Below are 70,778 nucleotides of genomic sequence, written 5' to 3' on the forward strand. Positions count from 1 at the left end.
ATCAAACAAGGACTCTGATACCACTACTGGGATTTGACCTCATTCTCAAACATAAAAACAATCAAGAAATTAAAAAATAATGCGACAAGAAAATAAAATAACATTTAATCAGAGAAACTGTCAAATCCTATAGAATCTAAAAACGCTTGTGATGAAGCAATAAACTTGAAAAGAGAATAAGACAGTCTAAAATTCTACAGTTAAAATTTTTGCTTTTTCACCTTTATGATTTGTTAAATCTTCAACCACTCAAGTGTTTAGCCTCTAACAGTAATCCACACAGTGATCGAATAAAACCTTCTCAAATGTAAGATTTTTATTTGTGCTAGCAGGTTTTATTTATAAAACAAAAAGACCAAAAGTTCTTGTTGAAACTTATTTCTGTAAGACAAAGAAAACTATTTTTCTTTTCTTATTTTTACGAAATGGCTAAGAAGTGGCTAAAGGCTTAGAGTTTTAGTTGGCTAACATGACATATTTATATAACTAAACTAAATTGTAACCCTAGATACAACATTTGTATTTTTATTCAATTGAGTCTTTGTAAACTTAATTAATTTTTCCACTTTATTTTGGTTTGTTTGAATTAAGTCCAACTTAATTAATTGTCCTTATTTAATCCCAACCATGTCATTTAATGTGTGTGACCTATTATACTTCTAATATATTGGCAATAAATATAAATCCTAATCAAATATCAATTTGATAATTGATTTATATTTATAGATCATGAGCGACATCTAATAATACATCATGACCACCCAAATGTTAAAGAGTCAAGTAAAGAATTTGACAAAACCCTTCAGTGATAAGCTTCTTAGTGTAATATGATAATTTCATCAAATATCTCGAATATGTTATAAAGCATGGCTCAGTATCTACTTATGACATTCCATATTAGTTCTCATAATTCATGACTAATTTTATGAATTTAAGAAATTAACTTTTCTCAAATTCATTATGCTTTGGCCAAACACTTTATACGGGTTAATCAAAAATTGAGAACAAGTGAGATACATCCATTTATATCATTTGGGGTGATGAATCCTCCTTTGACCACTCAATCATCTTCGAATGCTTTATGACATACCTAAAAACACCCTATTTAGGTATCTAGTCACCTTTAGACCCGTAGAGGTGAAATCAAAATATGTCATTCTCCATAAAAGATGACTTGGTGTCTCAAGTCCAAGGACTAGTTGCACGGCTATCACATGAGAACATATTCCATAGACACTTTAGTGAACTACCAAATGGATTTCTCATAGTAAGTCATGTTCAATGAACTTGTTCTTTAACAGGCACCCACATGTTATCATCAAATATCCCATATACTTCAATTTATGTGATCAATTGCTTACTTTCCAAATAAAGAGACTTAATGTGTATTAATCTTTTAGCATTGTGAATACCCTGTCTTGACAATACAATGTCCAGGAACGATTTTAGGAACATGACTTTGATGCATAGTAATCTCATAATTGTAACAATTTTACAATTCTCTTACAAGATCTTTATGTTCCATGAGCTTCATCCAATTAGTACTTAATAACTCCTTAGTATTGCACTAACATGAAAGAAAACCTCTATCTCATATAGTTATGTGATTAAGTATGTGTTTAGTGACAATATATATTCATTGACCAATCCATTTGGCTCGAAGGCATAGACCAATAAAATAGAAGGTTGGGTGAAGGCGAGTCCGCACATGTTTATAAAGGAACCTTGGGTAGAAAATTAGTCGTTATAAAAAAAATATCTGTTGAGTCCTAGTGTGAGTTCAACTATGAATCGAGGGTTATAAAGCGTTTAATGCGTAGAAACGTGGGGAAGTTCATTGGTTGGTGTCTTAGGGAAAATGAATTCTTTCTTGTTTATGAATACATTCCTAACAATAACCTTGAAAGTCATCTCCATGGAAATGAAACCTCACTTCCTTGGTATATTTGGTATAAGGTAGCTAAGAACTTGGTCTCGGCCATTCAGTATCTTCATGAAGGTGCAGAGAAGTGTGCCATCCATAGAGATATCAAGTCGGAAAACATATTGCTGGACAAATATTTCATTGCCAAGCTTGGTGATTTTGGAATTGCAAAGCTCAAGGGCTTAAGGACGAGTCAGACATCTGTAGGGCCATGAACTTTTGGCTACCAACCATCGGCATATTTGGAGCAACCCAGGGCTAGCAAAAAAGGAGACATGTATAGCTTTGGAATCATTACCTTAGAAATTGCATTTGGGAGAAAAACCGATCCTAATGAACTTAGTACAATTTATAATTGGATCTGGCAACTTCACCTTGCTAGCAATATAACTAACGTAGCCTATGGCAAATTGCAAGGAAATTTTGATAAAGATAAAATGAAGTAGTTGTTGATTGTGGGATTATGGTGTACTTGTCTTTCCAACAGGGAAAGGCCAAATGTAGGTGAAGTAATCAAACTTCTTCAACCTGAAGCACCATTATCAAAGCATATATGCATGATCATCCAGCCCCCTTATCCTCATCACAAAGCGACCCTTCGGATTATTTCTCACTACAAATTGACACATCAGACAACGGAGATCATCTCCCGTTACAAGTTGAAGCCTCAAGACTTTATGTTGACCCTCCCTTAATAACGTCATGAAATCAAATCATAACATAATACACTAGTTTTTTGCTTGTATTATTTTGTTACTGACCTTTTTGTTCATATATATTGTCTTTTTTTAAAAAAAAATTTTCTTATTAAGCCAAATATTGTTCTACTGCTTGATACTGTGGAAATGGAACACCATTTCAAACGAGGATGTCAATTTTAATTACTGAATATGTGTAGGGTACAATTTATAAAATTGAAGTGGCAATGATACATCAGTATGGTTAAGGGAGTTGCTTTGATAATGTAGAGGATTGTTCTAAGAAGTAGTGTTACAACAAATAGAGAGAGGTATGTTAAAGACAACAGAAATTAAAATTGAAATAGTTCTTGAAGTGTTACTTTTAAATTACTTTTAAATTAAAAAATCAAATCAAATTAAACAAATGACATTTACCTATCCTATTTACATAAGATAATCACCTCTTATCGGCCAAAGATTTGATCTTTCATGTATTTATATTAGATTGTCTTTCGATTATAATTTTTTTTATTTATAAACAATTTATTTACATTTTAAAAATATTTATATTTTATAAGTTAATTATTATTAAAAAATAAATATGCGAATGTATCACACTTACAATAAATATTATTTTAGGTAAAAGTAGTTAAGCGATGAAAACATAATACTACCAATTAATTTAGATATAACACAATTTTATATAAAATTAAAAATGTGATATATATATTTACTTGGAACAAATAAAAACTTTTCTATTCATTATTCATGGATTTTTTACTTGAACAAATTCTTCCTTTTTGAAAGATAAAAAAGCAAATTAGAAGTAGCAAAGAAGTAGTTGCTTAGTGATTCAAACCATGAGTCTACTAGTTTGGTTGAACTTGGTATTCAAATATGGATTATTAGTGTATTTACTACTATATAGAAGCTCTTTATCTCTTTGTTTTCTCTTAATTTTTAGGTAATATCATTCAAACTTTGGAAGTAATTAATAAGATTTGGATTTTTGGATGCATATATATACATATCATTTATCATTAAGGACAAATATTCTAATTGCTAACGTGGAATTTGTTTCTCCTCGATTCCAAGATGAAATTGGCTCTTAGTACTTTGTTATTTGTTTTCAATAGTATTCATCTGAGAAAGGTTAACCAGGAATTTTTTTTTTATTTTTTACATTGCAGCTTCTTATGATTAATTGTATTACCCATAATTCAAAAAATAATGAAAATAGAAAACAAGATTCCAGTCTATATAAGAGCGACGAGGAAAAATGTATATATGAACCAACACTCCTAGTCTCAACAACACTCAAAGCAAAACCATGTGATGTCATGTTAATGCCTCTTGCCAAACCTTCAGTTGGAGCGATTGAATTCAATACCGTAGATTATCAGTAGCCTGTTGGTTGGGCTGTGTTTTCAGAGCCTATTTGCCAATGGGACTCCTTGACCAAGATACATGCAGACTTAACGATCCATTTCCCATTCATCATCAACACTAGAAATGCCACTACCTATGGTCATGGCCTTGCTTTTTTTCTTGCTCTTGTTGGCCATCCAATACCACCCAACTCAACCGGAGGATTTCTGGTATTATTGAATAGCCCTACCACTGCTACCAAGTCTTAAAATTAAATCTTTATGGTGGAGTTTAATAGCTATGTTAATGAGGATTGGGATCCACCAATACAACATGTTAGGATCAATAAGAACTCAACATTGTCAACTGTTTGTCTCATAGGACACGTAACGGAGAACTAGCTCATATTTGGATTACTTATGATGTCACTACCAGAAACCTGAGTGTGTTCGAGACATACGATGAAAACCTTGTTTTCATAGGTAACAATGGATCCGATGAAAAGTCTCCCATGGAGGGTTACAATGGGGTTTTCAGCAAGTAGAGGCCAGTACACGGAGTATAACGCCATCAAATCATGAGAACTCACTTCAAATATGGATAATGAGGTAAGCCATGGTAAAAGGTTGAAGACATGATTGTTATTGTTACAATTGTTTGGTCTTTTTAGTGGCTGGCCAAATTAGAGCCCAATCACTGCTGGAAAGGAAAGCCAAGAATGCACCAGGAAATAATCATGCAAATAAAGAACATGGTGGCGCTTCCACAGTTAGAGATCTTCAAGAAGAAAAATTACCTAAAACGGTTTTCAATCAAAGAACTAAAGACTGCTACCAACTACTTCGCAATTGAAGGAAGATTGGTTTAAAGTCGGTATACATATGTTTACAAAGGAATCATGGATGGAGAATTAGTTGCTGTAAAGAAAATATTTGCCAAGTTTATGAACTCCTTCAACAATGAACAGAGGATTTTAAAACGTTTGAGAACATTGCAACCTTGTGAATATTATTAGATGGTGTCACAAGCAAACGTCTTAACAACACATCAATCGTGGAGCTTCCAACTCATGTGCATTCTCATCCAACCCCCCTGTTCACCACCACAAAGCAACCCTTTAGAGGTCACGACTCACAAGTTCAATCTGCACCAAGTGGCTATCGGGTGAGCACAAGCCTTGGGGCTTAAGTAAACCACCTTTAGGAGGTTTGGTTCAAATGGAAACCCCCAATGGTGTTGAAGGGGCCAACAACAACATTACACTTGCACAACTTGCACCTAAAGAACCAGCCAGCCGCACCAGCAGGCAAGCAACCCACCCTACATCGCTCCGATAGACTAATCACTATTTTAATGGATGGGAAAAATGTTCCAACAAGTTGGAGGTTTGAAATCATGGCAGAGGCTCCTACAAAGCTGTTAGAGAGAAAGGGGCTTTGTAAGAGGGTTCCTAAACCTATAAAAGGCACCCTTAACCAAAAAAAAAAAAAAAAAGCTGAATAGTGTGAGTGTGAGGGGTGCATGGGCTCACTTCCCCAAACCATAGGCAAGTTGTATGAGGGTCTCTCTTGTGTAAATGTTTTACATATTTGTGAATATAATACTTTTTTCCTCACTCCCCTTTCTTACTTTGCTTTTGATGCATATTTCTTGGTTCATTCTTGCTTAGAAGGGAATGAAAGTTTCTAGATTAACTTAGGTGTTCCGGTGACATGTAAGGAGTGCCTAAAAAGCATGGAGGCCTAGTTAAACTCTTTGACACATGTCAACTGGTATCAAAACCAAGAACAAGGAGAGTGGTGGCCATGTGGTGTTCGTAGTGGAGCCATGAGGCAAAAGATGCAAAAGAGTTACAACCATAACCAAAGGTGTAGGGAATTGAGCCTAAGAGGGGCGGACTAATAGCAAAGTGTGCCATAACTAGAGCTAGAGGTCTGGGAAGACGCCTTGACAAGCCAAAAAGGGCAAAAGGACCGAGGCCAATAGTGATAAGATTGCTACAATGTTATGAGCCAACTTTGTATAGGATCGTGATTAGGTAGATGTGTCTAAGAGTGTAGTCATTTTGTGTCTTGCGAAAAAAGTGTTCCATTTCAAACAATGTAATAATCCTTGATAGTATACTTGTAAAAATTTATTAGCTCTTTTAAGGAGTGTCCTTTAAGGGAAATAGCATCTCCATCTCAAATAATGTAATAGTTCTTAATAGTACACTTATAAAAGTTCATTAAATCTTTAGAGGGAGTGAGCAATTAACGAAATGTTAGTTTACTTTACTGGTTAAGATATGTGTTAAGCTAGCCATCTAGGGTCAACCCTATAGCTTAATGATGGCATGGTGGTATCTTTAATCCAAATCATTCTACTTTTAACGAAACATTTTTCTTTTTTTGTGGAAATAGTGGTTGTGTATATAATGTTCGCTATGCTTTGTAATTTTGTTATTTTCCTGAACTAAGTTGTGACTATATTATCTGCTTGCTCAGATAGAGTGGAACTCTAGCTTGCGTAGAAGCATCGTCCCAGTGTCACGTGAGCTATAACGAACTTGAAAAAAAAGGCTTACTTCATGACACGTGGTACCAAAGCTGACTTTGAGAATACTAGTTATGTGTCACTGAAGACAATAATCTCTTATTGAAGTGGAGGAAGATGTCACAGTCCTAACGAGAAACCATTATTCCCATATCACAAAAGATGTCTTAGTCCTAATGGGAAGCCATGAATCCCGCATCAAGAAAAGATGTCATGGTTTTAAAGAGAGTCTTGAATCTTACATCGATTTTATACTAAAGTGAAATTGAGTTTTTACGAGTTGACACTATCTTCAACATGTGAGGCACCTTTTGTTGGACAAAATCGACCAATGAGTCAAAACAGCCAATATCTTGTAAGTTGGTATAAATCGTAACACATGATAGTGGAGCACAAAATCAAACACACGACCACCAACACACACCACCACAAAATCAAACACACAACCCCCAACACACACCACCACAAAATCAAACACACAAAGGGGGAAGGGGGAATGAAATAAAGCCATAGTGCAGAAAAGAAAGTACCACACCTGCCAAAACCGCACAAGAGAAAGCAAGAGAGAAACTTAACATGCTGATTGCTATTAAATAATCTTTCAACTTTGTGTACAAGAATATAAAATGCATTAGATTACCGCACCAGCCCTAAAAAATTACAGGTTGCTATATCATGGTGTAAAAAAAATGGCAGAAGTCCTACTATGAAGAATGTTAGAGCCAGCGAAAAAGTAAGATTTCAGTACCATACATTTTAGTACCGTACATTTTGACTGTGCAATAACTCAACCACAGCAGACACCACTCCTTTTCCTTCCACAGAAATATCAAATCCTGGTTCTTCAACCTTTCTATTCAAAAGCTTGCCAAGTTCCCCACGCAGTTTCTGGAAATGATAATAAAAAGTAAATAAATAAACACACGTAAATATATTAGAAAAATCTTTTATAATCTTCATCCATTGCTTAGACTGGACCTGGAGGATAGTAACCTTTTTCTTTTTCTTTTTTTTTTCCCAAAGAAAGGCGTAAGAGGCATTACCTGTATCAAGTCTAATACACTCTTTGATGCAGAAAAATGAAGGTACCCTCCGAGCATCTCAATACCCTCTCCAGTTTTGCTAGGAATAAGATTACCACCAAACAGAAGCAAAGCATAATCTGATATGTTTGTTGAGTCACGGATAAAAATGCTGGTTGTTTTGACCTTTTCACTGTAAACCATGTAAGGCAGAGGGAAGTGATGAACGCCTGCATTAACAGATGCAGGATGGATATCAACTTTCCCAACTTCTTTAGTGTAGAATGCTGTACGCTTTCCCCTTCTTTTGCATTGAACAACATTTGGGTAAAGCCCAGCACAAAGGATTGCGCATACCATCTCCGAATCATGGCTGTATTTGTTGTAAGCCTGTATAAAAGTAGACATGGACTTTTAGCTATAAGTACAACCACACAGCTACCATTTTGAAGATAAAAACTAACAACCAAAGATCATGATGAAGACTGCCGGCATATGTACAATGTGGAAATGAAAACCTAATAAATCAAACATGGCCAGGGATGCTTGAAAAGGGATACAAAGGCATATCTTTAGAAAAGAAAGGAAAGGAAAGGGGGACACAGAAAAGGTTTCAGTAAGGCAAGAAAATTAGATAAGACAAAGAGCTTACACTAGCACCCCGTGATTTGTCCACAAAGCCTATGTCTGATAACAGATCAATAAACTGATTTCTCATATCCTCCATCATCTGCAAGGTCACCGGGGATAAATAATATTCCCAACAAAATGCTCTTTCTCTTCCATTACTTTTTGCATCTTTATATCCCCCAAAAGCTTTAAGAAGTGCTATGTGGTCACTACATTTAAAAGAGTGTATACTTTTCAGTTAGTAACAGGATCAAAATTAATTTTAATTTGCAATTCAAAAGGGAAAGGATGACTTAGCATAGGGGCCTAACCTGCAAGAATCACCAGCAAAGGATCTTTTTGCATCATCAGCTTCCTCTTTCCTATGTATTGGAAGGACAAACGGGTCACGATGTGCAAGAGCAGATGCAATTGTCAAAGCTGGATTCAGGCATTGAAAAATAGCCCCCATTAGAAGCATCTTTCCTATGTTTGGGTCCAAAGGTAGAGTGCAAAGATGGCGACCTGCAAAAAAACCAGTTCAGGAAGCAGTTAGCATCGTAGGGCTGACATATGTTAGAGACTTGGAGAAATTTAAAAAAAAAAAAAATAGATACCCAGAGGAGTAAGCTCCTCTGCATCATCCAAAGCTCCAATTGTTTTAAGAAGCTCAATTGCATTCTGAACAGAAAGAGGATCTGGTGGCTGAAGTGCCTTTGCCAAAAATGATCCCACAGTTCCAAGCTGCAAGCTTTTGATATGAAGGCATAGCTCTTGCAATGGTGTTCGGAGAATTTCAGGTAATTGATAGTCAAGCATTGCATCATGGATTAATTTTGGGTACAGTCTATAGCAAACTCCAGGTTGCACACGGCCAGCACGGCCCCGTCTCTGGTATGGTCCCACCATGTCAGAAAGAGAATCTTTGTAATGAGTTAAACTACCCAAAACATCGAATAAATACAGAGAGTTACCCATTAAATCTAGACTTTCTTGAAACTAAATGAATACCTGATGTGCTGAAGCCTTTGAAATCCACGATGGTAACAGACATGCCAGCTTGTTAAGAGCATCATAACTTGTTTCCTTCGCCTTTCCACAGTCTATTACATAGACAACATCATCTATGGTGATGCTACTTTCAGCAATATTTGTTGCCAGGACAATTTTTCTGAAAGATAGAGATGCAGATTCAGAATTCAATAAAAGAGACAAAAGAGAAACCAAAACAAAATGATAAAAAAAAAAAAAAGAAGTAAAACTGCACTGATCACATTACCAGTTAATGGAAATCTACAGAAAAGAAAATTCTACGAACCCATATGTTGCAAAAATTATGGGGCCATGAATGACAAGTAGCTTAGCAAAAACAGCACTTTGGCTGAGAAATTACTCCTTTCGACTTGACAAACAAAATCCATCTTTACTGTCACAGACAAGTTCCAGAATTTGTGTTCTTATAGTAAAAAGCAAGATAATATAAACATTGTTTTATAAGATTTCATCTTAAAAAAAAATTATATCAATTAATAAGAATCTAAATAAAAAATAGAATGCATCATTCTTGCTATTCAATTCAATCTACCGCAAGGGTTTAACCTATTTAAAAATGATGTTTCAAACCTGACATATAACTAAACATAGGGAAAATAAAAGGGTTTACAAGTCAAAGGGTCCATAAAAATTAGTTGTCATTATCAACTAAAGAGCAGAAGAATCTTAGATGCCAATCTCTGTTTAAGTATCATTCCAATATCTCCTCCACTTCCTCGTAATATGAATCGTTGCTTCAGGGTAATATGATCAGAATAAGCAGATTCATGCTTAGTTCTTTACAGGACCGTTTGGTCATCGTATGGTACAAGTTCTAATTACCAAAAAATCAGCGACAGGAGATATCATCATTGTAAGGCAGTCAAGTTTAACAGTAAAAAGTTATTTTTCCTGTTATTAATCAATATAGTCTAGTACTATAAAATATACACTCGAGAAGAAAGGAAAAAGCTATAACGCCAGCGGCCAATGAAAATGGACACCATCCACCTTCAAGAAACAACAAACTAATAAGACAGAAACAGTACCGCTTGTTAGGGGGAGGACGGTCAAATATTTCACGCTGATTAATGGTAGGCATTGAACCATGCAGAGGAAGAACCAGAAACTTGCTAAGATCCCCAAGAAAGCTGTTTACTTTAATCTTGTCAAGGAGCTTAGAAATGTCATCCCAGCCTGTGAGGAATACAAGAATCGCTCCATCACCTTCATGGCGGCAAATATATTCAATTGCAGCCTCCACCTACAAATTTCCAGTGACAGCAACATAATTAGACATGGAGCAACAGTATATATAGTTGAAAAGGTTATTGCAAAAAAGAAATGAGAAAGAAGAAGAAAAGATATGGTAAAAGCAACAATATATATTTTCTTTCTTTTAAAAAAAAATCTTTTAAAAAAAAATCTTTTTAAAAAGATACTCTGTTTCACTATAACCATGAAAATGGCAGGGCCCAAAAAAAAAAACAATAAGCAAACAAACAGCCATCAATGATAATTAGAATGCCACACTACATAAATTTCCCTTTCAAGCTGGCAAAAAAAGCAAGTTATAGTATTTAGCTGACTTCGTAAGTTACATACCAGACCCAAATCAATCTGTGAACCTGACCATGCTTCAAGTGAATGTCTAGTAGATACGCTGTAATTCTTATAGTGAGAATCAATGTCAACATCCTACACAAGAAAATGCCACAATGTAATAAGTATTTAACAGAATTGAAGAAGAAATTTCCTAAACGGTAAGTGGCTTATTCATCTATTTATTGATAAAAGGTACCTATTTACATTGTCCAGATGAAAGCATTACATCCCTGGTTAATATATGCTAAACTGCTAATAAAAGGAATGTGAATTATCACAAAGAGAAAATGGAAAGAGAGAGAGAGTAAGAGCAAGCAACATATCTGAAATGAAGCTAAGATGTGCACTCACAAGAAGCACATATATTAGTTAGTATAAATAAAAGAAAGTGGAAAAATAATGTCTAGTAAAACTTACTTATTGGTGCCATAGTACGGTGTGAAAAAGCATTAAGCTAAACAGCACAAGAGTGCAAATACTAGATTTGAAACCAGTTAGTTTGGCAAAAAACCAAAGGGTTTAGCATCCTGCTTTTGTTGGACCCCTAATTAACGACCCTGTATGGGAAATTTATGGACTATAAAAATTATTAATTTACTTCCAAAATTTTCTATCAATTAAAAATGTCAAGGAAAAAATTTTGGCAGAATGGTAACATTTATATATGTATATATGGTCCCAATTTAGTGACAGCATAACTAGGTCATGACCCTTTGATTGTATTTGTTAATTCTTTGCAAAATTTAATAGTTGCAAAGAGACTGACAATAATTGAATTTATCTTTCAATACGTGCCTCAAACAGTGCAGTTAAATTATCTTGCTTCAAATCCAGCTCTTTCCTTCTTCTTTGTGAATTGCCCTGAAAGTTGTCAAACTCTGATTTGATATTATAACGAGTTTGCTGCAGCACATCCTCCAGAAATAACTCTGCCACAGGAAAAGTCAACCACTGCATATAGAAAGTAAATGATGATGCTAAAAGATAAGCAAATACAGTTTATGCAATGAACAGAAGAAAACACAGTCCTACTTCTAAGAAACTTCACTACTGACTATACCGGTATGTGAATAGTTGGAGCATTTCCAAAGTATTTGGAGAACAAATCAGCATTGATGGTAGCACTCATCAAAACAAGACGCAAGTCTGGACGCCGAGGAAGAAGGTCACGCAAAATTATTAACAGAAAGTCCTCATTCATGCCTCTTTCATGAATTTCATCCACTAGCAAATGGCTCACACCATTTAAATCAGGGTCCTGAACCTGCAGTTTCAGTATGAATATAGAAATGAAAGAAAAAGAAGTCATAGCAGGAAATACAAGAGTTAAGTACAACTAGCTGACTGGAGGAATAATCACATCACGATGAACACAAGGCAAACAAATGCTCCAATGCTTTTTAAGCATTCCAAAAATTTACTAGCAGGATGCATTTCACTGAAGCAACCAAGAAAAATTTTTGTAATGGAGAGAAAAAACCGTGTGGTTTGATCACATCAAGACAAGCATAAAACAAACAATAGCTCTAGTTTACTTTAAGTATCCCAAAAAAAACTTTACTAGCAGAACGCATTTCACTTAAGTAACCAAGAAAAACTTTAAGTAACAAAAGGAGAAAACTGTATGATTTGTCAGTGACAGGTAAACACCATAAAAGTTCAAAAAAAAAAAAACCAACATAAAAGTTATGTCGCAGCCAAGCTACAAGTATCAGATTGCTAGCCAAAAAGAGTTTAAAAATTTCAAACCATCACTAGAAATCTTGAAAAGAATAAACTACAAAGAAAATACCAACTTAGAGATTCAAACTTAATTTAAACAACAAAACAGGACATAATAGTACCAACTGTCTGAGTAACACTCCAGCTGTGCAAAACAAGAGTCGTGTTTGAGCAGAGCGCTTTGATTCTAGGCGAATCTGATAACCAACTGTTTCACCAAGACTCTCTCCCCTTTCCAAGGATATTCTAGATGCAACTGATATGGCAGATATACGACGCGGCTGAGTACATATTATGTTACAATCAGCACCTCGCAGACATGATATCTCCTCTTCTAAAATAAATTGAGAAAGCTGTGTTGTTTTACCACAGCCCGTTCCTCCTGATATCACTAGAACCTGTATCATTGAATAAAATTATAATAATTATAATAATAATAATAATAATAATAATAGCATCTTATGCACTGCAAATTAAGCCAAAGAAATAAACAGAACTATTTGATTGATCTGTGTATGTAAGTCAGTACCTGAAATCTAAAAGTGGTAAATAAGCTATCTTAGCGTGATTTAACAAAGCAAGAATATTAAGAAAGATAAAGGATGAGGAGGAGGGGACAGGGAGAGATAGCAATATTGACCACGAAAGTATCCCAAATCTACAAAATGTCAAGTTCTCAGTTCCATCGTTAACTATGCTCTAGATGGCATCTTCTTGTCGTTCCTCTGGACTATGCAGGTAGAGATACTTGTGAGCTAGCCATACTTGACTTGTTGAATACTAGACCTCAACTAGTTCACTATTGAGTCAAACTTGAGCTTGAATAGTTCAAGTAGTGGATCAAGTTTGAGTTTGCGCACTTTAATACTTGACTTAACGAACTCATGAGCATAATTAACAACCTTTTTTTGCTTTAAATATTTGTAATTAATTTTATATATAATATGCAGATAAAGATAGAGCATAAAATTTTATCTTATAATTGCAATTTTACAGTAATTATACAATAGCAAAGCATTATAGAGTCACATGTTGTGGTATCAACTATTTTTTGAGTCATGCTTCAGCATGGAAAAGAAGCTTTGTTGAGTTTGAGCATGAAGTTTTCAGCTGAGTTTAAGCTTTAGCTCAGCTTGATCACACAGCAAGTGCCTCTACTCTTCTAATGATAAAATCAAGTATTCAACTCTGTTTTTGAAATTTATATGATAATTATGTCACTCATGGTCCAGGTATCAAGGATCAATATAACAAATATACAAGCATGTGTACAGAAAGCATATGCTTTTGAGCATATGAGCAAAATTTTCATGACCTCCAAGTTACAATAAAACATAACAAAACAACTCATGGATAACTTCATAATACCCTATAATAAAATTTATAAAATGTCTAAAAAATCATATATGCACTGATCAATTTGGAGTATCCAGCAAAAGGAAGACTCTTCTTTTCTTTCCATTGTAAAACAAATGCAAAATTACTGCAAAAACGTATTGAGTACAGAATCCACTGTGACTAGTTATTTAAGCTTCATGTTTATAAGAAAGCAACTATAATTTTACACTAGCATCTAGTCGTCAATCTCTTCTCTCCTTGTTTGGCAGAATCAAGCACATCATCAAAAAGCTAGTAACACCTAAGAAAAAATAATGCTCTCCTAATTCATGAGAAACTGGGTTTTAACAAAGTATTGGACCTGATTTTCAGTAACAGCTTTCAAAAACTCAGCTTTCACTTTGAATGCAGGTAGCTTTTCTCGGAAAGACCGCATCACCTTCACCCTATCACTTGCCTGCAAGAGATTAAATAACATGAGAAGTATTGAACCATAGCAACCTGGACCATTGGGATATATGGATGTTAACAAAGATAATATTATAACATGTTAAGATAAGCATGCACACCTTCAAATTTTCCTGCTTTTGCTTGAGTTCAGCACTGAATTTTTCCTTGGCAGAATCTGTTCCAATTGTAGAAACTGAATCAGTTCTTTTCACATCAGGCAATGGTTTTGTAGCTCCCCTACTGGATGCTACACCAGAATCATCAGTAGACCGTGCATCCCTTGAGCTATCCAAAAGATTTCCAACTCGCCTCTCAGTTTCTGTAGACATTCGAATCTGTACAAAAATTTGGAAAAGAAGAACTTATATGAACACTCAGTAAAAGATAATGACATTAAGGATATAGGTTGCATTAAGTTTACCTCTTTCTGTGTGGATCCATGACGTTCATCAAGATCTGCCCGATAATTTGGCAAAGGAACTTTACTAACCACAAGAGCCTTCCCTTTGTTATATGCATGGCTTTCTTTCCACAAGTACAAAATCAAGGGAAAAAAAAAAGAATTTGTAAAGACTAAGAAAAATAAAATATATATATATATAAGTAATAAAAATGGAATCACGACCATATTTACTTCAACCAAAATGATTGGGCAAAACCACTTCCAAACTAAATACGAGGCTAATTGCTAAGTAGTTATGGTACACTTACAAGTAAAGACCTAATTGGTAAGCCATATCAGAGAGAATTTGCTGGTCCGAACGGCTGAAATTTCGCCTAATTATCATCTCTTGCTCCTCTCCTTTTTTCATTTGATTTATCTTATCCCACCACTCGCCCTCATCAAGAACTTCCATCTAAACACAAACACAAGTGCATTAAAAGCAAAAATAAAGGTCTGATTGGTTCTCGCTTTTATCAATCTTCTTAAAAAGTTGTCATAAAGCAAAAGCAAACGATGAAAGATTCAATAATATTTGATTAAAAATGAGCAAATAAGTAAAACGTGACACACTGGCACTCATTCAAACACGGTAAAATCATATTTGATATTTAAGAAAAGCTAGTTTTTATAACTTTAAAGTATTCAAAATCGTTACAAGTATTTACCTTTGTAATCAAAAGCGCCAACAATAAGAACAGCCAAAGAGAAACTAAGACAGGTATTCAGTACATAATCTCAAACAGAAAACAAAAATGACAGTTTTCGAATACCTCAGCTGCTTTTTGACGGAGGCGCTCAGCACGCCAAACGGGGTCCCACCAGCGCTGCTCACCGCCACGTCCTCCGCGTCCACCTCCACCACCGCCTCCTCGGCGTCCCCCTCCGCGTCCGGAGTTGGGACCGCCGCCTCCTCGACGGCCGCCTTGGTAGTTAGGTCGATGAGACATGGCGAAGGAGGAAATCTGAGGTGGGGGAAATGAAGAGATCAGCGGCGTAGGCACGAGAAAGAGGCGTTTGGAAAAGAGCAGAGTGAGGCTATTATGAGCACTAAGCAAGCGCAGGGACATGACATTTATACGAGGTAGAGAAATAATGGAGTTTTATTCCATATAGATCGCACTGTGGGAAGCGGGCGGTGGGCTGGGTTATTGCTTCCGTGTGCAAACACAGTGAACAACGGCACTGTTACCAAAATACCATTAATTTTTTTAAAAAAATTAAATATATAAAGTTTTTCAATAATTTAGGAGATAAAGTTTTTAATTTGAGTCATTTTCCAAAAGTCCATTAATTTAAGTTAGATCCACATATATGTACATCGCAGAAGATGTATAATTCAACCGTTATAATTATTTTAGTCTATGAAATGGATTGATAAGATGGTGTTCATGTATATTTAAAATATTAAATAATTAAAATAAATTTTTTTAAATTTTATTAAATATAGTAACAACTTAGTTAATACTATGACACAATCTAATAATCAACTGCTCATGTAGGTTTTAAAATGCAAATTTAAACCGACCAACATAAGGTAGACCAATTCGATACCACCGATTAGATTTTGACCCAACATTAATTAAAGTAAAAGGAAAAAAGTTTTTCATATAAGTTTGATCTTTTATCCTTTTTTATTAATTAAGGTAATTTTTTTTAGAGGACTTGAATGGCTCGAAAATTTGGGACAATTATTTTTAAAATGATTTATGGTAAGGAGTAAGTAACAGAGGCTCTGTATAATTGTAAAATAACTTATTAAAGGAATATCTTTTTAGTACAAAATATTTTTATTTTTTGTATAAATTGCTTAAAACATTTTTTATTACTTGATTTATCTTATAAAAATATTTTTTATCATGACTTATCTTTAAAAATTTTTTCTGTAACGCCATAAAGATATTAACACTCCTCAATTATGCAATACATCCAAAATATATATATTTTTAATATTAAACTATTATATATAAATAATAGTTAACTTTATTTTTTTTATTTATTTCTCATCATATTGATATAGTAGTTAGTTTGTGAAGTTAATAAATCATAAATTAGAAATTAAAAGAAATGAGAAATCTTTATTTGTGAAAACCTTATTTCCTATTTATATAATTTTGTTCTTTTATTGACCTTAATTATTTTGTATTATATTAAAATTTTAGTAGTTTAGTAAAAATAATTATACTGATATGAATTTTATGAAATTAAATAAAAATAATTAATGATACTTTATCAAGAAAAAGAATAATAAATAAAGAGATGAAATGAAAAAATAAATAATGATACTTGATTACTTTGTGGGATCAATATCATAAAAAGAGAAATGTAATATTTTTGAAGTGCAATCATCTTAGAGAGAGAAAGTAGATGAAAACGTTTTACGTATTTTTCCAAATAAAAAATATTTAAAATTAATTAATAAAGTTTTTTTCGTTCACTTGTGAAATATTTTACATTCGTAAAATTTTTATTTCTTTTAAACTAGAGAAAAGATTAAAAATTTATTTTGAAATATTTTTTCAAATTTACCCAACGAAACCCAAGTTTTGTTCCTTGTGTTGTTTTTCTTTTTTTTTTTTTTCCGTGGGGTTTTGTAAATGGAGAAAAGAGCCCATATTCATACGGATCGACACTTGAGCCGGTGCTTCTAACTCTAACACGGTCCATGGAAAGGTTCGTAACCTATCTTTATACAAATCGGTCCACAAGCCCACAACATCTTTCCCCAACGTCACCGAATTCTCTCTCCAAAACTTTAAACCTCCATTAACACCAATCAAAAGATCCGATCGAAGAAGCTAAAGAGGCTTCTACTCCGCCCTATCTTATTGCCTCTCAAAAATCGAGTGGACTCGCCAACTCACTTGTTCAATCGACTCGGAGCTGTAGAAAAACGGCTCTCGGCCCGTAGCCAATTAGGGCAACCGACAATCGGAGGGGAGGGAAAGAGAGAAAGAGAGTGATGGTGGATCCGGCGAACACGCCACTTGGCAAAATGCTATTGGAGGAGATCACTCCGGTGGTTATGGTACTCTGCACTCCGCTAGTGGAAGAATCTTGCCTCAAGAACGGCCTCTCCTTCATCCAAATGCTCTCCCCTTTCTGCAATTTCACCAATATCGACGGTGATAATTTCAGACTCTGTCAATGAATTTTTATACATACATTTATACGCAGCTTTCTGTATATTTACGTTGAATTGTGAGGTGATTACTTTTTTTATTAATTACTTATCTAAATTGCGGTGGTAGTGCCTGTACGGACGGCGAGTGATCAACCCTACAGGCTGCAGAAGTTTAAGTTGCGGTTGTTTTATGCCTCGGATATTCGACAACCCAATCTTGAGGTAATTTTTCTTGGGATTACTGGTATAGTAGCTGTATAATACAGCTGCATTCTTTAATTTTTCTTAATTTTTTTTTAAAATTTTTGAGTAGGTGAAGATTACTTGAATTCAATCTTTATTGAATTGGAATTGGAGAATAATGAAAATTTGGTAATTAGGAATCAACAGCGCTGATAGGCTTCTAGTTGAGTTGGAAGCTACTGTGAGCTATTTCAGTTTAAATATACCTGACATTAATTCGTAAGCTTTGATAAAGTATTTAGTATTGGAATCTGCGATTTAATTGAACTGATTGAGAGAGATTTACTATGCATTTCAAAATTAACAGATGAAGGAAGTTGGTGGGTTTTCGTTCAGTTGGAATAAAAGTTGGTTGCTTCGAGCTCCATTGTGCGTGTGAAATATCAATGATGTGATAAATTTTCTTCTTTGTCTTCTTGTTGGTTTCTTTTTGAAAATAAATGTTGATCAACTAGGTAGCGAAGGAGAGGCTAAAGCAGGTTATTACCCAGGCAGGAGAGAAAGATTTTTCTGAAATGTGGTCAGACCCACCTCAAGTTAATGATCTTCTCTCTAGTAAGTACATTCGTTATATTTATTTTTTGGTGGGTATCATTTTGCTCAGTTTATTGTTGTCATTTTTATTAGCATTTTGTTTCATTGCGGCTAGTTTTTCATTTTTCACATGCTATCTGATCTCTGGTCTCTTAGCATGCCCTTTTTCTTTTACTTTTTTTAACTGTACATAGCTGCTTTGATTTATATACGTGAATGTTTTATGCAGGGCCTGAATCTGAAATTTTACCATCATGGTTTCAGTTTTTTAACGAAGAGCTTGTACGTACGTTGTCTTTTTCAGACCATGAAGCTTTTGATCATCCTGTAGCATGTAAGCTATTGAAATTAATTAGATACCTTTCTTTCTTTTTTCCCCTTTGCTATTAAGCTTTGCCAATCTTGTTCATTCTGCTTATGGGATTTTTAAAATGTTCATTTTAGACATCAAATTGCATTCAGTTGTTGATTGTTTCATGTCCAAAACGGTTTGCAGGCCTTTTGGTTGTTTCTTCTAGGGATGAGGAACCCATAAACAGATTTGTAGACCTTTTTAATACCAACAAATTACCCTCTCTTCTTAATGACGGTGCAATGGACCCAAAGATTTTGAAGCATTACTTACTGGTGCATGATAATCAAGATGGTGCTTCAGAGAAGTATGCCGCCCTATCTTATCTCACTATGTTTGAAATTGTTAAATGCAATAAGCATGACAGCATGCTGTTAAACACTGCTCTACAATTTCAGAGGGACATGCTTGCCTGTTTAGGTTTAACTTTTCATTTTATCTTTTAAGTTAGTGGAGCAATGTGCAGATATTTGTTTTTCCTTACTTTCTTACTAGGACATGTAAAGGGCTGCATGTAAGGCTTGCAAGAATATTTAAGCAGCACCTAATTGAATATGTTAGATTGCAAATCAGATGTATATATTAAGAAAGGACACCAAGTGGATAACAAGTAAGAACCTTAGTTTGAATAGCAAAATCTGGAAAGAGATGCCCCATCATGTATGGAGAATCTAGTTTATAAAAGAATCCTATAGTACATGGAATAAGATAGATGTTTTTTGCTAGAAAACATCTCAAAGAAGCTGTAGGAAAATAAATCATCATCATATGAAAAATGAAACAGATTGAGCTTTTGCGTAGGCTGGGGAAGCCAAATTTCTGACCAAATTTTCGTTCATCTCATGCGAAGCAGGAGTTTTTGTTTTAAGTTCTACTTGATTGTGGTTGGATTTTGATAATATGATTACTAAAAGGAAGCGAAAGACCTGATATAGATTCAATAATAATATTATATTTCAGTTAATTAAAGCAGATGCTATGTTAGGACAGTGAAGACATGCTAAGATCTGCAGCAGTTGAAACTTAAAAGTTGTTTTGACTTCTTTTATGTTTGCAGGGCTACTAAACTTTTGACTGAGATGAAAAGTACATTTGGCCCAAATGACTGTCAATTACTTTGTATTAATTCTTCTCAAGATAGGCAGATCCATCATCAGGAGAACCCTTGGGCTCCTTTTGTAAGTTAATCTACTTTGAAGGATAATTATCTTTCAGTTATTTACTTGTTCATAGGAAAATATTAGGTGAATCTTCTGTTGGTTTAAGGTACCCAGAAAAGTATTGAATAAAGTTATTCTAATGCTTTAATTCATGTACTTTTTTGACAGAAATCTGATGCTTTACCTACTGAAAATCTTGGTTGTTTCCTCAATTTTGATGACTTTAATGAGGTAACTATTTCAATAACTTGGTCTGATATTCTTGGCCGATGTTGCTTGTAATTCTACTTATGTTTGCATAACTTGGGAGCAGATAAAAGATCTCATGCAAGAATTATCATCTAAACACATCATTCCTTACATGGAACAAAAGATACGTGTATTGAACCAACAGGTATTTAAATCCAACATTTGTTCCTTCTGTAGATATCCAAATGCCCATGTATTGCTTTTGTTGTTTTTCTTTTATTATGTTTTATCTCTTAATTACTCTTATGTGTCCTTATTCCTCTTGTCATGTTTCATTGCAATTAGGTTTCTGCCACAAGGAAAGGTTTTAGGAATCAAATTAAAAACTTATGGTGGAGGAAAGGGAAAGAAGATGCATCAGATTCCCCAAATGGTCCTGTGTAAGTGTAGATGTTCATTCATCAAATTTCAAGTCCGTTTCGCATTTCTTCTTGAGTTATCCTAATTTAGTTTTATTTTCACTGTTCATAGGTACACCTTTAGTTCAGTTGAATCTCAGATTAGAATTTTGGGTGACTATGCATTCATGTTACGGGACTATGAACTTGCACTGTCGAATTATCGCCTAATTTCCACTGATTATAAGCTAGACAAAGCCTGGAAGCGCTATGCTGGTGTGCAGGTTGATTCATATATTCCTATTTTTAAGTAAAATATGTCATTTTCTTCTGCTCTTTATGTTCATTCTCCACTCTAAGTTGATTTTCCTTTTCCTTGGCTTGGTTTGTGTTTCATGTGAATGGTTTGTGTCTTCAAATTAAAGAAAGTACAAAATTCTGTTCATTTCATAGACTTAGATCTTATAAAAACTTTCTATATGGTCGGGCTTGCTTGTAGGTTATTGTTTAGCCTATCTGTTTGCAATCTTATTATTTCTTGTTCATTTCTTCAGGAGATGATGGGGCTTACGTATTTCTTGCTTGATCAATCAAGAAAAGAAGCTGAGTACTGCATGGAAAATGCATTTAATACTTATTTAGTATGTATAGTTCTTGGCTCCTTTCTTATTTTCTTGTAATTATTTTATATGGTTTACTGGAATTTATGGGTAGCTTCCTTCAAGTAAACTTTATTTTTTACAACATGATCCATATCATGGAATCCATTGATTTTTAAGCTGAAGAACAAAATAGATTAATTTATATCTATTTGAAAAGTAGGAACTGCTAAATATAAATGAATTAATTCTAGATATCCAATTCTGCCTCAAATTACCCAGATATTTTTAACATCAATAATTGTTATAGTTAAGATGGGCAAAAGATGCTTTTAAGATGAACAATTAGGCTTGAACCTTGAATTCATGATCTGTGTCTGCTGAATATGAAGAAGTTATCATGTTAATGACATAGGACAAATTGGGTAAAGTCTTCTACATGTGATTTTGTGGTGGATGAAGATTGATGGCTCGCAATATCTTGGTCAGATAAATGTTGAAAGATCTGTGTCTGCTGAGATTGAATGTGAATGACGTAGGACAAATATGGCAAAGTCTTCTACATGTGATTTTGTGGTGCATGAAAATTGATGGCTTGCAACATTTTGGTCAAATTAAGGTTGTTTTCTTCACAAGCCAAGGATAAAGTTAATGGGTTCTTCAACAGTAAAGGAATCCCTTTGGTCCTACGAAAAGCATCCTTCATTGTTGTTATCTTATATGTTATCTTATATACTATTCCAGTAGTTAAACATGTAAATGACTTATGGCCTTGGCGATGTGTTGGTGATTTTTTTGCTAGAATGTAGCTGTAATTCTTATTTTGGTTTGTGTAAGTAATTAGGGTTGGTTTTGGTGACAACTAGGAATGGCTGATATGAAGTGATTTATTATATATAGCAAATTCCGGTTGAGTTTTAATGTCTTCTGTTGTCATTTTTCTTTTTCCTTTCTTTATTCAATTCATGAAGAAACTTGGGTCAGCTGGTCAACAAAATGCTACCAGATGTGGTCTTTGGTGGGTAGAGATGCTGAAGATAAGAGATCAGATTAAAGAAGCTGCCACTGTTTATTTCCGCATTTGTAGTGAGGTAATTTTCTATATGCTGGGAATTGCTTTGGATGAGTGCATATTATCTGTCACTCACACCCTTTCTGGTTTTTCACCCTTAGGATCCTTTACATTCGGCTGTGATGCTTGAGCAAGCATCTTTTTGCTACTTGTTGTCAAAACCACCAATGCTGCATAAATATGGCTTTCATCTTGTTCTCTCTGGTGATCATTATAAAAAATGTGATCAGGTATCTCAATCCCTTAAGTATTGTGATAATGTACCAAATTCTCGCTCTTCTAATATTTTACAATGTTTTCATCTTCAGATTAAACACGCAATTCGCACATATAGAAGTGCTGTTTCTGTTTATAAAGGAACCACATGGAGCCTTATCAAAGATCATGTTCATTTCCACATTGGACAGTAAGTTACATATACAGTGCAGCTGGATCCTATATGAATTTTACAATTTCAGAACTTTTAATGTGGAATGTTGCTGATCAAACTTGCTTGATATAGGTGGTACGCTTTTCTTGGCATGTATGATGTTGCTGTCACTCATATGTTGGAGCTCTTGGCCTGCAGTCATCAGTCAAAGACCACACAGGAGCTGTTTCTGAGAGATTTTCTTCAAATTGTTCAGGTTGATCACAAGTACTAATGTAATTTCCTTCGTGCTTGGTAGACAAAGGAAAGCGAAATAAAATTGGAGCTTCTTAGATCACACAAAGTTTATTTATGTTTTGAAAAGTGAGTTGTCTAATTAGTTTGTCATGTGCAAGTTTAACAGGGTTGTCTAATTACTTTTTTTTTGGATGATATAGAAAACTGGTAAGACATTTGAGGTATTGAAACTTCAGTTGCCTGCTATCAACATCTCATCACTTAAGGTCATTTTTGAAGATCATCGAACTTATGCATCTGCTGCAGCTGTAAGTTGAATTATTGTTGCTTGTTATCTGGAGTTATAATTTTTTTGTTTAATGTTCTTGAAGATGCCTCTTTCTGGCTCTTGATTTTCCCCCTTTGTTCTTATGTCACTGTTAATTGATTGATTGCATATTTTGTGCATGCGTGCTTTTCTTTTATTAGGTGATAAGGTTGATGTTGGATTATGGATCATGTTTTGAGCTATGTTCTCATATAAACAGAGTAAATTGGAATTATGGATGTATATGGTAAAATACTAAAAATTACCAACATGTGATTTCTGAAGCATTTCTTGTTGGGACTTGTATAATTTTTAGTTTAGTTATTATTCATGATTGTGATATTTGTGCATGGAATTGCTGAAGTTAATTTTAAACATTAACCAGATATGTTTTGCTGTGATTTATTGATATGCTTAATGAATTTAGATGATTTGTGGATGTCATCATAGTTGTTTTCTTCCAGGCTAGTGTCAAAGAAAGTGTATGGCATTCACTGGAGGAGGACATGATCCCATCACTGTCTACTGCCAAGTCCAACTGGCTGGAGTTACAATCAAAGCTTATGCCGAAAAAATATAAAGAATCAAATATTTGTGTGGCGGGAGGTATGAAGGTGTTTGTATATACATAATGTTAATTTTGTTTCCTAGGACAAATAAATGTTCACATTCTGACTTTGAATTCTGTCAAGACAAATACTTAGAAGGTTTTTTAGCTGGTGACTGGTTCATATTTGGCTATTTTTTCTTCAGCAACAGAGCATTCTATAGATATTAGCAGTGAGGTCAGCTTCATTGTTTATTGTTCCTAATTTAACTGGATAGACCAAAACTTGAACCAAGTTAAGGCCTGGTACCATGTACTGCGAAAACTTCTGCCCAAATTCCTTATTGCCTTATGCAAATTCTATACTACATCTCTATCCTGTCAGTCACAGTATTTCTTTATTTATCGGTCAACTGCAACATATCTTGATCACCTACTTTGCAGCTAGCAGAGTTTCAGTGTACTTGCTTCCCTAATTTGATCTTTGTTGTGCTATGTCAAACATCTAGAGGGAGTTTCTTTGGGCAGATCTCATTCGTTTCATTTTTTATTTTTCCCAATTGGATACTTTCCACGGCATGAGGCACCCCCTAACCCTAAGTTCACTCCAATGACTAGAATTAAACTCAAAACCTCAAATTTCTTTCTAGCAGATCTAGAAATTATATTATGCAAGACACTAATTTGCTGACTCTATTTAAATCATTGAAGTAGAGGACAATTTTACCCATTACTTTGTACATTATTCTTCAACGTATACTGTGAAAACATTTTTTTTGTTTCACTCTACAGTGACGTATTTTCCAAAATAAATGTCAAAACTTTCCAGTAATACAAAAGGTGAACGAGGTCTATTGGATGTGTATTGTTTTTATCAATTTCAAATAGAAGGACACAAATTTTGAAGTCAACCTTCAAAGGGTCCCTGGTGCCTTTGGCATAAAATAGATAGAAAAGGTGTACTGAAGTAATTAATAAGCAAGCTCAAGCTCTAAGACATGGTGGTGACAAATGGGTGAGAGGTTTTCAAAATGAAAGGGGATAAGCATACATGCTTTGTGTGATTTTGGGAGGAACATAATTGGTGAAGGTTGTCAACTTACGGAAATATAGTTTCTGCTGAATTTTGTTTTCTCTTATTCTATGAATTCGTGGAAATGGTTATGTTACTTTCTTAACTGGGTGGGGCCCTGGTAGCCACAGCTTGGGGAACTGATCGGTTAGTAGTTTACTGTGATTGGGGAGGGAGAATAACAACCAATTTTTGATTTCCTGCTGCCATACTTAGCTGCATTGTTGATCTCTTGCTTTGTTGTCTGGTTATGGTTGTTATTTAACTTGCATATAGCCAACCATTATGATACAAAATATGTATGCATGGCTTATTTTTTGTGGTAATATGGGTGTCAGTTACATAAGGTGGGTTACTTTGTAATGTTTACTATGTTTTTGTGCTCATTTTACGTGAGGAGAATCATCTGCCATGTCCTACACTTTCTCATGGCCATGAAAAGGGATTCTTTTATATGAGATTTGATGACAGGGATCCTTAGAAATCTTTTCAATCTTTGGAGTATGACATAATATTGTGTATTTAAAGTAGAATGCATGAAATTGATTCATATATTCTTAACAAACATCCACACTTTGTGTTGGCAATAATGCTACAGTCAGTGAATGAGAATTTTTAAGGATTTATAATCCAATTAGATGTCCTATGCTAATGCTTTCCTAGCATAGCATCAAGGCTTTCACATTGCTGGGAAGGAATTTTAGATTCAACTTCTGCTTAATTGAAATCTGAAAATTTAAGTGTTAGAAATCTAAAATGGTCATTTAGTAGATAACAAAGAGAAGATACAAAATTTGTACTTCATTGTTACATTGATTGATCATTTTTAATATATTCTTCTCCATCTATTTGCAGAAGCAATAAAAGTGGATGTTGAATTTAAAAACCCTCTGCAAATCTCTATCTCCATCTTAAGTGTTTCTTTGATATGTGAGCTTTCTGCAAATCTTGAAGAAATGAACTCTGGCAAGTTATCAAAGTCTTTTACCTTTTTCCTTCGGTCTTTGTTCCTTTCTTGACCTTATGTATAATGTGGGTTAAAATTGGTTTATCAATCAACAATTGTGACGCAGATGGAAATGGTTCAAATATTGAGCTCCAGAATGATGAAAATAAAACATCAACTTCCACTAGGTACGTCTGTTGTGTAAAACATATATATATATATATATATATATATATATATATATTATATTGTGAATGTTATGTATGCATGTATGTCTTTACAACCTTCTTCACGTCATGAGGTTCCAATATGTTATTGCCTTACCATATACAATTGCTGATATAGGTGTTTGCATGATGACTGCAGGGATATTGACTCATCTTCGATTTTGTCTGAGGTTGACTTGTCATTAGAAGGGGGTGAAACAACCTTGGTGCGTATTTTACAGGAATTGTTAAATAAATTATAGATGGAGTGGTGGTCTGAATTGTCATGTACTATTAGAATTATACTTCTGAAGATTTCTAAAAGTTCAATTTGGTAGTCTTGATACAGAAACAATACAAGCAAGAACAGTTATATCATCTAATTGATGTTCTTATCTGTGATGTAGTGCAATTTTTCAGTTACTATAATTTTCTGAATTTTTTATCTGATTTACCTTATTTTTCAGGTGCAACTAACAGTAACTCCAAGAGTAGAAGGCATTCTGAAAATTGTTGGTGTTAAATGGAAATTATCAAGTTCAGTAGTAGGTTTTCATAATTTTGAATCTAACTCGCTGAACAAAAATGTTGCAAAGGGAAGAAGGAAAGCTAAGTATTCTCCTGACAACTATTTGAAGTTTATAGTGATCAAGGTGCTTCCTGTTTCCTCTGAACCTGCTTTTATTGTGATCTCTTTCTCTCGCACTTGTGGAATTTAACCTGCATCTATTTTACACTGCTTTTTCATGAATGTCTAGAGTCTACCGAAGCTTGAGGGTATAATTCATTCTTTACCAGAAAAAACATATGTGGGAGACTTACGGCATCTTGTGTTGGAATTAAGTAACCGATCAAAATTTCCTGTTAAGGTATGGTTTTCTTTACCCATTTTAGTTATAATCTTTTACTATGTTGCTAGCTGACTTTAGTTAGTGTCAACCAAATCTGTCTCATTAAAGGGGGAAATCTGTGTTGTTATACTTAACCCAAAACCTTCTTCTTCTCTCCCTATATTTTCAAATAACATAGTGTGTTGTATATTATCAAGAAGCTATCACCCCTTTATTTTCTCTCACAACTTTTTAGAGTTAACCTAATTAAATTATTTGTTTTTGACCATATCCACCCACATAGTGGGTCTGCGCAGGGCTTGTGAATAACAATTTGTTTGCATAGTTATCTCATTAGTGGCTAATACAACACTGTATGGGCTGCTCCCATTTAAGCTAAAGTAATTCACCTTTTGATTCCACTGAAGCTTATTCTAGGTTGCCCGTAGAGCCCCTTCTTTAGAACTTTAGAGCTCTTATTATGTTTGGTGCTGCTGCATGAGCTAAAAGACTGGTCATATTGATGAATACAGCATCTTGATCTGGTATCCAACATGGGTTGTGTTTTAGTATGGTAATGAAATCCAGCCTGGACATCAAGTTGTTGAAGACAAGTCATTGGTCTCACCATTGGTCAATGGTTGAACCACAGTTAAATTATTTGGTTATCTACTGCTTTCATATATAAAACACGGGAATATATGTTAATCTATGAAATGTTTTTGTTTGTAACAGTCCCTAATGCTTGGCTTAGTTTGTAAAGACCAATGTCCCAGTCTCATCTATGTTGCTGCAACGTTACAAATAATTTTACACATAGGTGAAAACTGGTTTGACTGTCAGGGTCTTTACCAGGTTTTGTCAAAAACATGTGGGCTTAATCAGATTGGCTGGGCTTTGGTCGGTCCTGCATCAAGCGAAACTTGAGCTTGGCAGGGATTGATATCTATGGTCTTCCCCCCCCCCCTCATATATGTACTTTCGTGCTTGGGCTGTGTGACATTTTTATATAATGGAATAAGAAATGGTTATTGGCTCTATAATGCGGGTTATGACAATGTTTTGACAGAACCTGAAGATGAAGATTAGCAATCCAAGATTTCTAAATGCTGGGAATCAGAGGGAGTTGAATGTTGAATTTCCTGCTTGCTTAGGAAAGAAGACAAATGTTGTGCAAAGTGGTGGGCATAGTAACATTAATAAAGTGCTGCAGAATGTGTTTCTCTTTCCTGAGGTCAGTCTGGAATGTTTCTGTGTGCATGCTTTATTGACAATTTTTATCAAGTTGGTGTCACCCCATCCTTTTTCTTTTATAAACTTCACATTTGTCTATGCTTCAGAACATATCAGTGCAGGAGGAAACATCATTATCCTGGCCTCTTTGGTTTCGTGCTGCTGTTCCTGGAAATATTTCTTTGTATGTTACAATATATTACGAAATGGAAGATGTATCAAGCATCATGAAATATCGCACACTACGCATGCATTATAATTTGCAGGTATGTTCTTGAATAGGAAAAGGTTGAGGGTTCATGATTTGATTCTTTGTCCTTGCCTTTTGCTATATATACTCCCTTTGGTAGCTTAAAATATGGATTGTTTTTCTATGAGTATTTATTGAGCCTTCTCTTGTGATATTGATACAAAGAATTGAAGATCAATAAGGAAAATGGGATGGGGGAGATATTGGTTGTGGCAAATTACTAGAAAATATCCTTTGAAGTTTGGTTGAGTGGAAATTATATGGAAATTGAGTGCTAATTTCATGCATTGAAATTTTCTCATCAGATATTTACCTGATAGTGAGCTAATAACCACCCATGACTTGTTATTAACATAAATTCAAATTCTTAAATTTTAAATTTAAAGTAGCATATTGAAATGGCATGTATATCAGCTGATGGAAGTAAGGCAAAATTTCCTTAGAAAAGTATTTGCATTTACCAATTATGTTTAAAGCAATTAATCGATTTTATTTTATCCAAGTATCTTTTTTCTAGGTTGGTTCTTAGTGGATTCTTTGCCCCCCTTTCCGCCTTTTAACTGTTATTTCAGTGGTCATATGGGTGATACTTTGTTATCATATGTTGTTTTGCCTCTATATGTATTAATTGGCTGTGTAGCCAATCCTAATATGTTCTCTTCATCTTTGTTAGGTTTTACCATCGTTGGATGTATCATTTGAACTTAGTCCTTGTCCATCAAGATTGCAAGAGTTCCTCTTGCGCATGGATGTTGTCAACAAGACCAGTTCTGAATGTTTCCAGGTTCATCAGCTGTCATCTGTTGGGAAGCAGTGGGAAATCTCATTACTTCAACCTGTTGATAGCATCTTACCTTCACAATCTTTATTTGCTGGTCAAGCACTGTCATGTTTCTTCAAGCTTAAGGTTGGTACAACCATACAAGAACCTGAACCTTGGATTAATTAAGTGGTAAAATATTTTCTGTGTACTTTTCAAGTGGAAGGAGAACTGTTTTGTGCCTTCATTACTTTGATCATTAAAATTATATTACTACTGGGATCATTACATGTGCTAGCTAATGTTAAGTGACTTTTGTCTGTTTGTTTTCTTGGGCTTTGGCCTAGGAGTGGGGGGTGGGGGTGTTTGATCAAATGGACTGCAATCTACGAGACACGATAATAACTTTAAATTGTGGTGCTGTACCTTTGGACCTGAGCAAAATTTAGTTCACATTGATAAAACATAACATATGTTGAAAAGATCATGCAACGGTTAAACCTGGGGCTGGGTTGTGATTCAGACTGGAGTAACGTGCTCTAACCTTGAGATTGTAGATTGCACATAAGCTGCAATTCTACCTTGTATTAGTCTATCAACCTTATTTCCTTTTAGTGTTAGTAGTATGCTATTGGCCACATGTTAAAGGTTTGTTTGTCATGACGAATTCTTCTATTGCCAGATAACTTTTTTTTTTGGTTTCTTTCAGCTTCACCAGTTGACTTTAAATTTTGATCTAATTCAATTTTCACTCCAGGATCGCAGGAAGTCATCAACTTCCGAAGATAGCATTCCTTCTCCTTCCCTGCTCCTTCAAAGTGATGTAAGATTGGGCCCTCAGGGTAACAGTGAAGCCCTCTTTGATGTGTATAGTTCACCTTTGGCTGATTTCCACAATAGTGAAAGATTGCACCAGGGAATGCCACTTCAGGTTGTTAATTATCTTGGTCTTATCATGCCATTCGTATAACAATCAATTGGAATGTCTATCCTTATGTTGATTATTATACATCACCAGTACCATTGTAGTCCAAATTTCATCAGGTTATGTTGTCTCGTATCTATATCACCATTTCATTCTCGACCCTCTTGCTTTTTTAATTGATGATGGTAATGATGTTGCCCTTTTTTAGGATAACTAGAAAAAATTGGAGCAACTTTTTGTTGATTCTTTGGATCTTTACTAGCCTGCTGATACTTTTGGCTTTTATATTTTTCATGGACCAGGGTAATGAATATAAAGTTGATTTTGTTTTCATCTCTCAACTGCTAAAGGGTAATATTGATTCTGGTGCTCCTAATACACCACTTCTCATTTCCCATCATGCTTGTCATTGCAGGTGAGATTCATGCAACAGCAATAATTTTTAATGATGACTTAGTAGATACAACTTTCTTCTGATGATTCTCTTTGTTTTGATGTACTTGTTTTTTATGTTAGTCTTTCGAGCATGAGTTCAATATCATGGCTAGTGGATGGGCCTCAGACTGTACAACATAACTTCTCTGGTTCTCTATGTGAAGTAAATTTGAGGATGATGATAACCAACTCATCTGATGCTGTTGCATCTGTCCGTATCAGCACCTTTGATTCCCCTAGTAGCAGCATCCAATCAAGTGATGCTTCTGCACCTCAGCCAGGTCTACCCCCGGAAAACCAAGCAGGGTGGTGTGATATTCCAGTAGTGAATGATATGAAAGTCATCACATCTGATGCTCTTGCAACACGTTTTACTAAGTCTGTGTCCCTAGAAAGTGTCTCTCAGTTCATTTGGTCAGGGTCAAGCTCTACTAAACTCAGACTTCAACCTCGGTCGACAGCTGAAATTCCTCTTCAGATTAGTGTTTTTGCTCCTGGAATATATGATTTGTCAAACTATGTTTTGAATTGGAATCTTATGCCCAGTAGTGAGGAAGAAAAGCAAGGAGAAGCGAGCAAGTCGTCAGGAGTGTGCCAAGGATATCCCTATTATCTTACTGTGGTCCAATCTACTTGAAATATTGGCTCATGTTCACCGGTTTTCTGCACTGTTAGCGATGAGATCTTGGTTGGTTGTAGTTATTATTGTAACTTTTCACATGTAAATTATGGTGCCTAAAATGTATAATTCTTGGTAAAATAGGAATTGAGAAAAGCTCAGCGAAGGGAGGAGATGAAACATTCTTTTTGGTTGCCAGAAATAATAAGGGAAGCAAAAAAGAAAAAAAAAACAAAGGAATTTATTTTGTTATTACTTGATGTAAATGGACTCATCAGAGTTTTTGAATGAAGAAAATCAATTACATTTTATAGAGTCACAGTTCAAAATGTTGATCTGAATGATTTTTGCATATATTTTTTTGGCTTTTGAATTTGAGATGTTAACTGTTTTCCCCATTTGAAATAGTTTATGGATGATCTTTTCGTTTCAAAGAATCATTCGTCATGGTGCTTAGCGCGGGCCATTTTGCATTGATGGAGATGGGGATGTCATGCTGCTTAACATTTAATTCAGTCAAGGTCCAAGTCAGTGCTGGCAGCCAAACAAGACCAACATAGTTGCATCCTAAGGATACGGTTGCCCAGAACAAATCCATAGCTATAAACATGCTAATATCAACAAATCCACGTCCTAAAGCTTCTATTTTAATAGTATTTATTTATTATATGACACCATCAGGCTAATTGACAAGTTGAAGAGAGCAGCCAAAAGGGAAAGAAAAACGTACGTTCCCTTGTCACCAGAGGCGGAGGGAGGAGGCTAGTCGGGGCTCCGTCTGGTCAAAGTTTCAAAAATTTATAAATTTTTGCTTTCTTAAATATTACATTTTTTAATTATACCCTCTTAAATATGAAATTCTATCTCCGGCCCCTGCTTGTTAGCATAAGAAATTGTTAGAAATTTAGAAGAAGAAGAAGAAGAAGAAGAAGAATATTTAGAGAAGAAGAAAGAGTATGACTTTGAGGGTGTGAATTATCACTTTCTTTAAAAGTATTTTTTCAAAATACAACAAAATTCTTAACACACTTATCAAAATTGTAAAATTAATAGTGTAAGAACGTTGTTTATATAACAAACTAACGTATACGTCTTTCAATGAAAAAATTTATATCCTTTTGTAATATAACTCCTCAAATAAGATGAAAGGATTTATTTCTTTTTATAATATGACTTTTCAAATAATTATTTTCTTTCATAATATAACTATTTAATAATTATATCTAATAACTTTTAAAACATTATATTTTAATAAGGTAATTATTTATAATTCGTTAATCATAACTTTTCCCAACAGTAACAAACTATCTAACAGAAATTTCCATTAAGGCAACCATAATCACAAGGCCCTGTGACCATGCATAGACGAAACAATAAGAAATATGGAGTGGCCGGGAATGACCCAAAACAAAGTTGCATGCACCATGCCACCAAACTGCTGTGTTGCTCCCCTCTTATCTACCACCTTCAATGCAGTAATTTATTTGCACATGTTTCTCTGCATGTGTGTTATTTATTACATCACATGATGTACATATAATTAATGCCTATCCGTACACTCTCTGTTTTGCCCTCTAGTCGAGTGTATATAAGAGCTGGAGATAAGGAAGAAGTAAGAGATACGAAGCATTCCAATTCATAGGGCTCTTCATAGTTTGATAAGAAATTATTGTGACATCCGAATAAAACTTTTTTTTTTCTTTTTACAACAATGATTGGAGTTAGTTATTATGATCATGATTACCTTGTTCAGTTAGAACAACAAAATTACATTTCTATGCTTGTATTTATCCCAGTCAAACATAGCATCATTAAAATACAATACAATACAATACAATATTTCACCGACTACTAATTGCAAATTAGTATTTCTTTAGTATAATGCTCCTGTAAACTATTTAAAAAAGTTTCAAACAAAAATTTATTCTTCTATTACGTTCAACCAAGTTCATATATTTTTATTTTGAATTAAATAAACCCTTATAACTAATAGTCAATTAATTACCATTAATGAAAATATTATTTATCATTTTATACTCATATGACACTGAAGTAAAAGATAGAAATATTACATAATCACATCATTATGTCATATAAGAATAATACATTACTATCTACATCGACTTATTTGATTTTAAAATTTTTTAAAAAAATATTATATCTATTTCTTTTATGAGAGATTTTTTTTTCCTCTAGCATCTCATATGCACACAAAGATAAATTTTATTTAACTTATTTGATATCAAAATTTGAATTTAAAATCTTTTTGTAAAATTTATAAGATAAAGAAAGAATATCTTTAATCTTTCAATATATACATAAAATCTCAATGAATCTACTCATGTACCCAAAAAAAAAAAATTGTTGTTGTGGACAGCTTGATAAAAAAGATCAGTGACTGTGTAAACCTGTTTTTCATGACTCTCAATTTAACACACATATCATTACTTGGTTCTAACGTTTGGCATGTCTCCTAGCATCTAACCGACCACTCCAACCCATTGACAACAAAATGACACTTTTCTTCAAAAGCTCAGGTAAATATCCATCATCAATCAAAGTTTGGATTCCCACCCAAAACCTAAGTAAAAGGGAAACAGCTGCAATGGAGAAAGAGAGAGAAAGATAGCTCCAAATCAGTGTTGTGACCAAGTCTTCTCTTCTCTCCTTTGCTTGTTAAACTACTTTTGGAGCCCCCCCCCCCCCCCCCCCCCTTGCCCTGTTTTTTTTTGGTCCATCAACAGTAACACCAAAACCAAAGCGAGAAAGATCAAATGAAAATGTGGTGATTAGGATGGGACATATTACTACTAATCAATCAATTATCCGAAAATCTTCCCCCCCACGCGTTTTCCCCACAACTATTTTTCCGCTTTGAAAGAACAATCCAATTTACTCAAACAAAGAAACCAACGTTGCTCGCCCCATGACCCTTTCTCCTCTTCACCCCCTCCCACCTTCCAAGATGTTTCCTCTCCTTCAATTCTCTACTTGTTTCCTATTAAAACCAATTAAACAATTACCCCAAAGAAATGCATGTCTTTTTCGTGTCCTCCTTCCCCATTTGACTTCTCCAATCCCTCTTGGTCGAAACTTGAGAGCTTCTTGACCCACATCCCACCTTCCTTGGCAGCCTCCTCCTTCCCACCCCCAAACCCACCTCAAAAACCTCTCCTTTCCACCGTTTAGCCCCACTTCTTCCTTCCATCTCCAATACCCAGTCCTCGAATCCTCCTAAAAAAGGCCTTTCTTTCTTTCTTATATTTTGTTGGATCAGGAAATAGGTTCTTGATGACTTGGTACCCAAACAACTTCACCCAATATTAATCCCATTTGCTTCTGATCCAACCAACGTTTTTAACGCCCTGAAGAGTTTTTAATACAAAGAACAACCAAAATGAACGATCTATTTTCAGGCTCTTTCTCTCGCTTCCGAAGCGAAGAAGCTTCCCCTGATCACCACGTCATCCAGATGACGCAATCCTCCTCCACCTCCGGCGGTGTCAACCTCGACAAGTTCTTCGAGGATGTCGAGTCAATCAAAGACGAGCTCAAAGAACTGGAGAGGCTGAACGACAATCTCTCGTCGTCTCACGAGCAGAGCAAGACGTTACACAACGCGAAAACCGTGAAAGAATTAAGAGCAAAGATGGATGCTGATGTAGCCATGGCTTTGAAAAAGGCCAAGCTTATTAAGGTTAGGCTGGAGGCGCTTGACCGGTCCAACGCGGCGAACAGGAGCTTGCCTGGGTGTGGACCGGGGTCTTCTTCGGACCGGACCAGGACGTCGGTTGTGAACGGGTTGAGAAAGAAGTTGAAGGATTCCATGGAGAGTTTTAATGGGTTGAGAGAAAAGATCTCGTCTGAGTATAGAGAAACTGTTCAGAGAAGGTATTTTACGGTTACTGGAGAGAACCCAGATGAGAGGACTATTGATCTTTTGATTTCAACAGGTCAGTTTACTTATTTGCTTCTTTTTGTTTATGGAACTTTTTGGTACATATGAAAGTCCAATATTCAATTCGAGCTTTGCAAAGGGATGTAACATTCTCTTTTCGTTTTTCAATTTCCTATAGTTGATTATGTTCTTTTCAGGAATCCAGCCGGAAAATTTCAAATTTTTAGCTGTTAGGAAATTTCTTGAAAGTTAATTGGTTAATTTAGCGAGTTGTGATTATTAGTGAAATAGTTATATGGCAAATTTGGGTGTATTATCAGTTGTTAGCGGAAATTTATGGGGTATTTTAGAGAAGTAATCCTGAAACTATGTATACATATAGATAGGTAATTTTGGTTTAATTAATAATTGAAGCATGCAAACCGTAATTATAAAGCATTGGACAAATGAAGCTTTTGGTAAATTCTTATTCTAGTAATAATTTTGTTCTAGAGCTGGTTTTATTATTATGGAATAAAAACTGAGGTATAGTGTGTTTCATAAAGCTACATTGCATTTCTTGTGCAAGAGAAATATGAAAACATATGGGACAAAGATGTAAAAGACCCACCACTGATTTTGGGAACTTGTTTTAATATGCTGCAGGTGAGAGTGAGACTTTTTTGCAAAAGGCCATTCAAGAACAAGGGAGGGGAAGAATTTTGGACACCATCAATGAGATTCAAGAAAGGCATGATGCTGTTAAGGACATGGAGAAGAACCTCAAGGAGTTGCACCAAGTTTTCTTGGACATGGCAGTCCTGGTTCAAGCTCAAGGTGAGCAATTGGATGATATTGAGAGCCAGGTGAACAGAGCGAATTCATTTGTGCGAGGTGGAACTGAGCGGTTGCAAACAGCAAGGAATTACCAGAAGAATACCCGGAAATGGACTTGTTATGCGATCATACTATTGCTGGTGATCATCTTGTTTGTGGTGTTATTCACTGTGAGACCATGGGAAAACAGTGGTGGTGGTGGTGGCGGGAACAGCAGTCCATCTCAAAGTCCAACAACAACAGCTCCACCCCCACCTACTGCTTAACCATAGTCCATAGGTTGCTGTGATTAGGCGTTGATCAGTGTTAGCTATGCAGTATTCTTGTTTGAGATCTGAGTTTCTGCATTTTCTTTTTCTTTCTTTCTTTTTCTGGATTGGTTTAACGAATCTATCAGAGAGATGGAAGTGACATTTGGTTGGATGGCTTGAAGCTTTCCGCTGCAGTGTTTGTTGTTTCACGGAAAGCAGGGGGTAGGGCTGGAGTGAAAAATGAATGCCATGATTGCTGTTGAGAATTCAGATAGACTTTCTGGGAGAGACACCATATTGCATTTTTGATTATTGATTGATTCTTTCCTGTATGTAACTAGTATTTTTGGGTTATTTATTTCCTGGTTGCTATAGAAACTGTATTTGTGAGATGTTTACCATCTTATATTATTCTATAGTTTATAGTTTATAAATAAATAAATAAATTTATAGTTCTGGTCACCTGTTGCCTGTATACATTTTTGGATGTACTCGGATTTAGATTTTGGAATCAAATTCAACGATGGTGACTATCCAATTGGCAGTAAGTGATGGGAAAAAAACTAATGAGTGCAGATAGAGAAGTAATATAAAGGGTGGCACAGGATATGGTGATCAACTATGTATATGTTGTTCATCACATTTATGATTTCATCGTTGTTCAGAAATGTGGAACAGTGATTTTTGATACTATATATAACCTTTGCATAAGGGAAATTGGATTTGAAATCAACGTCCGTCAATAACGACGCCTACTAGAATCATTTTATCATTATATTCTTGCAAGTGTTGTTATATTATGTAAAGCTTCAATTGTCTAAATTAAAATGTAATGGACATAAACTTATAGTAAACCCCGGGGACCAAACTTCGGCGCAACGTTAGGGGGGTGTTTGGAATTAAATATTTTTCAGTGTAAGGTAAACGGCAGCAGCTGTTGGCTTGGGCTGAGAGCCATTTGGCATGCACGTGCCAACTGCCAAGGCTTACACAGTCAACCACTCAGCTTGAAATCTAGAAAACAAAATATTTGTATAAATAGTCAACAATCAAGTATTTTAATCATTCGAATCATCACCTTTTATTTCTGTAAATTGTTTTACGTCGCCGCTTAAGAATTGAATGTTGAGATGGCCGAGTTGGTCTAAGGCGCCAGATTAAGGTTCTGGTCCGAAAGGGCGTGGGTTCAAATCCCACTCTCAACATTCTAATTTTAATTTTCCCCGTTTCCTTTGTTGGGTTTGGGCCAACCACATCTTTCTTTTTTCCTCCGTTTTCTTTTTTGGGTTTGAGCCTACCACCTCGTTCTTTTCCTTTACATTGGCAACCAATCCATTAGGCAATGCATTTTCTTCTCAAATACGGAAAAATACAAAAATCTCCTTGAAATTTGGTTGAAAATATACTAAACATCTTAGTTTAAAAAAAAAAAATTCTTTTACCCTCCTAAATTTGACAGAAAGTACACTTCTTACCCTCATTAATTTGAAAAATACCCTTTTACCCTCTTAGGAAAATATAATTTCCCCTTGAAAATGTAATGCTGTTAATTATTAATATAATTTCAAATAAAACAATCGCAACTTCTGTTAATTTTTTTATTTAATTATTTTTAAGATGACCTTTAATTCCATTAGAATATGCTCATGCGATGCCTCATGTGATATAGGTAAAACAATATTTGTTCAAATGTATCTATATTTCAATAATCATATGGTGTTCACTTTACATAAACAATCATGAAGTTATTTGTTAACTGAAATGTGTATAAAAAAGGTTAAAAGCTACATAATTATTTAAGTGGTAATCTATTTTAAGAGGTGTGAATATAAGCTGCAGTATACAACTTAGAAACATATAAAATACATGATAAATGATTAATATTTCAACGACTTTAACATTTGGTCTTTGTGGAACTTCTCTTTTAATAATGATAATAAGCATTCCATCTTCTATAAAACGGTGAAAGAATAAAAAAAAAAAGAAAAACTAAACTCAATCTCGTAAAGATTCAAGTAGATTGTTGTCTACAATGGAAGAGTATAACCACAAACTTAATCAAATGAAATAAAAAGAAAGAAAAATTTAGAAACTTATCTGAAAAGTTTTGGATTTCTGCATTGAAGCAATAACATTATAAAAGTAAAAATAATAAAAAATTCAAATAAGAAAAACTTGAATAAACAAATCAAATGAGATATAAAGAAAGGAAACAGAAACTTACATCAAAGTTTCTGCTTTCTCTATGTAAGCAATAACATTATAAAGAAAATAATAAAGACACAAACAAAAAAATTGGATAAACAGAAAATTATGGAATTAATTTTCAATTAATTATTTTTTTTATTCTTATCATTTTTAAACTAATTTCATAAATTTGAATTAATACATAAATTAAAATTTAATAAATAAAATAATTAATTAAAAGGTAAAACAATGAGTAAGGAAATAAGATGGAGAAAAAAGAAAAAAAAATAAGAGGCAAGACAGTTTATCTCTATGTAATATGTTCAATCAATTAAAAAATCACAAATTTATATTTATATTTATTTTTCTTCTCTTTGTTCATTTCCTCAACTCTTTCTCACGCTTGATTTCTCCTCTCGCCTCTTTCCTCAACCGATTCTCTCATTCTTTCTCTATACTCGTCCTTTAACTAAGAGAGAAAGCAAGAGAATAGTCCAATGAAGAGAAGAAAACTCTGGAACCATGGCATTAAGAAAAGACAGAAATGCCATGGCTTCCAATGAACAACCATAAAAAACCTTGACTTTTTCAAAAAGAGCAAGCACGTCCCAATGGCTCAATTGGCCATCTGGGCAACAATTAGTCTCTCAATTGTCTATTGGGACAACTTTTAATGTATGTAGATGTAGATATTAAATCTATTTAATTTATCTTTACTTCAAATATATATTAATTCTGAGATGAATGTGTTAAATTATCTTTAATTATAATAATTTAATTACCATTGGTTTGAAAAAAAAGTTTAGAAAAAAATGGATAATCGAAAAGATATACTTATCTTTTTTTTTAAAATTAACTTCATAATTAATATAGTTTACTTTCAACCAATAATAATGTGTTTTTTGTTATGAAAATATAACTAGAAAGAACAACTATAAGAGAAATATAAAAGAAAGTATGTAGAGGGAGATAAAGTATTTAGAAGGAGTAAGAAAATCTTATTAAGTGTGTATTTACAAATGAAGTAAGGGGTTTATTTATAGGCAAATAATCTCTTATCTCGATAGAATTTACAAGATAAAAATAATACTAAGGGAGAAGATGGATGGATTAAATCCTAATATTCATCCAATCTAATTTACATTCAAATTTAGATATACATAGTATAAATGGATATTTATAAAAATATTCATAACACTCTCCTTTGAATATCCATTGTATTAAGAATATGCCTCGTTAAAACCTTACAAAGAAAAAACCTCGTGGAAAAAAATCTTAGTGAAGAAAAAAGAGTGCATAATTCTTTTCAAGAATACGCTTTTAAAATACTGCTTCATTAAAAACTTTATCAAGAAAAATCCAATTGGAAAAACTTTGATGAAGGAAAAGAGTACAGTGCATATTTTACTCCCCTAATGATTGCATTATTTAATATCTTTAAAATGGAGCATTCCGATCTTTTGTATCAACTTTTTGAATGTTGCAATAGAAAGAGCTTTAGTAAAAAATCTGTTAGATTATCACTTAAACGAATTTGGTGAACACTAATATCACCATTTTCTTGGAGATCATGAGTGAAGAAGAATTTTGGCGAAATATGTTTTGTTCGATCGCTTTTAATATATCCTTTCTTTAACTGTGCTATGCACGCAGTATTATCTTCATATAACATTGTTGAAATTTCTTTCTTAGTTGACGAGCCCACATGTTTCTCAAATATATTGAGTTATAGATCTTAACTAGACACATTTACGACTTGTATCATGAGTTGCTAAAATTTCTGCATGGTTAGAAGAAATAACAACTATAGTTTGTTTTACAAAACACTATGAAATAGTTGTACCTCCATATGTGAATAAGTAACTTGTCTGGTATCGAGTTTTGTGTGGATCAGATAAATATCCTGCATCTATATAACTAGTTTAATATGATTTTAATGCATTTAAATAATATAAGCCCATATCAATTATTCTTTAGAGATATCGAAGTATATGTTTAATTCTATTCTAATATCTTCGAGTTGGAGAAGAACTATATCTTGCTAATAAGTTCACAGCAAATTATATATCAAGTCGTGTATTACTAGCAAGATACATTAATGCTTTAATTGCATTAAGATATAATACTTTAGGATCAAGAAGTTCTTCATTATCCTCACTAGGTTGAAAATGGTCTTTTTTCACCTCTAATGACCTTATAACCATTGATGAACTCAATAGATGCGTTTTGTCCATATAAAATCATTTTAACACCTTTGCTATATAATTAGATTGATGGACAAAAAATTTATTTGTCAAGTGTTCAATATGAAGACCCAAACAAAACTCTGATTTCCTCAGGTCTTTCATCTCAAATTCTCTCTTTAAGTAATCAACGGCTTTTGATAACTCTTTAAAAATTTCAATAATGTTTAGGTCATCAACATGAATAGTAATTATCGCAAATTCATATATGAATCTTTTTATAAAAACACATGGGCATATAAGATCATTTTTATAGCCTTTTTTTTAACAAATATTTTCTAAGATGATTATGCCACATGAGTTCAGATTATTTTAATTCATATAAAGATTTATTTAATTTGATCAAATAAATTTTTCGAGAATTCAAACTTTGTGCTTTATGCAACTTGAATCCTTTTAAGATTTTTATATAAATATCGATATTAAATGAGCTATATAAATAGGATGTAGCTACATTCATTAGACGTATTTCAATTTTCTCATATATCGCTATACTAGTTATTATAAAATTATAATTGCATCCATTACAGAGAATATATCTTTTCATATTCAATACCAGATCTTTGGATAAAATCTTGTGTGACAAGCCGTGCTTTATATCTCATAATCTCATTTTTCTTATTTAGTATTCGCACAAATATCCATTTATGTCTCATTGGTTTTACGCAATTTGATGTACAGACTACAAGTCCAAAAACTTCATGTTTTGCAAGTGAATTCAATTCCACTTTAATTGCGTCTTTCCACATTGACCAATCATATCTATATCTACATTCTTCATAGATGTAGGTTCAAGATCCTTATTTTCTTTCATAATGTTACGCTATATATTATATACAAAAATATCATCGATGTTTATTTCATTTCAATTCCATCTTTTCCCATCATCACATAATTTATTGAAATCTCTTCATTTTCAATGATTTTATATATATGAATTTCTTCTCAAATTTTTAATCAATTATGTCAGGGGTCTCTTCTAGAGTTTCTATATCTTCTTTCTGACCATCTTGAATATTTTCTCCTTTTCTTTTTGAGTATTTTATTTTTGGAACCGATTGATCTCCATGCTTCTAGTGTGCCTTGTCCTATATGGACATCAATGCTAATAGGAGCATTTGCAGTTAGTATATAAGATTTGGTTGTTCTCTTTAGGTCTATAAAGAAGTCTGACAATTAATTTACTATATTTTATAAAAGAATTATCTTTTGAACTTCTTGCTGACATTGGTTTGTACGATGATCAAAATTAGATAATGATAATGTATCCCAAGATATTTCTTTTTCCAATTACTTATTTTCTCCCTTTAATGTTGGAAAAATTTATTCATCCAAATGACAATCAACAAACTTTACCATGAATAAATCTCTTATTGATAATTCTAAATATTTAATTACAAATGGAGATTTGTATCCAACATATATTCCTAACCTCCATTGAGGATTCATCTTTGTGCATTGTGGTGGAGCAATTGAAACATATGCACACACCCAAAAATTCTTAGATGGGAAATATTTGGTTTCTGACTATAAATCAATTGTATAAGGGAGAATTTATAATAACTCGTTTGGCCTAATGCATATAAATGTTGCTGCATTCAAAATGGCATGCCCCCAAATAGAAATTGAGAGTTTAAATTTCATAAATAATAGCCTTGCAATCAGTTGGAAATGATTCTGTTAGATCGTTTTGTGTATGAACATGAGTAACAGATTGTTCAACATTTATTCTAATTGACATGCAATATTTATTAAAAGCTTGATACGTAAATATACCAACATTGTCAAGACAAATTGTCTTGATTGCATAATCAGAAAATTGTACTCGCAAACGAATTATTTATGCAAGTAATCTTGTAAATGCCAAATTGCGAGTTAATAATAAGCACACATGTGACCATCATGTTGATGTATCGATTAAAACCATAAAATATCTAAATGATTCACATAATGGATGTATGGGTCCACATATATCACCTTGAATATATTCCAAAAATGTGGAGAATTCAGTCCTAACTTTGATTGGTGATAACCTTATAATTTATTTACCTTGATAGCAAGCAGCACATGAGTATTTCATTAGATTGAAAAATCTTTTGATTTTTCAATGAATGATCATATTAATTTTCAATAATTTTTTTTAACATCCTTATTAATCTGGGATGGTCCAACGGTCATGCCAAACAGTAAAATCCTGGTTTACCATGAGTTTCAATTAGTCTAATATTTGTGTAGTTTAGTTTAGAGAACAAAACGAGTAATTTTTTTTCAACACACACCTCTTACTTGAGATAATAAATGTAATATAAAAGTATTAAGTATCTCTTTAATTCATTGTCTCAATAAAATATCTATTCAGATGGATATCTTTAAAACTTAATAAATCTCTTTGAGACTTCAGAGAAAATAATATATCCTTTATTATAAACTTTATTCCTGAAGATAGTAACATATTAGCTTTTTCGGAGCCTTCGATTAATCTTATACTATTAGATACTGTATTGACATTGGTTTTTTCTGTTATCAAGTGAGAAAAATATTTCTTATTTTTAAATATAGTGTGCGTTGTAGCAATGTTTACTGGATATATATTTACATCATAGATCTTGGATACAACAAAATGAATATCCATATTTTTCTTCAATAAAAAAATATATATACAATAAGAAACTTACGAGTTAACATAAAAGAACATTAAATATAGAATTAAAACACATAATAAGAACATATTATTTTAATATAATGAGAACATTTAAAAACTTTTTTATAATAGAGTTACACTAAAATATACCAACCGAACTATTAAGAAATTTTATTCTTGGATATTTCTATTACTAATCAAATGATCAATTCTTCTTTCAGGGTGGACAAGAAAATCAGCAATTGATATTTCCATTATCAATCATATGATCAATTCTTTTTCAGGGTAGACAAGAAAATCAACAACATATCAACTTGGCCATGGTTAAAATCATCACAATATATTTTAGCTTTCAACGATGCTTGATAAAATACAAGACGTGTAGGTATGTAACCAATAATCTTTCATGCCACATTGATGACAAGACATGTTTTATATTCATTTTATTCTGTCCATTTTTGTCTTTTCATTATTCATTAACTTCTTGTGGGTTAAAAGTATTCATTCACTTCTAGGTTATCCACTTTTGATGGGTTGTTTATTTTTAGTGGGTTAATCGGTTAAGGCATCCTTCCACTTTTGATAGTAAAATTATCTATCCACTTATGGTGATAAAATTATTCTTAGATTTTGATGGTAAAATTAGTCATTCACTTTTCATGGTAAAATTATTCTTAAAATTGAAATAGTGATAGTGTAAATTTTTATAGCGATAATAATTATTAAATGATGTTACATTCACTTCAAGGGATGGATGGATTCATGACTATGATCATAATTATTAAATGTTGTTGCATTCACTTCAGGAAATGGATAGATTTATAATTTTTTTATTAGTATCTCGTTTGTTGCATTAACTTCAGGGAATAAACATTCATGATTTTTCATTAATAGCTATATAATAGCAAATTCACTTTCCAATGAAGGAACAAAATATAATATATAATATATGATAACATAAGGTTGATTTTTAAGGAATGAAAACACTAAAAAGATATCAAGTCACTTACCTGATTTGCTACAATTAGAAATTAAAGATCAACCATTGAAATCTTTTTAAAGCTTGGAGATGATGAAAACAAAATAGCACTAACACTTACTTGATTTGCTAAAACCAGAGAGCAAAACCCAATCATTGAAATCATTTTGAAGCTTGAAGATGATGAAAACAAAATAATTCAAAAACTTGAAAAGATCAGAGGATCGTACTGATAACGTGTTATGAAAATATAACTAGAAAGAACAACTATAAGAGAAAATAAGAGAAAGTATGTAGAGGGAGAGAAAAGATCTTATAGAAGTGTATTTACAAATGAAATGAGGGGCCTATTTATAGGTAAATAACCCTTTATCTCGATAGAATTTATAACATAAAGATAATACTAAGAGATTAGGTGGATTGATTAAATTCTAATATTCATCCAATCTAATTTACATCCAAATCTAGATATACATAGTGTAAATGGATATTCACAAAAATATTCATAACATTCTTCAAAATAATAAAGAATAAATGTGTTTTCAGCTAAACTTCATTGGTTTTTGTATTTATGTTGGAAATTATTATTACTCCACTACTTAGGATCTAGGTACTTTGTTTTTCTTTGGAATAATTTATTTTTATTTTTTCCAAATTTTCTTTCTTTAAAAGTTCTTTATGTTTTCGCATTATTTCGTATTATTCGAGTTAAATTCGCTTAGTTTTTTATACATAAGACTTAAGTGTCGCACAAATCTTATCTAAAATTCTAAGCTTGTGACAAGTTGCCCAAATAGTCAATTCAAGCGATTCAAGCTATTTGCTTGAGAGTTTTTGTTCTATGGAATAATATACTTTTATTTTTCCTAAATTCTTTTTCTTTAAAAGTTCTTTACATTTCCCCATTATTTTGCATTGTTGGAGTTAAGCTTGTTTAGTTTTTCATGCATATAATTTAAGCGCCATGCAGATCTTAGTTAAAGTTTCAAGTTCGTAACAGGTGCTGAGCAATTTAAGCTATTTGCTTGGAATCTATGTGCTTTGTTTTTCTCTAAGAATAATATACTTTTATTTTTCCCCAAAATCTCTTTCTTCAAAAGTTTTCATATTATTTTACAATATTTGAGTTAAGCTTACTTAGACATTCATACACAAGACTTAAGCGTCACAAGGATCTTAACTAAAGTTCCAAGCCCGTAACAGTTTAAAAAGTTCTTAATTATTTAAAAAATATTCAAATAAATATTTATTCTTTTATTCTATCAAACTCTTATACATTTATTTTAAGAAATATAAATTTTATGATTAATAGTTGACTAACTGTTTTTAGTCAAACATCACTTTTCATTTTTACGTCTAAGATTTGACGTTGATGTGAAAAGTGAAAAATATCATATGGCTATGTCATAATGATATATCAATATATCATGTTATCATCCATTATGATATACGAACATATTATTTCAGCACCACATACCATAAAATAATAAGTGACGTTTTGACTAATAACATTTAAGGTAAAATGCCCAAATCCTCATAAATTTTGATCAAAATTATATGGAAGTTTATTAGTTTTTAAATTGAACACCTCACCCAAAAAAATATTTTTTGCTGGACATGTAGGTCCAGTTGTTAGTTAACCGTTAGTATTTCTGTTAACTGGTTAATGTGACAAGGGTAAAAAGATAATATTACCTTTAATTAATTTTTAAAATTACTATTATATAATTTTTTTTATTAATTAAAAAAAAAACCTCCCAAGATGGGGAGCATCGAAGCTCCCTTCCTTTGGGAGCACCAACAGGGGCTCCTCTTTTTTTTAATTTTTTTTTTAAAAAATATAATAATAATTTTTTAAATTAATAAAAAAAGAAACGATATTTAAGTATTTTCTTAATCTTTATTAATAATGTTTATATTTTTGAGATGAAGTGTTTATTTCGAAAACTAATGAACTCGTTTGGAATTTTGATTAAAACTTAGAGGGATTGGGATATTTAACTCTAACATTTAATCAATATCTAACTGTAAAGGTTATTTGTAAAAAATAAAAGTGTAAGAATTTGATTATATGTAATTGAAAAATAAATATTTATTTGAATTATTTTAAATAATTTAGAAGATTTTTAAAAATATTATACTTTTTTATTTTAAAAATTAGCCATAATTAGCTGAAAAAACAAAGTACCATTAAGTCGTTGACAGCAAAAAAAATATCGTAAAGCACAAATTGGAGAAAGCAAGTGCATTACCGTTAGGTCCGTTGCCCATCTCTCTGTCTACCATGGCGCCAACTCGAATGATAGGCAAGTAGATCTTTCCAACTCCATAATTCTATCCTTTTTTTTTTTTCTTTATAGTTGCATTTCCTTTACAATCTCTTATTTTCTTATTTTTGCTGTCTCCCATAAATTAAGCCAGATATCGCAGTCAACTTCACAGGTAACTCTTTCACACATTCCATCAAACAAATAATGCTCCATTCCAATCTTTTGCTTCAATTAATCTTTTTTTCTCTTTCTGTCAATCTGGGTCCTTCTTCTCAACTTGGATGATCATTTTTTCTTGCACAGATGGCATGTTCAAAGGCATTTACAATGGCAAGCAATATCACGTTTCCGATATTGCCACTGTTTTGAGCCGAGCTTGGAACGCTGGGGTCGATCGAATTATCGTGAGTTACCCCATCTCTCATATTTTCTTTGCATTTGACTTATTTTTGTTTCCTAGGAAGCTTAGTTTCTTTACAGAACTTGTGGACCTGAATGATTGAGTTTAAGTTTTGTTTTGTTATCAAATTAATGAAATGGTATTTTCATTGTTTTATGGGACCCTAGATGAATGTAGTTACTTTGGGAACTTTTACAATTAATTTTCAGCATGATATCAAAGCATAGTGAGTTTTAGGTTTGATTTTGTTGTTAATGCATAATTTATAGTAATAGAGTTGATGGTTACAGGTTACTGGTGGTTCCCTTGAGGAGTCGAAGGAAGCTCTTGCTATTGCAGAAACTGATGGTCTGTTGACTCTGTTTTATTTTTATTCATTGCCAATCTCTGCCTTAAAGTTGCTTTTGCTTTAGAATGTGTTTGTTGTGGTTATTTTATCCGTATAAAATCTGTTATTCATCACAGGTAGGCTTTTCTGCACAGTTGGCGTGCACCCAACCAGATGCAAGGTTAGTGTTATTCACGCAAATATTGTTGTCTTTGGTCCTTTTTGTTGCATTTTAAGTACATGTTTAACTGTGTGGTTTCATTGGAGATGTTTGTGTACCTGTCTTCTTTTACGTTTGTTTAGGAGTTTGAAGAGAGTGGTGATCCCGAAAAACATTTTCAAGCTCTTTTGGCATTGGCTAAAGAGGGAATCCAAAAAGGGAAGGTGTGCTTTTACTTTGTTGTTCATAGATTTTTAAATTTGGTTACATCTAAGATTGGTGCATTCCCATTCGAGCCAGCAGATGTGAGATGATGAATTTTAGCATATATTATGCAGTTAGATGTTTGAATTTCAGTTGTTAGTTGCTTTCTGCCCAACATGTGTTGGTTAGACAAGTGAAAGTTAGAGGTCTTGGAGCATGCTAATGCCCTGTTCTCTCTCTCTGCTTCTTCTTCTTTTTTGTCCCAGCCTAATTTCTACATAAGTTCTTTTACATTCAACAGTTTCCCATGCATGTACATAGTATTTTTCTTTGCAAAGATGAATTTTTATAATAGTGTAATTAAGAGTTATCAATTTCATGAATAAAAGAGTTATTTCTGTTTATCAATAGTTTAGGGAAAAATAGAAAAGCCCTCTGAGGTTTGGTAAAAAATGTACTTACTCACTTATTTTGATAAATACCCTCTTACCTCTGTGAGGTTTGGTAGAAAATACACTCACCCTCTGAAAAAGTAACGATATTAATTACTAAGTTAATTTTATACGAAAAGACAAACATACTGTTTGTTAATTATTTATTTCTCTATTTATTTTTATTTTTTTACTACAAAATTGTAAGATTTAGTTAGTTGTGAGATTTAATCAGCTTTAAAGTCATCTTTAATTACTATCATATTAAATCTTAATTCAATTACGCATTATATATTTTAATCTTATCTTTAATTTAATTATAGATTAACTTTGAGATGAATATATTTATTTATTTTTAGTTAAAATAAATTAATTACCATTAATTTGGAGAAAAAGGTTTAGTGGTAAAGAAATTGATTAAAACAAAAAAAAAATGAAAAAAAGGAAGAAAAAAAAGAAATTAACAAAATGATGGCATTTTTAGCATTTAAGGTGAACTTTGAACACATATTAGTTTGACTAATGGAATACTAATGACATCAATACTTTTTCAAGAGGGAGAGTCTTTTTCAAACTAATGGAGGTAAGTTTATATTCCATAAAACCTCATAGATGACAATTATTTTTCCTAGTTGAATTATATATTATTTAGTACATTTAACACAGAATAGAATTGTAATTAAACCTAATTAAAATTTAATTTGATAGTAATTAAAGATAGTTTTAAAACTGATTAAATCTTCAACCAAATTTATAACTAATTAAATCTCATAGTTTTGTAACTAAAAACAAAAAGTCTTGGACAAAAAAAAGAAAAGAGATAAAAGGAAAGCAAAAGAAAAAAAGAAATGGAGAAATAAATAACAAAAGATTATGCTTGTCTTTTCGTTTGAAGTTTACTTGGTAATTGGCACTTAGGGTTTTAGGGGGTAAGTATAGTTTCAGTCAAACTTCAGGGGGGTAAGAGGGTATTTTTCAAAACTAATATGAGGTTAAATGTATTTTCAACAAAACCTTGGAAGGGTTTTTGTATTTTAACCCAATTTATATAGATCTGAGAATGGTTAGTAACCAAACAACAGTCCTCCATTGCATATTTCCTCTTCGATCAGATTGTTAACCTTAGTTGTAATATGGTTAGAAACTATGAGTTTTCCTTAATCTAGGTGGTGGCAATTGGTGAATGTGGATTGGATTACGACAGGCTTCACTTTTGCCCACCAGAAATTCAAAAGAAGTAAGTGGTTGCCGAGAGAAATATTTGTTGAGATTGTTTTCCTTCTTTTCTTGTTAACTATTGCCTTGTTTTCTTCTGCTCTAATGATAAAATATTTGTTACTTATCCATTCTAAAACTAGGTATTTTGAGAAGCAGTTTGAATTAGCTTATGCCACAAAGCTGCCTATGTTTCTGCATATGCGCGCAGCTGCTGGAGATTTCTGTGAAATTTTGGAACAAAACATTAACAAGTGAGATTTCTGGATCTGTCCTACACAAGTGAAAATTGTCAGCTCTTTTACTTAATCTTATTATTTTATCATTTGACTATCTTTTTCATTTTTTTGTCTGTGCTAACCCTGTAAACCATCTTTGTTCAATTTTATGAAATGGATATTAAGCATATAAGTTAATTGGTTCACTTGTAGATGCATAAATGCTGAATTGTGTTGCCTTTTTTTTTTTGTTTTTCAATTTAATAGGTTCACTGGTGGGGTCACCCATTCATTTACTGGTAGTGCTGAGGACCGTGATAAGCTTCTCTCATTCCATAACATGTATATAGGTGAAAATTCAACTTAGACACAGCATCTTTCATGCACTCACCTAACATATCATGTTGCTGGGCTAGCAGTGAGGTGATGTCTGCTGGCTACCCTGTATCTACCAATCAGATCATTTTATGTTCAGGCTGATCACTTTTGAGCACTTACATTTTTTCACTCAGTCGATCAAGTTGATGAAAAATTGATATTTCATATGTACTTGTTTGAAGCTGTCCATTTTTATGGATATACTGAGGTTCGTGGCTAACCTAATGAGTCTTCTCGCTTTGCTTCTATTACAGGCATAAATGGATGCTCCCTGAAGATGGCTGAAAATCTTGATGTCGTGAGGGACATTCCTATTGAAAGAATGATGATTGAGACTGATTCTCCATATTGTGAAATCAAGAGTACTCATGCTGGGATTAAATTTGTGAAATCCTTATGGCCTTCTAAGAAGAAAGAGAAGTATGATCAAGAAAGTCTCGTTAAAGGACGTAATGAACCTTGTTTAGTGCGGTGAGTGAATCTGCTTTTCCATTTGCAGTATCTCAACTTTTAAATCTTTTTTGCACTTTATTTTTTAATAATTTTTTTTCCTGTGGAGAGTGTTCTTAAAATGGAAATCTTGTTTTCATTGTATATTGGAAGCTACTACCATAATCATATCATCTTACAATCAGAAATTGACACAAATATAGCAAATAACATAAAAAAATATAATGCATTGTTTCAGTGTATACTATATAGCTAATGATCATATTTAACTGGTTCATTTGGTCTTTTATAAATGGAGATTTAATTCTGTTCAACACATTTTCTCTTATTTTTTGTTTTATTTTCCTTTTTTTTTTTTGGACTGGGGTGGGGGGGTTGGTTTTTCAGGCAAGTTCTTGAGGTGGTAGCTGGCTATAAAGGTATTAGCATTGATCAGCTGAGTGCGACATTGTACCAAAACACCTGCAGGTAATTCTATTTGCAATTTTAGGAATTTCTTAAATATAATGATGGGTGATTTGGGCACTAGATTAAGTGGTTACTAGTGATCAAACTGCTTAGAAGTTGATAGATTGAGGATTTGACCAATTTGGTTAATAAATTATTCTTTTAGGTAAGTTGTATTGTACAATTTGAGTTGATAATGGATTGGGCTCCCCTCTACATTTTTATCCAGCACTCTTCAATACATGTTTAATCACCATTCACATATGTGTAGTACCTATCTATGAATTGTGGAAGTCATACTTATGAGTGGTGATCAAAGGTGTATTGAAACTAAGGGATTGAGGAAAATAACAGAGGGGAGCCAAACCCATTGATAATGTGCATTTTTTATTGCCATCAGAATCCTTACTAAAACTAAAACTACTTTTTAGTTTAGGGATTTAGTTGTTCTGCTTCATGAGAGAATTTTGTTATGCAGGGTTTTCTTCCCTCATGATTTGGATGCTGCAGCAGATGCTCTTCTTGCTGGTCGGCGTGAAAGTCAATGACAAAGTTTTATGCTATTTAGATCTTTTGTTCCTCCTTTCAATTGAGGAAGCCACAAGTCGAGAGTTTTTAAAATGAATTGAGCTTTAGGCATTGGAATGGAATCCATTGAAGTCACCTGCATACTAGTATTCCATTTTGCTTTTATGTTGATTATTTAATTGCAAAGTTTGGAAATGGGAAATGCTCATGAAGTTCTATCTTCTCATTGTCCATATATCTCTCTATATATTCATGTCATATTCTTCCTTTGCATGTTAGTACAATTCTACACAAATCAGAGTTGGTCTCTCTAAACTGTTGATAACAAACCTAGGAATGGCCCCAGCTGTCCAGTGAACTGCTTGAAAAAGCCAGGTTAATTAGGCTTCAAAAGGTAGCAGAATCTTTGAATTATAGATTGTGCATAATGATAATTGAGAAGGCAAAAATATGTTGATGGTTGTTCAGGGGTTTAACCTAGTTATAGATCAATATCCAAGTTCATAAACCCTAGCATTTATTATCACCATGTTATTCAACATGTTCCAATAGACAAGAAAGAACCAAAGTGGATTTGGCCTGTAATGAATATCATAAACTATTCAATCAAAAGAGAACGGAAACCTACAGGAAATTTGGCTTTTACAATTGCCATAATATGTAAAACTCGTGCCACATGTACTCCAAAACCACAAATAGAGAATCGTCTCCCTTTGCTTGCTCTATGATTATGTGTAATATTTGTAAACAGTTCCGGATCGGAGGAAACCAAATGACTAGTGTGGAATCATAATTTGGAACTAAAAGGTAATATCTCCGCTCAATTTTCCTGATCCTCTTTGCAAAACCATATTTAACCACCTATTCTCTTTGACTAAACTTTCAGGCAGTGACGCTGGAAAGCAATTCACTGCTTTCAAGACTCTCTTTGGTGTTTCTTTCCATTTCCGGTGATGGAGTTCCGGGAGCTCTATCCGCGGCCATATTCAATCGTAAAGGTCGACCTTCCACCTCCTACAAGCATGATTACATAGAAACAGAAATTGAAAAGGTAAATAAACTTCAACCCCAAAGTATTCATGAACCAAGTCTTACCACTCCGTTCATTGCATTTAGAGCAGCCTCAACAGTCTCAGCAGACTCAAAAGAGACGAATCCAAAACCTCGAGATCTTCCTGTATCCCTCTCATAGATGACTTTAGCACTCAACAGGCCTGGTTGACTGGCGAAAGCATCTCTGAGACCTTGAGAGGTGACACCCCAACCGAGGTTTCCTGCATAGATCTTGTAAGGGCTGTCTAAAAAGCTCTTGTAACCTCTCCGTATCTTTGGTCCCATTACTTCCCTCTCACCACCTCTCGGCACCTCTGGGAAGTTCACCTTCACAGTCCGTCCTCCAACTTGCTGTTAGCGGTTAGGGATAAAAGCATTAACATCAGCTTTACTGGCAATTCAAAATGGAATAACCCACGTAAATGGTGCTCTAAAAACCAAAGAAATACACAACAATTCTAGGTAATCTGCATAGAGCTAAAAAAACTTTGTAGGTTCAATCAATGGTTAATGTAGACAGTCAAGAAACTTTATAATTAAACTTACGGATCCATCAAACAGCCTAATTGCTTCTTTAGCATCATCAACGCTGGCCATTGTAACAAAGGCAAATCCCCTGCTTCTATCTGTAACTCGATCATAGACAATCTATCAAACACAATTCAACAAGAAAAGCCATTACCAAAAATGACCAAAAAAATGAAGAAAACTAATAAGATAGCCAAAACCAATTGGGGAACAAGGGGAAGAAAAAACACAAACCTCCACATTAGCAACACGACCAGCCTCATTAAAAATCTCAGATAACTCAGAAGAAGTCATTGAATAGGGCAAGTTCCCAACATACAACCTTCCTTCTTCACCACCAGACTCTGAAATCTTCTCTTCTTCAGCTTCCTCTTGTTGTGGCGGTTCTTCAACGTTTGGACTTTCAGGGTATTCTTCTCCAGGGCTTCGGTCATCTTCAGTAACTAGGAAGCTATCAAAAGAAGCCGCAAAACAGTGCAAACGGGGGAGAGACAGGTGGAGAGAGAAAGGGAGGGAATTGAGGCTTTGGGTTTTGAGGTTGAAGGGTTTTAACTGCTTATGGGTAGGTTTTGAAGGAAGGGAGTGGAGGGATGAAGACAAGAGAGTGGAGAGTTTGTTGTTGCTGAAGAGTGAAGTCGCGGCAGCTGCTACAGTAGCTGCCATGGGGAGAGTTGGAGCTGACATTTTCTGCAAAGAAAAAAAAAGTATGTGCATAATGAATTTTAGGACAGGACTAATGAAAAGATATGGGATATTTCGAGGGGAAGTTAAGAATTGAAAGAGGCAGTGGCTTGCAGCTACGAGATGGATAAGGTTGGGACAGGATTTTTTTTTCCTTCCTTCGTACTTGCTTGGTCTGAAATTTGTATGGATTAATTATATATTTGGTACTTCGACTTACAGCGAAATTGTCGTGTGTTTGCGAAAGCCATGTTATTGTATCTTTAATTCTTAAAATTAAAAAATTGACAAGAGAGGAAAATGGGGTAAAAGGGAGTAGAGGAGGGAGGGATCCTCTATCACTGAGTCGGAACTTAAACCCAATTTCGTATGGTATTAAACTTTGAAAATAAAATTTTAGCAAGTTTATAAATTATGGGCTCTTGTTTCCAAGTTAAAAAAAAATGTTTGATAAGTAGTGGAAGACTTATATTTATATACCAAAAATTTATCTCATTTCTTATTGATATGAGATTCGTTATATTCTATCATACCTAATTATGCAACGTTCTTGTTAGATTGGCTCTTTACCATAGATGAAAGAGACTTTTACACTAGTTTGGATTTACCTTGATCTTTATCTTTATATCTCTCATAGGGTTTCATATTAGTGAAGATCTAAATCTGCTTTGATACCATTTGTCACGGGCTGAACTTAAGCCTAACTTCGTGTGACCTTAAACTCTTAAAATAGAGTTTAAGTAAGCCTATAAATCATGAGCTTACGTTCTCAACTCAAAAGACATGCCTAATAGGTGATGAAAGATCCATGTTTATATACTTAAGATCTATCCCATCTTTTATTGATGTGGGATCCATGACATTCTACCTCACTCAATTATGTAACGCCCCCATTATACTGGCTCTTTACCAGTAGATGAGAAAGACTCTTACACTGGTTTTGGTCTCTACCTTGATCCTTATATCTCACATAGGAGCCCCACATAAGTGAAAATTCAAGTCTGCTTTGATATCAAATGTCAAGGGTCAAAACGTTTTACTCGTAGAGGAAAAAGACTTTTACACTAGTTTGTGTTTACCTTGACCCTTGTATCTCTCATGGGAGCCACACATCAGTGACAATCCAAGTCTGTTTTGTTACCAAATGTCACAGGCTGAAACTTAAGCCTAATCTCATGCGATTTTAAACTTTGAAAATAAAGTTTAAGTAAGCTTATGAATTACAAACCCACGTTCTCTACCAAAAAGATATGCTTGGTAGGTGGTGGAAGGCACCTATTTATATACCCAAAACTCATCATTTCTCTTATTGATGTGGGATTTGTGACACCTTCCCATTCACCCTATCCGCTCAATTTTCTCTCTCTTCCCTTTCCCTCATTCTTTCTCTCCTCTTTCTCTTTGTGTCTTTTTTTTTCATTTTTTATGATTTAATTTTTTAATTTTAAAAATAAAAAAACATATTTTCCTATTTTTATTTTTAATTTTAGAAATCAAAATTTTAAGAAAAAATTAATTTTTTTTTAAATTTTCAAAATAAGATTTAAAAAAAAATTAAAAAATGTAAAATGATCCTAACATTTTTAAATGTGTTTTACATTGTTATTTGTTATTTTTTTAATCATGTCACTCGTTTAACTAAAGATGTCAGATGCTTAACGAAAGTAAATTCAAATATCTAATTGTAAATGTGTAATTAATCCAATTTAAATTATTGACTTTCGATTTACTTCTAGATGAGTTACGCTACCAAGTTTGTCTTGTGTAATGTATGTTTGGAAAAAAGAATGAGAAAGAAAGAAAGAAAGGGAAACAGAAAAGAATAGAAATAAAGAAAATTAGAATGAGAGATTAGTAAGAGCAAAGGATTGCAGCGGGTCACCATGGGAACTACAATGTTGATAGGGGCAAGTACACCGAGGAAAGGAATTGAAAGAATCCATGTGGGGTGGAAAAATAGATAAGATCGCTCTTTATAGCTTTTGCTGGAAACTTACAGAGCAATGTGGAATGAAGGCAACTCAAAGTCTCTTTGGATGAGTTTAAAGTGGTAGTTGTTGATATTTTCTACCTAAGAAATGTAAAGAGTCAAGGATCATGGTATGCATATGTGAGATATAAGGAGGAAAGGGAATTAACAAGGGTCGTATACTTAGCCCATGGAAGGAAAATTAATGGAAGAAGGGTAAAGATAGTGGAGGTTGAAAAACCCAAAAATTTGAAAGGGCCAACAAGGGAAATTGTAGGGAACTTGAAAAAAGATATTGAAAAAGGGTTGAGCAATAGATCTTTTAAAGAAATCTTACTAGCAAATTCACACAAAGTTGTACTAGAGGAAAAAGAGAGAAAAGGGCAGGAAAGGAAAGAAATAGTAAAAGAAAAAGTCAACAGGGTTGATATTAATGAATCTGAGTTAGAATGGCTAGGTCGCAACGCTTTAAGGCATTTAAGAGGCCCTATTAATTGTGGTTCAATTGAGAATTCATTATTCCATGAGGGTATAATTGTCAAGTGAGACCAGTTCGAGGATTAGGGGTATTGGTCACCTTTGGAGACAAAAAAGACAAGGAAAAGCTTTTACATCATTGTTTTGACCACTTCGAGCCACGGTTCTCGAATTTGGCTCTATATTATGTGGGATCGGAGGAGAAGAAGTTGAATGTTTGGGTTAAACTTGAAGAAATTCCACTTTATATCTGACATGAGAATAGTTTCAGAGCAATTAGGAATGCATGGGGTAAATATTTGAAATAGGATAGAGACATTGGAGAAATGGTGATTGAATCAGGCCAAGATCTTTGTGGAGGTGCATTCACTTAAAAACATCAGTACATGCACACACTTGAGTATTTTGTGAGAGCCTCGATAATGAAAATAGTACGCACTGAGTCGAGAGCGAGAATAAGAGACTCGATGGACAGTGTCTTTAAATTGGAGTGGGAATACTAGTAAGGGAGAAGGGTTGGCCTATGTGGGAGGAGTTGGAGGAGGGGACGTTTTTCGAGACAAACTAGGAAGACTATGAGATAGGGATAGGAGTTGCAATAGGTCCCTAAGAATACAAAGTAGGCCTGATGGTAGCATAAAACACCGAGGTAGTAAATTTGACAGTGGGAAAAAAAGCTTAACTAAAAACAAAGGGAAAGAGATATGGGAGGGAAATTCAAATTCAACAACAAGAAGTGATAGGAGTGAGTATTGATTAGGTCCAAACAGAAAAGACTAGAGGAAGATGTTGGGCCGAGTTTCTTTTCTTTGACCCTTTGTGAAAAGGTAATGAAAGATAACAGATTGAGCTCACTAGAGGACCTAGGTGAATTTAGAACACAAAATGTAGACAGTGATGGAGGGTGCAAAGGAAGGAAGACTCATGAACTAACCAGTTTGTTCAAAGGCCTGAGGGCCATAAACCAAGACAAAAAAATGGGCTGAATAAATAAAAAAATGAGCGTAATTGGAAGGGAATTATAAGTGAAGGTGAAAGGGCTGACTTAGGAGATAAAAAGTATTTTATAGAGACATTGAGATATGGGTGGAAAGGGTAAAAGAGAAACAAGCGAAAACAAAAAGTGGAAAATAAAAAAAGATTAAGGCAGATTAGTGAGAGAAGTGGTATGGTAAGCATGTTTCCAGAAAATGGGAAGAAGAAAAAAGATAGTGAAATGTGCAATGGAAGGCTTGGATTTGCCTAGGGTAAGTAGAGAAAAAGAAGTGGAGTTAAAATAGAGAAAAAATGAGTAGGAAATAACAAAGTCCCTAGAGAGTCAAAGGAAATCATATCAGAAGTGTACAGATAGAGGCATTGGGGAAGAAGTTAAGAGTTATAATGGCTGATTGATAAGGCAAATATAAACTAGATAAGATTTCAAAGAATGGGAAATGGGTCAAATAGGGTAAGTAGAAGTCAAGTTAGGAAAGAGATCGGAGAATGGTTGGAAATTGATATAGGAGGTATGCACAAACTAAATGAGCAAATAGGCCTAGACCAGACTAAGACAAAAATAGATAGTGAGACGAGTAGGGAAGCTTTGAAGATTTGAGAAGTAATTAATAAATTAGGAATGAAATTCAAAAAAAGAAAAGAGAGGTCGTTAAAGCCTTTGCAGAGATAAAGTTAAGGGAGGCAAAAAGAAAAAAATAAAAAGAACATTAAGAGGATTGATGGTGTCCAAATATGTGAGTTTTTTAGTTTTTTCGATGCTTTTGATTTCGTGGAATGTTAGAGTGCTTGGAAGAAGAGAAAAGAAAAAGACAGAGAGAAATGTTGTTAGGAAAAATAAATCAAATATGTTGTTTTTGTAGGAAACAAAACTTTAATATGAGAAAAAGAGCATTTATGAAAGGTTGTGGGGGAAGGATAGAATAGGTAGTGAATTGGTGGACTCGCTCGGTCGATTAGGGGGGTTGATAAGCATATGTAGGGAAGAGTGTGCTCGGTCATTTTGGGGAATTTATTGATGAACTAGCTCTTGTCAATTTACCACTAATAGGGGATAAGTTCACTTGGAGTAGATATAGGGAGGGGTTAGTGTTTAGTCAGCTAAACAAGTTCCTTCTAGATGTAGAGTGGTTAGATTATGAAAATGGTATGGTGCAAGAGTGTCTCCCAAACTCATTATTAGATTACAACCCCGTGTGTTTGACATCTAATAAGGTCAATTGGGGACCAACGCCTTTCAAATTGTTCAGCTATTGGATGGAAAAAGCAAGCTTCTAAAAATTGGTTTCTAATTTTTAGGATTAAAATAAATTACAAGGCTCGGATAAAGGGGGAATTTATCAAAAATTTAGAAACATAAAGGTTGATATAAAGGAGTGCAGTGCTAAAACTTTATGGAATATTCAAATGCACATACAATATAAAGAAGAGGAGATAAAAGTGTTGCTCCAAGCTTGTTAGGAATGCAAAACTAACTAAGGAAGGCAAGAGGAACTAGTCAAAAAAAAAGCTGAATTGTAGGCGTTATATAGAGATGATGAAAAAGAATAACTACAGAAATTGAGGTTTAAATGGTCAAACGAAGGAGATCAAAATAAAAAATGCTTCAATGCTATGACTTCGGCAAAGAAGAGGGCAAATCATATTGATAAAATTCAAATGGAAAAAGGCTTAAGGGAAGACCCAATTAGAATTAAAGAAAAAGTGGCATTGCACTTTGAGAAGCTGTATCGAGAAAAACAAGTGTTGGAATTGAAAGATATAGATTGAAATTTTGGTTGGTTGAATGACGATTTGGTTAGGAAGCTTGACTTTGAAGAAGAGGAAGTGTGGGAAACCATCAGGGGTTGCGATGGCAACAAAGCACTTGGCCTAGATGGGTGTAACTTGAATTTTTTTAAACATCAATGGAAGGTGGTGAAAAAGGATGTTATGGAATTTATGAGTACGTTCCATAGGAATGGACAACTAGGGAGAGGTATTAATGCATCGTTTATTGCTCTTGTTCCAAAGGTAGTAAATCCAACCAACCTAGGTGAGTACATGGCAATCAGCCTTGTTAGTAATTTGTATAAGATCGTGGTGAAAATAATTGTAAATCGATCAAGAAATTGATTAGGGAAGTTATTGAGAGGAATCAATTCACGTTTATCAAGAGTAGGCAGTTGATGGTTTGTTCATTAATTGCAAAATGAAATGGTGGATTAGATGAAAAAAGATAAGAGGGGGAGATTGATGCTGAAGGTGGATTTTGAGAAAGCGTATGGCAACATTAGTTGAAACTTTCTCTTTAAGGTTGTGTCAAAGATGGGGTTTGGTGAAAAATTTAGAGGTTGGATTAGGAAGTGCACATCTACAGCATTAATCTCTGGTTTGGTCAACGGTTCATCGACTCGGTAATTCAAAATGAGGAGAGGGTTGAGATAAGGGTGCCCGTTGTCCTTTTTTTTCTTTAATATGGTGGCAGAGGCTCTGAGTTGTATGATAAAAAAAGTTAAGGGTTTGAGTATGCGTATAAGGGTTGAGATTGGGAATAATAAGCTTCAGATTTCGCACCTCCAATACATTGATGACGCAGTGTTTTTTTTTTAGTATGAGTTGGAAAATTTAATGATTTTGAAAAGGATACTAAGGTGCTTCCAAGTGGTGTCATGCCTAAGGATAAACTTCCATAAAATTCACCTTATAGGTGTTAGAGTGGAGCAAAATGTAGTAGCATGAAAGGCAACGCACATCTCATGTGTGGTTAGTAAGATCCCAATAACTTACCCTGGGTTGCCATTGGGGGTGAATCATAACTTCGTAAGTTTCTAGAAGCTAATGGTTGAAAGAATGGAACAAAATTGGTGGGGTGGAAGTCTTAAACACTGTTCTTTGGAGGCAGAGTCATTTTACTCAAGTCAATGCTCACTAGTTTGCTGTTATTCTACATGTCTTTATTTTCCATTTTAGCGAAAAGGGAAATGACAGCTAAAGAAGATACAAAGGAATTTTATGTTGGGGGGAGGGGTTGATAAGTAAAGGAAAATCCATTATGCTAAGTGGGATGTGATAAGCTAGTATAAAGAGTACAGAGGTGTAAGCCTTATTGAATTGGAGGTAAAAAATAAAGCACTTCTTAACAAGTGGATTTGGCGTTATAGGAAGGAAAAAGAAAGTTTATGGAGAGAGGTCCTTGTGGAAAAAACTAACTGCGATCTGACTATGCTCTTGCCACAATTGAGTGATAATAAAAGAGTGTCAACTTTATGGAAAAAAATTATAAGCCCTATTTTCCCCACTAACAAGTATATTTTGTAGGTTCAAGCTAACATTGGTTTTGCTGTTGGTGATAGGACAAACTTGTTTTGGCAAGTTCAATGGATCGACGATGTAGTGCATTCGTTTCCAAGGATCTTTGTGCTAACAGTAAACAAAGTAGGTAAAATTGTGGATTTTAGGGCCTAGATTGAAGAGAGAGAGAGTTGGAATGTGCAACTGTGAAGGCAACAATTTTGGTTGGGAAATCACATAGTGGGAATAGTTGGAAGGTTTACTTGTGGAGTTCCAACTCAGCAGGAAATTAAGGGATGAAACTATATGGAAAAATGAAGCTAATGGACAGTACAAAGCTAAATCTTTTTGTAAGTATGTGTCTTTTTTTAATGCAAATGTTGATGGTATATGGAAAGATGTATGGGTAAAAGTTGCACTGTATAGAGTCAAGACATTTATTTGGCAGCTGTTGCAAGGAAAGGTTAAGGTAAAAGAGGAACTTGCAAAAAGAGGGTTGTAACTCAATAATATGCTAAATTGTGTCCTTTGTAATAGGGAGAAGGAAACTTGTAACCATTTATTCCAAAATTATTATGAGACATGGAAAATATGGTTGGTTTAGTGTGGGAGTTAGGGGTGCAACGGGTCGCACCTGAAAGTATGAAAGAATTCTTCATGGCATGGAATGGAATCCTTTTGGGGGGATTAGACATCAGATTGTGGAATATGGATTTTTTCTATATTGTTTGGTCAATTTGGAAATGTAGGAATGAGGTAGTGTTTGGAGGTAAAGAATGAAAAGCTGAACGGTGTCTTGAAATAGCAATAATTAGAGTAACTACATGAGCTAGTGCAAAATGGCCAAAAGAGTTTCCTTCAGTGCTAGATATTTACAAATAACCCCCCTACAAGGACAACACCATAAAGAGAAAAGAGGAAGGAAAAGAGTTCAGTGGGAAAAACCTTGGACAGGCTTCATGAAATTTAATGTAGATGGAGTCGTTAAAGGCTGTCCGGGATCGACAGGTTTTGAGGGCATTCTAAGGGATCCAAGTGGTGAGGTCAAAGCCACGTTCTTTAAATCAGTTGGCATGGCTGATTCCAACCTTGCAGAGATACGAGCGAAGACGAGAGTTTTCCTTATTTTCTCAGCTTCAACATGGAATGAAGAGTACCATCTCGTAATCGAAAGTGATTCTATAAATGTAGTGAAATGGACAGAAATTCAAGCACTTCACCATAGAGCATGCACAAATGGATTCTATAAATTGAATGCTATAAAGAGGGTTTGACTAACTAGGAAATTAAGCATGTTATGAGAGAAGCAAATCAGAGGGCCGATGCTTTTACTAAAGATGGAGTGGATATGCTATCTGAAGTCATAAGAATTTTCTAGTAAGTTTGGTTTTTTGGCTTTGAAGAGATTCAGCTACTATGTGGATTAAAATCTTGGTTAAGGTTTATGGGTGATTTTCAGATTCTCGGTCTGTGGATATCTCTATGATTTGCTATGCCATGTTTCTTTTCGAGGGTGTTAATTTTTGCGTTTTTGTGTACAGTTTGATTGAGGGGTGTTGATTAGTTATTTGGGATCTAGTTTCTATTAGGAGTGTAGGGGTGATTCTCTTGTATAGTCTTGTTCTTTTGTTTTTGGTATAAAGGATCTGTTCCCTATCCTACAAAGTTTCAGTGTAGGGGAAGGCCATTTATTTTGCTTGATAGGTGTTTTTGTTTCCATCTTGGATGGCTGATTTTGTGCTGGATCTTTTTTAAAGTTTATTGGAGGGTATATCAAGTTATGAGAGATACACCTACCAATATCCTATGCTTGGGTCTTGGTTCTGATGTTGTTTAAGATTTAGACAAGTTCCTTATTCCCATGATAAATAAATTTTCACTTTACCTTTCAAAAAAAAAAATTCTAGTTGGCTCACATTTATTGCTTGAATAGAAACTAATAAAATATGGAGTCCATAATGGTTTTTTTTTTTTTAGCTTTTTTTTTGTAGAATTTCACTTTCATCTTTTTTTTAACGAGAGAAGGAGAATTAAAAAATCTAATTCTTTGAGCAAAGGATGTACAAACTTATCACTGGTGCTTCTTAGAAGTAATTTTTTAAATTTATTTTATTGAAAATAGATTTTTTTTTTAAAAGAAATATATTATCGAGATAAATTTTTGTGTTAAATGTGAGATATGTTATTATTGATTAAAACAGTTAAATTTGAGGGATTTTAGTACTGGACAATAATCACAAACTCATAGTAACTAGTACAACTCTTAAGGAAGATGGTATGGCATGGGCAAGTGCTAATCATTTGTGGAGAGAATATCTTTCCACGTCAAAAGCGGCAGCATAAGGATTCGGCTGCTAGAGTAATTAGGGTGCAGAGGCTGTAACCAATTCAGTCCTATAATAGTTTTTCCAATATGTCAAATTATTCATTGAGCCTGTGCTCCAAACCATTTGCGGCTTCTGCATTTCCTACTACAATTCTGATGTGCTGCCGCTTCAAAGTAACAAAAAAATTTCATGCAATATCAGTTACCTATGTTTTGAAAGGAATGAGATCCCAGGTTTGAAATTCTTGATCATAATTGAGCAAGAGACCATCCTTTGAGATCTTCCAGATACATTCTGTTTGACACCGGCTAGAATCCCATTCGTATGCGTAGGCATCAAAATGGTGCCATCCTGACTGATCCCATTGCACATTACAATAAAACAGTGTGGTGCCCCAGAAATTAACAGAGAATTTCCACTCGAATTCAGAGCCATCTGGAAGGGCAACATAGCCAAGATCATTGTCGCGGGACTGGCAGTGTATGTTCAGAGTCCTGTGATTTCCCAGCTGGTTCATGACCCTAACAAGAATTTTTCCCATGACAAAGTATCTTGACATGCTAAACAGCAGCAAGAGGAGGATAGCAAAGGTTTTGTTTCGAGTGTTTCTCATGTTGCCTTGCTCTCTTTGTGTCTTTGATTCTGGGTCATATCTACTTATTATAAAAAAAGAAGAAAGAAAAAAACAATTTGGACATCCAAGCAAAGCATATGACCAGCTACCTCCCTTTTTGTCTTACTAGTTTATATCAGAAGAAAGATTGAGAGACGAGAGATTATGTTTTCTTTTTCTTAACCTGCATGAAGAGTAAGAATCGCACTTTTGAAGGCTCTAAGATATTAGTAGAAAATTGTTTTGAAATTTCGTCCAGCTTTGATCCTATGTTCGTCCATGACACAGCTAGAAAAGCAAGGAGAATCAGGAGAAAACAAGGTTCCAATCTTCAATGTTTACAACCGAAATTCCTCTATAGTTCAGACAATTATACATCTAGAGAAAACAAGTGAAAAAACTGAGTCCAAATTTGAAAAATAAAGAATGAAGATTTAGGAAAGCTATTTCTCCAGAATCCTAATTGCAGTAGATGACACCATTCTGTGGCCTGCTAAGGCACATTATAGTAAGCCACATGGCGTAATCAGGAACTGCCCGAACATTCAATTTAATTTGTTTCATCATCCAATAAGGTACTAAAGTGGAAAATTTTGCATATATACTCCTATCAGAGGTGTAACTCTAGAACAGATTGAGAATAAGATCAAACGGAATAACACATATAAAAACACAAGCATAATATTCTACAATATATTATTTCTCAAGCATGACAAACAGTAGATAGCATGCTTTAGGAACACCACAATTCTACATATTTAGGATTACAAGCACATAATCAAACATTCAAGTTCTACTGGATCAGTGGAAACACTCCATTGATAGTCTGATCCATTTCTTATATAAAAGTTTTAGCATCATCCACCACCCCAGGACAGCAGTGCTGCGCGGAGTTGTAAGGAAGAGCTTTAGATAAGATGAGCCAAGAATGATTTGCCTAAACAACCAAATGGCGGCTGGACTATCCAGGGAACCAAAACCTGTTGCAAAAACTACAACAGCTGATGTAACAAAGTTCCTCCATTTGGTTGCTCCAGGGAAAGTGGGTAGGTGCAACGAACTTAGCACCAATCCCACTAATACCCTCGGTATCAAACTTTAAGGTTGCAACAGTTATCTCCTGTTGCAACCCACTTGCTGGGCATAACAGTACCACGCCCATTGTCCACCATGCGTGGGAGAGTGTGGACAGACAGTCCAAGATGATTGATTGGGAAGTGTTCAAGATCTCCCCTGGAATACACGCTGGTCACCTCTGACCCTGAAAGAGTTGAGCCTCCTCCATTTGCTTCCTTGGACGAGTTCAAGGTTCCACTGTCAGATTGCAGGACTTCAGAATTCTGTGAAACTGCATAGTGCCAAAGTTTTCCTTCAGCAGCTTTGTTCATCTTAATTCCATCTTTGCCACTGTTTGAACATTTTGTGTTCAAGAAACGGCCGCCGCATCCCCTTGGCCGGCGCATTGCATGCAGATGGCGTGAGTAGTGCATATATGGCTGTGGAACAAAAGCAGAACCTAAATATTTGTGGCAGAAGAAGATATTTAAATTTTCAAGTGAAGAATCATCTAACAATGAAAGACATCTGATGGTGGTCTTGATTGAAATAATGCCCAATAGCTTTAATAATTACAATATACCGCACACATTCATGATTTTTATGGCTTTCAAATTAAGACTTTGTCTAGTTTTTCATCTAGTTCAATGAACAAGATCATAACTTTGGAGAACAGAAACTGAATTCATTCGAGACATTGAACTAGATTAAGATTTAAACAAAAAACCCAAAAACACCATGGATACGTTAATTATGGCATATTGAAGATAATACCTGTGAATTCAAATTAGCTAGCTAAGTCTTAGCCAAAAATAAAAATAATAATAATAATAACTATGACTAAGATACCTAGATATCTGGTACTAGCATATATGGTTCCTCAGTAGTGATTAGTAAATTTTAGGATAAATTGAGTTTTGAAATTTTTTAACTAGGTATCCTTTTGCACATTTATATTGACTAACCATACTAACCTCAACTCTACCAATAAGGAATCTTAAATATTCACTTTCTCAGGCAGAAATCGTATCATGCATATTACTGGAAATATCACTGATATCAAAGCTTCTAGTCAACTAAATTAAGGACATCCTCCCCAAGATTAATGGCAACTGTCAAGATCTCTCAAACCAAAACCATTTGACATGTGAAAATTATACAATGTAAGATTTCTGGCCCAACTCATTTGGATCAATCTTTTGCAAACCTAGAAATTCCTACAACTGGGTTGAGTGAGGTGGTTGATTCAAGAGGCTTATATCCATGAGGGTAAATCATTTTTTGCCTAAATCACATGGCATACGATCAAGGCAAGAAGCAAGTATTGAGAAAAACAAAAATTTGCTTCTAGCTTGTCTCCATTAAAGCTTTGGCCAAACTTTCCCAATTAAAAGAAATAGTGAATTGGGAACCCAAAAAGAGATCATACCTTCCTTGCTTTAGTCACTTTATTCTCAAGTACAGCCTTTGCACGAGACTGCCGACGCCTAATGATTCCATTGTACTGCTTGGCATTTACATATATTGGTCCGTCCTCTGTTGCCACATTCAATGGCAGCATAACACGACCCTAAATCATTATGGATTACTTTAATCAGTTAAGGTTTTACATGAAGGAAAGGATAAACTATGCATTCCAAGCACCGGACAAGATAGCATTTCAAATATTTTTAGATAAAGAGCATCTCCACCGGAAACACAGTCAAGAGGGAGATTATGTGAAGATCCAACAGGAAAGCCTGTATTTTCCAAGCTTTTATTTCTAAATTTTCACTTGTGCAATATGTAATTTGGGGGGTTTATCATGCTTCCTTCCCGTGCAGTATGAGCAAGTCAAAGCTACATAGTTTTGATATATGGATGCACATGTTTTGTCAGATTAAAAATTGTAGCACACCTTAACACCTTTTTGCAGAAATCATCTTTCAACTGGCCCCTCATTGGCTTTAATATATATTCCCATTAGGTTCACTAAACATCAAACTGGTAGGCGATTTTGAGCTCTCTCAACCATAGAGGATCCAAACTTAAACTTAAGTCCATAATCTTTAAGCATACCCAGCAAGGAAATGAGTGGAAGTGCAAGCTTCAGATTTGGTAATTATTGTAATATGATCAACAAATATAGCTGGAAGCAAAAAATGACTAAAAGGTAAAATTTTCACATGCTTGGCTGGCCTTGTAAAAGAAAATTCAATAGTAAGATTGGAAAATTCTGGATCAAAGGAAATGCAATTGAATGGGAAAACTAAAGTAAGATTTAATTCAAAAAATTTTTGACTTTAAGCTCCTTGTTACAAATTACAATACTTCAAACCAAAAAGGAAAAGATAACCCAAATCAGTCTCTGTATGTTATATGTCTATTTAGATAGTTCAGCAAGAATCAAATATCTCCAGTACAATCGAGTAAAATACATGGAACAACAATATTTTACTTCATAATGTAATTGAGACAGTATAAATCAAGAGAAGTTGCTAGCTAGAGGAATAATGGAAGACAAACCGAAATTTGAGGTCCATAAGTTGAGAAAACTCCATAGCATTGATCCATGTAGGGGTATTTTGCACAGACCTACAGTTGGACGCAAGAAGCAAAAAAATTTAACTTAAGTAGCAAAGAAGTGAATCAGTTAATGGAAGGAAGTTTCTAAGGAATATTACCATGGGCTGACGAAATCCTAGTTCAAAGCGAGCATGATGTTCTGAAGGAGCTGATTGCAGAGAGATGACTGCCTGAGGTTTATGTCCATCCCCTGAATTTTTGCAATCACCTGAATGAAAACCACTTGGCTGGTTAGTAATAGTCAGTGCATTAATAATTTGTGTAAAGACAAAAGCATCTGCACTTTACAACTATGTGTCAATAGTTTTGCCCATCTCTACCACAAATGAACCAACATAAGCTACAGTTTTAAGTAAATCATAAAAATTGTAGATCATTAAATAGGCTGCATGGGATGAAAAAGAAAAAAAAAATTCTCAAGCAAGTTGCAGAAAGAGGGGACATAAGGGGAAAATAATTATTACTTTCAGTGGACTCCATCAGATGATAAGGGCAAATGGGGAGAGAACTAGAGCCAACATTGATCCTGACTAGCAGTCCAGAAAAAACGCACTATTATTATATAATCATCTTGTTCTTCAATGAATTCTAAAGTGATGGAAGGTAAAGAAACTCAAATATTCAAGTTCAATAATAATCCGTGAGGCATGCAGCAGTCTTAAGCTTGAGCTTAAACTGCTCTATTCTTTGAGCAAGTACTACTAGCTTTTTCCTGGTAGAGGGCATGATGAAACATCTCAATTAAATTATGTGCATCATCATGCACAAAAACTTTTACAGGCTACATACCCCAACAATACTGCATAGCATGAAACTCAAAGAATATCCTTAGCAAAAGCTAAAGTTATCAAGTGCTTGAAGTTCTAATAACTTTTGTATTCAATGTGAAAAAACCCGACATCTTCCCTTTCTGGAAAATCAAGCAACCATGAATCCTATAGTGTCATCACAAATTGCAGGAATCCAACCTTGGCTCTTATTTTATTTTATTCACCATCCTGAGCATTTCATTAAAAAAGTTCCATTATTCTTCTTTACCCAAAATATTATCTTGCCTTTAGCCATTTTCTGTCTAAGCTATAACTTGCAAAATTTGATGAATCTTAACATAACCTGGAGTGTTCATCATTTGCACCTCATTTGTGCGAAAAGTGGGATTTGAAGAACATTGGCAGAAATTCTCTCATAGATAGCAAACAGATCCTTCTGTTTTGACCTTATATGAGTCAATTTAGATAGCACCTTTAAAGGTCAGTATTACCTAGCTCATGAAGCAAATTTAACCAAACAAAATTAGTTGAAAAGCTTTTCAAAGTGAAGAAGTGAATTTTATGTACTCACTTAAAGAGGCTTTAGGTTGCCTTCTCCTTAATGTTTCCAATATCCTACAACATCAGTGCAACTTCTAATGTCTTTATCCAATATGACAAAAGGAGCATTCACACGTCAAAAAGTAAAAGAATTGTAGATCTATTTCGAAATAAATTTCTTTATCCTTAAGAATTGCAGATCTATTTCCAAAACGGCAGGGGAGGGGGATCCAACCTTGCTACTACAACCTCTCTTGCTTTGATTGACACTTCTAACTTGAAAATTACTTTTTTCATCCTAATTCCTCGAATTTCTATATCACCAATAACTTTGTAAGCCGTATATTTTACTCTGATTGCCACAATCTTATCTCCAACCAAATTGTTGATAAAAGGCTGGAAATAATTGATCTTCATAACGCAATATTTAGACAATCTTCAAATCTAAGAACCATCCAGGTACCTTGTTCACTCTTTCCTTGTTTAGACCAAAGCTCAGGAAGTGCTCCCAAGAGGAGAAATATAAAAAATGAAGAGCTTTGTCTAACAAAATGATGTTCCATATCTACTGGCATATAAATATTTGGCTACAGCATATTTAATAATGGAAAACACCAGTAGATTTTAAGTGGGAAACCTAAAAGATAGAGATGAGATTACCAGGGAATATAGTGAACTGAGTAGGATTTGCTTTATTCAGTTGTTGTTCAGTAGCCCTCCCAGCTTGTTTAGTAGAAGTGAGTTGGTCTCCACTAGAGGGATGTTCCATCAACAAAGTCTTGAATTGGCCACAAGATTCCCCACAAACGGATTGAGATCCTAAAGCACTCCACCAGGGCAGCGTTGGTACTGATGCCAACTGCCCCATGGGATTATGTACAATCCCATCATGTTCTTTATGATACAGAGTTTGCATGGCCATTCTTACCTCTCAAACTGATCCCAGCAATGGCGCCACACCTCCCTAGAAATTAACTATATTTCAATTATTTAACTAATTCCTGCAACATAAAATTTATGTAATTAAAAGTACATCATAAAATTTTGCTAAATTTATGTGAAAAGAAAAAGAAGGAAAAATCCTATCAAACATCTGCAATAAGGTTTTACAGAAATAGGCTCCACCATGAGTGATTGATCTCCTTAGTATCCCAAGTAACAAAAGTGACAGGGGAAACCTTAAACAAAATCAAGCCTTGTTTAAGAAACTAAAACTATCAAGGAAAAAGGGGCGGAAACTATATATAGCTACCAAGTTCTCCCGTATCAAGCATCACTCTTTCGAAAACAACCCCTTAGATTTTCCGTACATAAACATAAGCCAAAAAAAAATCATCACAAATATAAGGGACCAAAACCCCATGGCAGACAACAAAGATGAATTGGGTAAAAAGGAAAGAAACCAGAACCCTGATGGAGAAAAGTGTAAAACAGATAAAACTAGCAGATGCAACAAGAAGAGATCATCACAACCTGAACAAAAGAAGAAGAAGTAGAAAGACAAGAAGAGATTCTGATGATAACCAGAAACTTCAAAGAAAAAAAGAAAACTGAAGAAAGAAAGAAAGATAAACTGAAGTACTCACATAACAGTAGAACAGAAGACACAGGTTCTAGTTTCTTAGTTCAAGACAGAGGCAGAAAAACCCCATTTGTTAGGAGCCATGTCGGTACAATTTCAAGCAAAGAAGAGAGAGAGAGACAGAGAGAGAGAGAGAGAGACGGCCGATGGAAGCGTACAAGTGTAATGGAACTACACGCCACTTACCAATGAGCTTCAGTTTTCATGCAAGTCTATATTTTTTAGTACATAGGAGGTACAAAGGTCAGAGCTAATAACCGTTGGGCTAAAGTATCAAGATTCCAACCCATTAAGTTTCCTCCAATTTTTTAAGGAGGGCAATAACTGTTGGGTTCAAGTTTTTGGCACATTACTTACAAAATTTTCTGAATTATTTAAAAAATGTTAATTATATTTTATTTATTTATTATTTTTAATTAAATATTTTAATTTTATTTTAAATTAAATATATTTTTTTAATTAATAATTAATTAAATATTATTAAGTAAAATATCACTTGTCATTTTATATTATATAATACTAACTTGATATATTAACATGTGATAATAGATAATAACATAACATATTGATATGATATGATGATATTATCATGTGATATTTTCACCTTTTACGTAAACTGTCATATAAAAATAAAATAAAAAATAATATTTTGATTAATAATAATTAATTAATCAATAATCATAAAATATTATTGATTCAAAATAAAAATATAAAAATTTAATTATATAAAATAAAAAAATAATTTTTTTTTAAAATTTTTAAATAATGAATAATTTTTTTCAAACATTAAACATAATGTCAAACATTTTTCGTTCTTTGTACGATAAAATCATTATTATTTAAAATAATAACAAAATCTACCCCCTTTTATGACCACTTTTTTTTTTTTTTTTGTCTTTTTATATCTCTATCTTGCTTTATATTATTTCTTTCTTTCAAATAATCCAAGTTTGGGAGGACCCCTTTTAACTTTTGTTGGGTTGCTGCACCAATTTTCTGGTCCAAAGTAGGGAGTTGGATTCTGCAATGAAGGGAAAATGGGCAAACCATTTGCAAATTTTTTAACAGCCAACCCATCCTTTTATAGCAAAAACCATAACTGTCTGTTGTGTTTTTTTAACTCTGACAACTCTGGTTTTTTTATGGTAACCTTAAATATAGATTTCAAGTTA

The 70,778-nt window shown here is 33.9% G+C and overlaps 6 protein-coding genes and 1 non-coding gene across 11 annotated transcripts; 4 read left to right on the forward strand and 3 right to left on the reverse strand.

The window, feature by feature from the left end:
- Positions 1-7,073: 7,073 nt before the first annotated feature.
- Positions 7,074-15,900, reverse strand: LOC18598419 (RNA helicase family protein). Of its 2 annotated transcripts, XM_018121997.2 has the most exons (16): positions 15,501-15,900; positions 14,997-15,142; positions 14,707-14,806; positions 14,405-14,620; positions 14,197-14,292; positions 12,620-12,895; positions 11,836-12,039; positions 11,571-11,726; positions 10,776-10,868; positions 10,220-10,434; positions 9,150-9,309; positions 8,756-9,029; positions 8,471-8,663; positions 8,182-8,368; positions 7,551-7,919; positions 7,074-7,395 (listed from the first exon to the last, which is right to left on the reverse strand). In XM_018121997.2, exons 1-16 carry the CDS (start codon positions 15,795-15,797, stop codon positions 7,264-7,266), a joined length of 3,114 nt encoding a protein of 1,037 aa, XP_017977486.2. In that variant the 5' UTR covers positions 15,798-15,900; the 3' UTR covers positions 7,074-7,263. The 2 variants fall into 2 exon arrangements, with proteins under 2 accessions (XP_017977486.2, XP_017977487.2); XM_018121998.2 differs by lacking the exon at positions 15,501-15,900 and having other exon boundaries at positions 14,707-14,810; positions 14,997-15,138.
- Positions 15,901-17,428: 1,528 nt separating this feature from the next.
- LOC18598420 (Tetratricopeptide repeat (TPR)-like superfamily protein) lies at positions 17,429-31,446 on the forward strand. Of its 4 annotated transcripts, none has more exons than XM_018121746.2 (28): positions 17,429-17,852; positions 17,979-18,073; positions 18,550-18,649; positions 18,858-18,962; positions 19,125-19,287; positions 20,038-20,158; positions 20,309-20,371; positions 20,454-20,534; positions 20,675-20,769; positions 20,861-21,011; positions 21,282-21,368; positions 22,298-22,417; positions 22,500-22,628; positions 22,707-22,804; positions 22,901-23,024; positions 23,206-23,313; positions 23,777-23,918; positions 25,787-25,897; positions 26,005-26,065; positions 26,244-26,310; positions 26,551-26,736; positions 26,842-26,952; positions 27,983-28,147; positions 28,254-28,412; positions 29,070-29,303; positions 29,914-30,087; positions 30,384-30,496; positions 30,598-31,446. In XM_018121746.2, the coding sequence occupies exons 1-28, from the start codon at positions 17,690-17,692 to the stop codon at positions 31,151-31,153; spliced, it is 3,882 nt and encodes a 1,293-aa protein (XP_017977235.2). In that variant the 5' UTR covers positions 17,429-17,689; the 3' UTR covers positions 31,154-31,446. The 4 variants fall into 4 exon arrangements, with proteins under 4 accessions (XP_017977235.2, XP_007028000.3, XP_088662673.1 ...); XM_088806547.1 differs by lacking the exon at positions 17,429-17,852 and adding an exon at positions 18,402-18,463 and having other exon boundaries at positions 17,980-18,073; XM_007027938.3 differs by having other exon boundaries at positions 22,500-22,804.
- Positions 31,447-34,394: 2,948 nt separating this feature from the next.
- On the forward strand, positions 34,395-36,281 carry LOC18598421 (syntaxin-121). The gene is made up of 2 exons (XM_007027939.3): positions 34,395-35,088; positions 35,679-36,281. The coding sequence occupies exons 1-2, from the start codon at positions 34,533-34,535 to the stop codon at positions 36,113-36,115; spliced, it is 993 nt and encodes a 330-aa protein (XP_007028001.2). The 5' UTR covers positions 34,395-34,532; the 3' UTR covers positions 36,116-36,281.
- Positions 36,282-37,224: 943 nt separating this feature from the next.
- On the forward strand, positions 37,225-37,305 carry TRNAL-AAG (transfer RNA leucine (anticodon AAG)). Its single transcript has one exon. It is a non-coding gene; the product is annotated as a tRNA-Leu (tRNA).
- Positions 37,306-46,345: 9,040 nt separating this feature from the next.
- On the forward strand, positions 46,346-51,410 carry LOC18598422 (TatD related DNase). Its single transcript, XM_007027940.3, has 12 exons — positions 46,346-46,456; positions 46,572-46,592; positions 46,724-46,824; positions 47,111-47,168; positions 47,286-47,329; positions 47,452-47,532; positions 49,110-49,180; positions 49,302-49,412; positions 49,644-49,726; positions 50,009-50,225; positions 50,592-50,672; positions 51,130-51,410. Exons 1-12 carry the CDS (start codon positions 46,435-46,437, stop codon positions 51,197-51,199), a joined length of 960 nt encoding a protein of 319 aa, XP_007028002.1. The 5' UTR covers positions 46,346-46,434; the 3' UTR covers positions 51,200-51,410.
- Positions 51,411-51,679: 269 nt separating this feature from the next.
- CP33 (chloroplast RNA-binding protein 33) lies at positions 51,680-53,611 on the reverse strand. Its single transcript, XM_007027941.3, has 4 exons — positions 52,995-53,611; positions 52,779-52,880; positions 52,275-52,583; positions 51,680-52,193 (listed from the first exon to the last, which is right to left on the reverse strand). The coding sequence occupies exons 1-4, from the start codon at positions 53,472-53,474 to the stop codon at positions 52,062-52,064; spliced, it is 1,023 nt and encodes a 340-aa protein (XP_007028003.1). The 5' UTR covers positions 53,475-53,611; the 3' UTR covers positions 51,680-52,061.
- Positions 53,612-63,758: 10,147 nt separating this feature from the next.
- On the reverse strand, positions 63,759-69,800 carry LOC18598425 (nuclear transcription factor Y subunit A-10). The gene is made up of 6 exons (XM_007027943.3): positions 69,611-69,800; positions 68,685-69,025; positions 66,813-66,922; positions 66,655-66,723; positions 65,579-65,719; positions 63,759-64,589 (listed from the first exon to the last, which is right to left on the reverse strand). Exons 2-6 carry the CDS (start codon positions 68,944-68,946, stop codon positions 64,185-64,187), a joined length of 987 nt encoding a protein of 328 aa, XP_007028005.2. The 5' UTR covers positions 68,947-69,025; positions 69,611-69,800; the 3' UTR covers positions 63,759-64,184.
- Between the last annotated feature and the right edge of the window lie 978 nt (positions 69,801-70,778).

Source organism: Theobroma cacao, chromosome 5 (assembly GCF_053813885.1).
Source record: "Theobroma cacao isolate CCN51 chromosome 5, ASM5381388v1, whole genome shotgun sequence".
Classification (NCBI taxonomy): domain Eukaryota; kingdom Viridiplantae; phylum Streptophyta; class Magnoliopsida; order Malvales; family Malvaceae; genus Theobroma; species Theobroma cacao.

Coding starts and splice junctions, on each gene's coding strand:
- LOC18598420 (XM_007027938.3), top strand. CDS start 17,690: ATGGTGGATCCGGCGAACACGCCACTTGGCAAAATGCTATTGGAGGAG. Junction 23,919..25,786: donor AAATATTTGTGTGGCGGGAG/GTATGAAGGTGT, acceptor ATCTATTTGCAG/AAGCAATAAAAGTGGATGTT. Junction 26,953..27,982: donor GATCAAAATTTCCTGTTAAG/GTATGGTTTTCT, acceptor ATGTTTTGACAG/AACCTGAAGATGAAGATTAG.
- LOC18598425 (XM_007027943.3), bottom strand. CDS start 68,946: ATGGCCATGCAAACTCTGTATCATAAAGAACATGATGGGATTGTACAT. Junction 66,724..66,812: donor TAGGATTTCGTCAGCCCATG/GTAATATTCCTT, acceptor GTCCAACTGTAG/GTCTGTGCAAAATACCCCTA. Junction 65,720..66,654: donor CTTATGGACCTCAAATTTCG/GTTTGTCTTCCA, acceptor ATAATGATTTAG/GGTCGTGTTATGCTGCCATT.
- LOC18598419 (XM_018121997.2), bottom strand. CDS start 15,797: ATGTCCCTGCGCTTGCTTAGTGCTCATAATAGCCTCACTCTGCTCTTT. Junction 10,435..10,775: donor CACAGATTGATTTGGGTCTG/GTATGTAACTTA, acceptor GGAAATTTGTAG/GTGGAGGCTGCAATTGAATA. Junction 8,369..8,470: donor TTTGCTGGTGATTCTTGCAG/GTTAGGCCCCTA, acceptor TTTTAAATGTAG/TGACCACATAGCACTTCTTA.
- LOC18598421 (XM_007027939.3), top strand. CDS start 34,533: ATGAACGATCTATTTTCAGGCTCTTTCTCTCGCTTCCGAAGCGAAGAA. Junction 35,089..35,678: donor TGATCTTTTGATTTCAACAG/GTCAGTTTACTT, acceptor AATATGCTGCAG/GTGAGAGTGAGACTTTTTTG.
- LOC18598422 (XM_007027940.3), top strand. CDS start 46,435: ATGGCGCCAACTCGAATGATAG. Junction 47,330..47,451: donor TGCACCCAACCAGATGCAAG/GTTAGTGTTATT, acceptor ACGTTTGTTTAG/GAGTTTGAAGAGAGTGGTGA. Junction 50,673..51,129: donor TTGTACCAAAACACCTGCAG/GTAATTCTATTT, acceptor TTTGTTATGCAG/GGTTTTCTTCCCTCATGATT.
- CP33 (XM_007027941.3), bottom strand. CDS start 53,474: ATGCACATACTTTTTTTTTCTTTGCAGAAAATGTCAGCTCCAACTCTC. Junction 52,881..52,994: donor GTCGTGTTGCTAATGTGGAG/GTTTGTGTTTTT, acceptor TGTGTTTGATAG/ATTGTCTATGATCGAGTTAC. Junction 52,194..52,274: donor TAAATGCAATGAACGGAGTG/GTAAGACTTGGT, acceptor TCATGCTTGTAG/GAGGTGGAAGGTCGACCTTT.